This window comes from Apodemus sylvaticus, chromosome 9 (genome assembly GCF_947179515.1).
Source record: "Apodemus sylvaticus chromosome 9, mApoSyl1.1, whole genome shotgun sequence".
Taxonomy (NCBI): domain Eukaryota; kingdom Metazoa; phylum Chordata; class Mammalia; order Rodentia; family Muridae; genus Apodemus; species Apodemus sylvaticus.
Window position 1 is genome coordinate 100,939,263 of NC_067480.1, and position 72,089 is coordinate 101,011,351.

Sequence of the window (72,089 nt, forward strand, 5' to 3'; positions counted from 1 at the left end):
CTGGGGGTGAAGCCTACTTTTTCATGAGGTGTATAGATAATAGAAGGTCCTCTTGGTTGATTCTTTCTTTGGTGAGTTTGTGGTATGCTTCCCTATCTCTTCTAATTAGTTTTGGTTTATACTTTATTTTTTTACCAGATATTAAAATGGGCACATCTGCTTGTTCTTAGGTCTCTTTTCTTGGAATAACTTTTACCATCATTTTAACCTGACCCTATCCTTTATGTTAAGGTATGGTTTTTTTTGTTTGTTTGTTTGTTTGGTTGGTTTTTTGTTTGTTTTTTATTTTTGATGCAGCAGATGGATCCTAATTTTGCTTTTATTATGTTAGTCTGTGTCATTATTAGGGAACTGAGACAATTAATGTGTTGAGGAGCTATCAATGAGCAGAGTTTTTTGATTCTTGTTATTTTGTTGTTGTTGATATGATGGTGGTGGTGGTTATTGTGTGTATGTGTATGTGTCTCATCTATTGACTTGCTGATATAAGCTTATTTGTTTCTTGTCTTTTCTTGGGTATTATTAATCTATTGAAGTTTTCCTTCTAGAGCCTTCTGTAAGGCTGGATTTGTAGATAGACATTGCAAAAATTTGGTTTTATCGTGGAATACCTTATTTTCTTCATCTATTTCATTGAAAGATTTTTTGTTTTTTCTAGGCTGGCATCTGTAATCTCTTCCAGTCTGTAGGACACCTGCACAGGCACTCCTGACTTTTAGAGTCTCTGTTGAGAATCAGGTGTTATATTATTAGGTCTGTCTTCATTTGTAACCTACATTTCCCCCTGGCAGTTTTAGAATTCTTTATTTCCATATTGTACAGAGTAAAAATATGGATCTATTTGCATTCTTCTACATGCACTCAGTTTGAACAACACCATTTATTGAAGATGATGTCTTTTTTGTGTGAAAAATCAGGCTTCTATCATTGTGAGGGTTTAAGTCATTTTAATACATTCCCTTAATAGGGAGACATTCCATAAGTTCTATGAATCTAGAGAACCCCGACTAATACAGAAGATAAGGTCTATGTTATATATTAGAGATAGGGGCAGGAAAGGAAGGAGGCAGCTACTGAGCTGTGGAGGAGACTGGGATTGGTTGTGGAATAGAGGAGGGGAAGTCAAAATCTGAAAACAGCCTTCTTGCTTCCCTGGCCAGCTTGGGTGGAGAGTTTCCAGAGAATTCATGAGTCAGTTGGAGGTGAAGAAAGGGGGATGCTGGTCAGGAAGCCTGTAGGAAAAGGTTTGCCTGATCCACTGGAGATGGGGGCAGATCAGAAGAAGATGAAGCAAGTTGTCTGCTACAAAGTTGGGGATCAGGGTAGGCCATTGGATTTGGACGAGAAAAGAGAGAGGCTTACATGCTTTGCTGGCGGGTGTTGCCTGAAGGTTCCCAGGGAGTATCTCCTAGAGTTGGGAGCTGAGAGAATGGATTGAGTTGGGGAGGGGAGGTTGGAGGAAAAAGGTCTTCTTGATCTGTTGGAGAAGAGGGCAGAGAGGAAGAGGGGGCACAGCAGATGGTCTGCTACAGAGCTGTGGATAAATTAGGGGTAAGGGATTGTTTTCAATTGGGCTATGGTGATATTTTCACAGTGGAGTACTCATTGCTGGTTTTACCACTATTAGTATTCTAGTCTCCAAGTGGCAAAGACCACTGGAACTATGATCACATGGGCTGAGATTTAGCTCGTGGGATAGTTAACATCCCCAGCACAATATAAAGGAACCACACCATAACCCTACTACAATCCAGTCCCACGTGAACCTTTTGAATTTCATGAAGATAATGTGTCAATTTTAATTATTAACTTCTGAAGGATTAGAGTCTTTTTCAATAAGCCTTTGAGCACATTTATGTTTTATAGTGTTTTTGTTAAATTTTCTTTTTCTGGAGCATTTTCAGATTTTCAGTCATCCATCAAGGTATCTGACCAAGTTTGAATTGATTTTTGTTCAGGATGAGAGAGATAGGGATGTAGTTTCATTTCTTTTCATGTCAATATCTACCTCTCCTAGCACCACTGTTGAAGAGGCCCTCTTTTCTCCAATGTCTATTTGCAGTTCTTTTCGTTTTCTGGCTCCTTGAGTATGTGTCTTTTGATGATAATAGACTTTTCATGGTCCTGTGCTTCTTGTTTTGATCTCTGTCTTGTTTGTGTACTTTGTGGGCCTGTCAGTGGGTACTATATCCAGAGGTGCCTTTCAGCCTAGAGTTATCTACAGAGAGCCTCTTCCCTGGTACACCTTCTATATGTGAACATTTGAGCTCTGACCTCTGCTTATCCCTCTTTTGCAGTGCTATTATGCCTAGATTGAGCCTTTGCCTTAGATTAAGATACACATTATCAAACACTACAAAGACATTCAAACTTTACTTCTCATTCTAGTGGAATTCTGTAGTACATGGTTTACAGAGTAATCTCCGGGTGTTTGCTTTGGGTTCCCAAAATATCCGATACAGAGAACAACTTTGTCTATGTAGTTACCCAGCTACTCAGTAGGAATCTACCTCTTCTTTTGCTTTAGGAGTCTGTTTCAACGGGCTTCTCAGCATCTGAAAATTGAAAAGATAGAACTTGGGGGTAAACATGTAGTCAACAGACCCCAAGGCTCTACCTACTAAAAAGTAACTTTTATTCTCCAGATGTAATTGTTATCTGGGAAGCTTACTACCAAATAAACTTACCCTTTCTGTTGTATCCAGCTGCTGATACATGCTAATGGCCTGGGTTCCCTGGAAGAAGGGATGGGGATAGGAAGCAGGGTGGCAAGAGAAACACATGGAAACAGGCATGATTTCTTGCTCAAGACTTTAATGAATCTCTCCAGAGATAAATAGGCAGGCCAAGCCCCTCCCCCAAAATCTGGAAACTGGTTCTGCTTTTTCTGCCAGAGGCTGGTGTCAGGAGGCTGGGCTGCTATTCTTTGAGAGGAATGGGTCAGATCCTCAAGGGCTGGGGGACGTCACACCTTTCTAGCTCTTTCTGAACACTGGCTGGCTGGTTCAACTCAGCTGTTTTGATTCAAACACCTCTCCAAGGTGATTGAATTAAATTGTTTCTCTCAGCTTTTGACTGAGTTGCCCTGCTTGGCCTCAAACTACTGCTAGCAATTAGTTCTAATCTTCTGACTCATTACCTAGCTTGTTCTGACTTTACCTTTGTCTAGATTGTTCCCTTTTCAACCTGTCTCTGTGAAACTCTCCTGGTAAATCTGCATCCCCCACCTCTGTCTCTTTCTCTTAAGTGCTATGCTCTCTTAATTTTTTTCTCATTCCTCTCTGTTCTTATGAGAGTTGGGAATATCCTACTCTGTCAAATCTTTTTCCAATTTGTCACATTTTCAGCCTCTCAATTAGACATCACTTTCAAACAATGGTACTTCCTTCTACAAAGTAATTTTACCTTCATCAGGATTAAAGGTATGTTTCTAATTTCCTCTATAACTTGCTGAACAAGAATTCTGCTCAGTTATCCTTCAAGTACCACTTGGGGTTTGAGTATGAAGGTGGGTGGGAGGTGAGTTGCATGTGTGTGTGTGTATGTACACATGTATGTAGAAGCCCAAAGAGAACTTTTGTGGGTTTTTATTTATTTATTTATTTATTTTTGCCTCGTGGGTTGTGTGGACTGGAAGGCCAATTGTGTATCAGTTTCCTTCAAGATAGACAAACAAGTTTCATCTGACAAGGAAGCCCTCTAAAACCAGAAGTTCATAACACAATGTAGCTTTAGGAAGTCCCTGAAACTAATGAGATTTAACAGGTCTTGCCTTATCCAAAAGTAAACAAATTGCTGAGACTCACTCTCAAACAAGGAAGGTTGTTAAGAAGATTCGCAGATAAGCCTACTCTAGCAGCCTGGTTAAGCAGGGAGCAGCTGAGTCACCTGGAAAGTATATTTTACTGACTGTTTTTGTGTGTCAACTTGACACAGGCTGGAGTTATCACAGTGAAAGGAGCTTCCTGTGAGGAGAGATGCCTCCATGAGATGCAGCTCTAAGGCATTTTCTCAATTAGTGATCAAGGGGGGAGGGCCCCCTGTCGGTGGTACCATCTTTGGGCTGGTAGTCTTGGGTTCTATAAGAAAGCAAGCTAGTAAGAAACATCCCTCCTTAGCCTCTGCATCAGCTCTTGCATCCTGACCTGCTTGAGTTCCAGTCTTGATTTCCTTTAGTGATTAACAGCAATGTAGAAATGTAAGCTGAATGGACCCTTTCCTCCTTAACTTGCATCTTGGTAATGTTTATGCAGGAATAGAATCCTTGACAAAGACAAATTGGTACCAGCATAGTGGGGTACTCCTGTAACAACCTGACCATGTTTTGGGGAGGACTGTGGAAGGATTTTGGAATGTTAGGCAAGAAGATCCATTTGGTCTTAAGGGCTCTGTGGGATGTTGTGTAGGAGCTTGGAAGACAATGTTGAGAACAGTGCAGAAGATGGAGCTCTAGCCTGTAAATTTTCAGAGGTAAGATTAAAGACTCTTATCAGGGTGGTTGCTATTTTGATTGTGAAGATTCTGTGGTTTGGTTAGCTTGGGATGAAGCATCAGTTGTGATTAGCAAGATACCAGAATTGCTAAAGTGAAACCTTTGCATTACTGAGACTATTTATGCTGGTTACTTGGAGCTAAGAAATTAGTGGTGGTTAAGAAGAGACCAGCATCATTGAGGTGAAATTTTCTGGGAAGTGTTTTCTAAGAGCACAGAGACTGTATTCCAGAGATAGCCAAGGTTTTACCTTGTGCTGTGGCTGGACTTGGTAATGTGTAAGAGTCACTCAGGTGGTACTGATTTTGAAGGCATGAAGAGGTCATGAAGAGCAGCTGAGGCTTGGCACTGTGAGAGGCCATGGAAGACCATTGGTGAAAGTGCAGCCTCAGTTGCTATTGATGGCCCAGGACTGAAGGGGTCATGCAAAGGAGTTGAGGCTTGTCCCCATGAAGAGAGCCTATGAGATGCTATTGGTGAAGCCTAGTTACAGAGGAAGACAACAGTGTTTTGGGGATGCCAGTACCATGAGATGACCACAAAGAACTGCAGTAGCAGTGGAGTACAGGCAGCTGGAGCCTAGAAGACAAGCTGTGTGCTACAAAGGGCAGAACTGGAGAAGTGACTCAAGCCCTTGGAGGAGCCCGGAAGATGGTGAGTGGATCCTAGACACTGGAAGGATGGAGTTTGGTTTTGCTTTTGATTTTGACTGTGCTCTGATATTTCCCTCTCGAAGTAAGAAGGCATTTTAGTGGATCCCAAAGATAAGAGATTTTGAATTTTAAGAGATATTGGATGTTTTAAAGGGATTGTAATTTTAAGAATTTGCAAAGGCTGTGGGACTTTTAAAATTATTTAGGTCTTGGGAATGAATAAGAAAGAAAGGTTGGGGTTTAATAGAGATATGTTTTGAGTGTCAGTTTTACTGGTTGTAAAACTGCTGGTTTTGTGTTAACTTGACACAGGCTGGAGTTATCATAGAGAAAAAAGCTTCATTTGGGGAAATGCCTCCATGAGATCCAGCTGTGGGGCACTTTCTCAATTAGTGATCAAGGAGGGAGGGCCCATTGTGGGTGGTGCCATCCCTGGGCTGGTATTCCTGGGTTCTATAAGAGAGCAAGCTGAGCAAGCTAGAGGAAGCAAGCCAGTAAGAAACAACACTACATGTATCAGCTCCTGCTTCCTGACCTGCTTGAGTTCCAGTCCTGATTTCATTTAGTGATGAACAGAGGTGTGGAAATGTAGACTGAATAAACCCTTTCCTCCCCAACTTGCTTCTTGGTTGTGATGTTCGTTCAGGAATAGAAATGGTAACTAAGACATATACTTTTCAATCTATTGAGCTGCCTAAAAGCTGTGCAAAGTGCTCCCTCTTTCCCACATTGCTGAGCCATTTCCCATGCTGGGTGGGTTGATTATGCAGGCATATTTCAGTAATTTATGTTCCTATAAGTAACCCCAATAAACTCAAAGTCAGACTTGTAACTTTAATTTGGTTTCTTGTGGGTTCCTTGTCTGAGGCATGTGAATCTCTCTCTCTCCATCCCTCTCTCTCTCTCTCTCTCTCTCTCTCTCTCTCTCTCTCTCTCTCTCTCTGTGTGTGTGTGTGTTTTGCGTACACATGGGTACATGTGAGTCTGTGATATCTTCCCAGAAAGCTCCATCATACAACACCAGTGAGTTCCAAGGACCTGATTGTGTCTGCCCTGTACATTATGGTTACAGATATATGTAACAATGGCTGGCTGTTTTACATGATGTATGTGAATGCCGGGCAGCAGACCTTAGATCCTCATGCTCATGTGGCCATTCTCAGACATGTTGGTGATTGTCTTTTGTTTTATTTGTTGTTTAGTTTTTTTTTTCAAGCCTCCCCCTTTTTTTTTTTTTTTTTTTTTTTTTTTGGTGTGTCTGCCTCATAGCTTTTAGCTTTCTCCTGCCCACTGTAAATTATGTGTTAATAGGATACAGATTTTTCTGGGAGCTATGACTGTATTTGAAATAGCAGTTACAATTGTCTGCAGTCATAACAGAAGGTTTCCCCATTGGAGGTGACCACTCTAAAACATTCTTTGGACTTTCCTTTTGTTCTAGATTCTGAAGGTTTCTTTTTTCCTTTGGCAACAAAACTGGTGTTTTTCTTCTCTTCCGTACTTCTTGGAATAAATGCTCATTAATGCAATTTGTTAAAAGACCAGCGACTCCCACAGTCATTGCCCATGCATTTTTTGCATCTGTTGTCTCCCCAAGCCTCAGTTTTATGATGGCAGAAAAAGATGAAAAATTTAAGGGAAAGAAGAAAAAGATTAGAGTCTATTTTTATTATTTTAAAATAGAGTAATTGTTCTTTTGGTACATAAATTTCCCTTGCATAATGGGTACAATTTTCTTTGTACTAAAAAAACAACTTAGAGGAGAAAGCACAAAACCTATATTTAAAAAATATTTTTAGTTCTGAGATTATAATATAGTTACATTTCTCACCTCTCTTTAATTCTGCCAAACCCTCACATATAGCCCCTCTATTCTTTCCTTTAATTTTATGCATACTTTTTTCATCAATTATTATTACACACATATATGCATATATATTGTATACAATATATATAATGCTACTGATATGTATGTTTTGGGGTTGACACTTTGGTATTGGTTAAGCAATCAATTTATTCTTCCTTGGAAAAGTTATTTGTTTCACATTCTACTACAAAATGATTGATTGTGGTGCTAATTGCTTACACAGGGTTTGTGTAGTAGAACTCTGGATGCCATTAACAGACATGGTTTGGCAAATCTACGCAATGAGAACTTGAACAAGACATACCAAGTCTGTTAAAATGGCAACAATGATTGGAGCATATGTTGGAAAGTGCGGCCTTCAGACACTTGAACATTTTGTCTGAACGTCATCAATTAGCTTCATGGGCTTAGTATTTATTTTGCCTTTGAGACAATTCCAAGAAGAAAGACAAAAACAATTCTAATTCTAAATAAGTCAATTTGTGTGCTCCTAAAATTACCCATTCAATACTCACAGAAAAGATGGTACATATTAACTGCTGCAAACATTCAAAAGGAATCAAAACAAAGAGACAGATGCACTCTGGTTCTCTCATTAGCTTGCAAGCTGATTTAGTTCCAGGATGATTCCACATTTGCCATGTGTTATGCTCAGGACCCATGATGTATTGCTTACAAAGCCCAGCAATAAAAGCAACAGTTCACTCTCTCAGGATGCCTAACTGTTGAAATTTGCTCTACACCTTCTGTAGAAGAAGTTACTGCCTTTTCTACATATCACTATTGGTTAGTGCTACAATAATCCTGTTTTATAGTTAAGGCAATGGGGGCAAAGAGAGGTTAAATAAGTTGCTTAATGTCCCATAACTTGCAAATAGAGACCCTGTTGTCATGGCCCAACTGATGGGGCTCAACTCTGCTGGTTGCTTAGTTCAGTTGTCCTGAGAACCAGAAAAACAAATTAAACCTGAAGTTAAAATTTGATTTTCAGCATAGATGAATGGTTCTTATTTTGTGTTTAAAATTGCAGAAGTTAAACAATTGCAAAATAATTGTTTTTACAAAAACTAACTTGTCTTGCTTATTTTAAATTTTATCACTATTTCTGACTTAAAGCTGACAGAATTATGACAGCAAATAATTTTATTTATCCTCCTGTTCTAGTAAGAAATTTTATACCAAGAAAAAATTTTAATAATGGCATTATTATCTGTCTAATCTCCCATAGATCACATGCAACAATTTTACCATGACCTGTCCTGCTTAGGTCCTGTAACCCTGACTAGGAGCAGTAAGAAAATGAAGAAAGGATAGACACCCTGATTCATGGTCAGGAAAGCTGGGGTCTGGTGGTGATGTGCTCACATTGAATGAATAGCAACTATTACTGCAGGGAACCCCAAACCTCTGTGTGTTTATTAAGTAGAGCATAGGGAAGGACTTGGCCAGTCTCATTAGGTCTCTAGTCTCATTAGGTCTCTATAGGCAAGCAGTCTCCAGCTGTAAACACACAGAAGAGGAAGCTGCAGTTGCTAATTTTCATATACACTGACTGGTCAACATGAACACTTAGACCTGGACCACGAGAAGAAGGGCTCTGTCAGCCTTGAGTCTGGCCTATATAAGAAATAGTTTTGCCAATGTTCTATGGGCAATGGATTTGTTCTTTGCCCTGTTGTCATGGCTGTGCCCTTATCAACAATACACATTCTCGCAAGACTTTACTCCAGGATGCCATAGCTCCCTACATAATTTATTTGTTTTCTGTTAGACACTTACATTGATCTGTGTCATTTGCAATGATGCTGGAATGGACTTTCATAAAGTGTTTTCTTTGAGTGTATTACATGTATCTTTATGATTCATGATTATATTTTCTTATTTTTTGAAAAACCGTGCCACAGTTTTTTTCTGTCAGTGTAAAAGGGACTCAATGCTACTCTATCTTCAAGACTCAGCTGCTATCTCTCACCTGGGCATATAACCAAAAGATGCTCCACCATCTCACAAGGACACTTGCTCAACTATATTCATAGTAGAGTTATACATAATAGCCAGAGACTGGAAACAACCTAGATGTTCCTCAACTGAAGAATTGATAAAGAAAATATGGTAATTTTGCACAATAGGTTTCTTCTCAGCTAATTAAAAACAAGGATATCATGAATTTTGTGGACAAATGGATGGAGCTAGAAATATCATCCTGAGTTAGATAACCCAGACCCAAAAGGACATGCATAGTGTATACTCACTTATAAGTGGCTATTGGCTATAAAATACAGGATACACATGCTACCTCTACAGACCCAAAGAACCCAAGTAACAAGGAGTGCCCAAGGGAAGATGCTTGAATCTTTAATAAAATAAGTAAAATAAAATATTATCATTTGTTTTGCTTACAAAACCCAGCAATAAAAGCAACAGTTCAGTCTCTCGGGATACCTAACTGTTGAAATTTGCTCTACACTTATTTTGTGTTTAAAATTGCAGAAACTAAACAATTGCAAAATAATTGTTTTTACAAAAACTAACTTGTCTTGCTTATTTTAAATTTTGTCACTAATTCTGACTTAAATCAGACAGAATTATGACAGCATATAATTTTATTTATCCTCCTGTAATAAAATAGATAAATAAAATAGATATTATAGGTGGGTGGAGTGAGCATTTACAATTATTCTGAAATTTATTTTTGGTTGGGTTAGGTGACATTCTACCATGGCGACATTAATCATGTGAGCAGTTGGTTGTAGAGGATCCAAATGACTTTATATGTCTTAAAGTCAGCAGGAGAATTAGTAGCTCCACAGCTTTTTCAGTTTTATTGTGTATTAGTAGATATGTGTCCTTGAGATCTACTAGCTAAGGATGAAAAGAAGACAGGTACCCATGCACAGGTCTTTCCGTGTTTCTTTTTCTCTTCCCTAAAACTCTGTTGATGAGATGTGACAGGATTTTGCTGTTCTGCTTTTTACTGGGCTTGTATTTTGTTCTTCCTAAGACATTTTTAATTTTGTCTCCTCTGATGAGGCACTTCTGTTATCACAACCCAGTGAGTGGGAAGGAATAGATTAAACGTAGCAAACAAACGCTGAGAAATCTTGTTAAGCTTTACAATTAAAACATAATGTCCATATAGAACTAAGATATATCAGTCTTAGATTCCATGAGTTTTTACATGGCAAACCTGTGTGCATTCATCATATAGGTTAGGATGTGGAATGTTACCTATCTCAGACACTTTCCTGGGGTTTCTTATCAGAAATTTCCACTTCATGGCCACTGAAGGGTGTTGTTGGATATGTATTGGCTTTCTGTTTTATTCTCTGACTTAAGCATTTTTGTTCTTGTTTGTTTTTCTCTGTTTTAAGTATGGACACTCACACTTACACACACACACACACACACACACACACACACACACACACACACACACGAGAACTTTGAAACTTTGGCTAGGGTGTTTTAAACAGTTTTTAAAAAAGACTGGCAGTATCCTTTATTTATCCTGTTGTCTGGCCTTTTTTTCTTTCCAAGATACAAGAACTTTATCTTTTATATTCTTTCAATTGTATGCTATGCTAATAGTTTCTTATTTATTTATCTAGTTTTTGATTCCCCTGTTAAATTTTTAGTTCAAGTTGTATTTCTAAATATTTGTGATTCTTAATTTTCCTGTATAGATCCAATATATATAGTAATTTACTTATAATCTACATTCAAATATATGGATTATAGTTATTTAACATTCATGATTAATTAGTACAGATATCGAATTGCCTATCCATCTGTAACTATTCCATTTTCCTTTATTGATAAGGTTACTTTGTACTGTTTTCTTGTATGTCAGTGAATGTTTTATTCAGTTCCAGGCATGATGCATACTGTCCAGGGCTTGGCTAATGGTCTTCCCATGAGCGGAGTCTGTTCTGGCCTTCTCTACAGCGCATACTCTGCAGCTTTCTCAATTATCAATGAGTAGCAGTTGTCTTGGAAACTTGATTAAAGGAAGCTTATTCCATATATTTAGTTTTCAGACCTCATATTTACTCATTAGATTACATGATCCAAGGACTCCTTAGAATTTTTACATACTTCCTTTTCTTAAGTTTGTTACATGTTAGAATGAAAGTCCTAAAGAAAAATCTTTTCCTACTACTTTATCTTCTCTATTATCATTTGATTTATTTATTATTACTCTTGTTGTCTGGCTTGATGGTTGTATTTTCATAAATATAGTCACAAACATAGTCACTGTATTCTAAGTTTAATTCAGGGTTTGGAAATTAGTTTTAGAAGATTTTAGTCTTCTACAATATTTCTAGGTTGAAATCTATTTATTTTTATATCAAGAAAATTATAATTTTATTTCTTCATTTGCAGTGGGCTATCATTTTATTTTTAAACTTTAAAATATATTTCAGGTAGATGTCTTAAAAAATACCTTAGCACTGTGGTTATGCAATAATACAAGTACTCTTATTTTTTAAAAGTTAAAACAAACTCACCTGTGTTTATGATATTGACAGATATGGTTTGTGGCTTTTCGTTTTGACATATGCAATATTTAGTTTTAGTCAAAAGTATGCTTTTTAAAAATACTTCATTTTAGGAGACATATGTTAATATCCTTATTACTTGACTTACTAATTCTAAATGATATTTTTCTTGCCTTTTGTTCTTAACATATATTAGACAGCAATCATTTTTGGTCCCAGTCTTTTTCCTTCTAATTAAAAAAATTAAGAATGGCCATTTATCCACAAAGGGGCTAATTAGATTCTTTCACTATATATTTTATGTCAGTGACATCTTATTCGCGTGCGTCAGTATTTTCCATCCTTTATTTTCTTTTGCTTTTGTGATTATCCTTAGTCATATTTAATTACCTGATGTTAACTATTCACTTTTTTTTTTTTGCAAGAGAAGCATACGAGTGTGAAATCAGCAGAGTCTTCACATAGTGTGATTGGTTATGTTTCCTTTAGATAGGGTCTCAGATTATGAGAATGTTGACTACCTCTTGAATATGTTTCTATTTCAATTATTTTGCTTCTGTTACTTTAAGCATTTACAAAGTCTGCATTTTTTCTTTCCATCTATTACTGTGGTTTTCAGTAGTATATATTTGATGAGTTTTGCTTTGTTTTATATTTTGAGACAGAGCCTCACTCTGAAGCCACATTGGCCTTGAACTTGTGTTTCTCCATCTTTGTCCTTTCAAGTGTTGAAATAGATGTAAGTTGTCACTCCATTAGGATTTAGCCTTTCTGTTGTTTATTCAAAACCTGTCTTTGATCTGTTTTGTGTGTGTGTGTGTGTGTGTGTGTGTGTGTGTGTATGAAATCTACTCTTAAGTGTGTATGTGTGAAATCCATTCTGAAGTGTGTGTATATATATTAAATCCACACATATGCATAGGTATTCATGTAAAAAGTAACTCATAAGTCTATGTGTGAAATATACTAATAACTGTGTGTGAAATCATTCATAAATGTATGTCTGAATTAATTTATTAGTGTGTGTATTTAAAATCTAACTATAAGCATGTGTGTATGTATAAAGTCCTCTAATAAGTGCACTTATATGAAATGACTTATAACTGTGTGCATATGCATGAAATCCACTAATAAGTGTGTAAAATTACCCTTAAGTATGTGCTTATGTGAAAATTCTCTCATAAGTACATGTGAAACCACTCATGGTGGTTTATGTGTTCCATCAACTCATGTTGCATGTCCACTTACTGTCTTTGCTAATTTATCAGTAATCAGACAAGAGGTTTTTTTTTATTTTTTATTTTTTATTTTTTTTTTGCTGCTGAACAAGTAGAATTTGCCCTTAGGCAAACACCAATCTTTTAAAAAATTATTTCAGCTACTAGAGATGTATACCAAATTCACAAGATGATATTTCAACCACAGCCAGAAAGCCACAAAGGTATCTCTTTTGCACTATCAGAAACAGTACTTATGCTCGACCTTTTAGTTATTAAAATTTGCTATGTAGTAGACAGTGGGGAAAATCTCAATTAGAAAGAAACACAGAATGATCCAGATATATTTTTCTGGCTATAATATAATAAACCAGAAAATGATAGCCAAAGTAAGCACACTGTCTTACATTGGTAATGAGGTAATAAAAAACAATCCTATTTTCTAAGTGAGCCTTGGATATAATAAACATTTAAATTGCTATTGAAGAGCAGGAATAATGAGCAATACCTTCTTTAGCAGAAGTCATGAGATATGAACTAGAATGCTGAGATGATAATTGTAATAAAACAATCTTCTGTTTCTAAAAATGTTTAACAAGGAAGCAATAGAAAATTTTCCATAAGACTTTAGTAGAAGAACTTCAAAGTTTATTTAAGGAAGGACTCTACTAGAGGTATACGTTTACTTACAAGTAGAATCATTTATTGCAACAGTAAGCCAAGATACTTGGTCAACTGGGTGGGATAATTCTCTGGAAAACTAAATAAGTTATTAAACAATACTGTGATTATTTTTATCAGACATAATTTGATTCTTTAAAATCAAATTTAAATGATATTTTGGCTGTTTTACTCCCTAATTTTTAATCATTTAAATCCATTTGTCATCTGTAGCCACATACATTTACTTGAGATCTTTCATACACTGAGCCACCAACCAGACAGCATGCACAAACTGGTATGAGGCCTCCAACACATGTACAGCAGAGGACTGTTGGGTCTGGTCTCCATGAGAGAAGTCGCACCTAACCTTCAAGAGACTTGAGGCCTCTGGGAGTGGGGCTAAATTATTTTTTAAATAAAAATTTCAGGCTTTGAAAAATGTTTGAGCATTTAAAAAATATATGTGTTCGGTTTTGAAGATGCAGTTTGTTTGTTTTTATCAACAGTGAGGCCTATCTGAATTTCTTTTAAAGAGGCCAATCTGAATTTCTTTTAATAACAGAAATAACTTTCAAGAATTTCTTTTTAAATTGAAATCAGTGTTCAATATTTTAAAAGACAATTGAATTATTTTTATTAATGTGTAAGAATTACAACAAACTGTGCTACATTTCAAGATATCTGGCATGTAGATAATCTGGGCCTCACCTCAGGACCAGTCCTGTGTGCTACCATTGGAGAAATCAGGAAGAAGACGGGTGACTTAGATCATAGCAGCTCTGTGAAGTCCAGGCCAGAGCTCCTCTGGGTGTTACCCACTCATTCACTGAATTTGGAGGCACAGCTCGAGAATGTAAGAGTGTGGCTTCCTTCTCCCTCAGATTTACCTGAGTCTTCCTTACCTCACTTAGAGCAGACAGCCCAATCCCCATATTTGCCTCTCTCTTCCCTTAGATGCCAGACAGGATCCCATTATATAATAGCCAAGAAACTAGTGTAAAAGTAACTTCTGACCTGTATTCATTACTCATTCCAGGACAAAGGGCAGACCTATCATATCGTCTATGGAATGATCTGGAATCCCAGGGAAGGCTTGCACTGAGAGTTCCTTCTCAGTGAACCATTACATCAGGCGCACTGTCCTTTGGGTGTTCAAAGACTTGGATCCATCTTAGTGTGAACTGTCTAGCATGGGCTTATGGAAGCAAGAGTCTTGGCCCTCAGGCCTGGGACAGACCTTCCTGCCAAATTCATAACAAGGTTTCTAGGTCCCAACCCCACCCCCAGCCCCAGCCTCAGTCCCAGGCCCCATCCTCAAATGTCCCTCAACAGCAGACTGTGGTGGAAATTATAGGTGTGTGCCTCTATTTATCATCTGAACTGTACTGTAGAAACAGATGTTTACAGGAATAAACCAGTCACCAGAAAAAAAAAAAGGTATATGGCATGCGCTGTCCAGATCAGGAGAGTTGGCTGCTCTTATAATCATAATTATAATAATTTTATATAATTATAATTGCTTTATATTATATAATATATTATATATTATATCATGTATTTTATATGTATAATATATATAATATTGTGTATCATCTTTATGCTGGAGCCTTCCACCTCCTCCCTTCTAGACGTTTAGAGCACAGAACACAATATTGCACTGTTTGTATAATGCTGCGATGTAATTCTTCTATCTACCTGCATTTTGGTAACTAGTCTTTCAACTCATCATTTTCTCTTCCTTTAACCCTTTGACTGGTGCATGTTGATCTATCATTGTGTCGTTGGTATAAATCCAACATAATCACAATAATTGATCTCTTGACATACTGTTAGATTCAATCTGTCAGCATTTGTCTCAGAAGTTTCCTATCTGTGTTCACACATGACCTTTGTGTGTCCCTTTTTGGGCTTTATTTGTCTGGTATCATGATATTGGCCACTCAGGCTGAGTTTGAGAGGATTTTTTTGTCTGCCAACTCTTTGGACTAGTTGGAGGAGAAATGACATAAGCTATTCTTTAAAATCCCGTCGAATTTTGACAGTGAAGCCATCTGGTCCTAGATTTTTCTTTGTTAGGTAATTTCTTTATTAAGGATTCAGGTTAATTTTGTGTTATTGCTGTGTCCAGGTTTCTAATATCTTTATGGATCAACTTTTGTAGTTTGTGTCTATGTAGAAATCTGTCAATTTCTTCCAGGAGTTTCAACTCTTTGGTACATACCAAGTCATGAGACGCCAGTTCTCCCCACCCCCTTACTGTGCTCTTTATTTCAGTGATAAATATTATTCAGTGATAAATATCACTCTGTTATGTACTATGTGATTGATTCTTTTATCATGCCTAGTATATATCTTATCAACCTTGCTTATAACTAAAATATAAGTTTCAGGACACTGGAAAATTTATATGGTTTTTCATTAGAGCTGCTCATGCCATATACTGATGATAAATGTTGGTTGAATAAACAAATGAAAATACTTTAGCCTTTGTAGGAATAATAATGGAAAAAATATACAGCACATAAAATTAAATCATGCTATTGTTTATTCCTTACAATTTATAACAAGAACACATAGATAGGAATTAAAGTGGGATCTATAATTTTCCCGTCTTAGAGATCAGATAAAAATTGTGGGTTGTAAATTCTTAGCCTATCTTGTTTTTTTTCTTTCCTCCAAATATATGGCATTTGGCAACTGATCTTTAATTTCCAGCTTCGTGACATGACAGACTCTAAATTTTTCTCCAGAATCAGATTAACAGTCCAAAGAAAGGGAAAGGAGTCTGGCATGTTGCTGTGGACCTGCTGCCTCCATTACCTCCTGGGCCCTGTTCTCTGTATCTCGGAGGCATGAAGAGACAAACAATGGGCTGGTTCTCATTTATCCAATACTGGCTCACACCTCTTTCTTTCTTAACATTTTAATTACAAGACGTTTTAAAGATTTCTCCCAGGTCTTTCATGATCAAATGATAAGTCTCTTCACTCATTTTCCACAGTCAGTTTTGTTTAGCTGAAGTGCACCTTCCAGGGGATCTGGAAACAAGCCCAGTAGATGGTATTGCTACGCTAGAAGGTGAAACACAGGTTGGCCCAGCCTCTGCTTCCCTGAATACCCTGTGTGCTGCTCCTCTGTCTCTGTTTCCTGATACAGACTGTTGATGGGAGAAGTCACTGCCAAGCCAGTTGTTTCCTTCAGTGACTTACTGCCTTTGTGCCACTGCCCCCCCCCCCACATAGTGTTTGGTTTCTGTTTTTAAGAGACTCCATTCCTGCTAGCTGCCCCCAACTGTCATCTGTCACCTGTATTTTTTATTCTCAAACCTCAAAGTTCTTTGCTTATATGTGAGTTGTATGCTATGTTCTTGGCGCTCTGCAGTTCTTGTTCCTACCGAGTTCCATCTAACCTTTGTCGTTAGCTTTCAAATAAAATCATCTGCCTTTATTCCTCCTTCAAACTGTTCCAATTTCTCTCTGTTAGCCTCTTTGAAGGGTATTCTTCTTTGAAATTTAGCTATCATTTCCCAAATATTTTCATTTTGGTGTGCATATTTTTTTTATTGATATGAGGTCTCATTGAGAATGCCAGGTTATACTTTTCATGTCGACTATTTACCTCCCTATTCAGTTTCAGTTATATGAAAATTGAGTTTATTTTTATGGTTTTCTTTTTGTAACTTGCTATGGCTTTGTGTTTTATTTTGGCCTTTCATTTCTCCATATCTCTCTCTCCCCATCTCTCTCTCTCTCTCTCTCTCTCTCTCTTAGAGGTTTGCTAATTTACAAAGTTTACTTTTAAATTCTCATTTGTTTGTCCACTCTCATAAGACTAATTATCTAGGGTCTTCTGATTGAGATGCATTTTTCTTCTGTGTAGATAATTCTTTCTTTGCCTCCTATCTTATTTATATATTTTGTGCACTTTGAGTGTGTGTATGCCCCATAAAACGCATGTGGGAGTCAGAGGGGCACTTGAGGGAGTCAGTCCTCTGAATCTATTGTGTGGGTTTCTGGGACTACACTCAGGTTTTCATTCTTCATGGATAGTAGGTGAAAGAGAAAAACTTAAGAGGGAAAAGAAAAAGAAAATATGAGATAGAGATATAAACAATAAGATTTAGGGAAAGCAAAAGAAAGTCAAGACGAAGTGACCACACAAGACCAATCAAGACAACAAAGTTCATCCTTGCCTAGGAGGTGGAAGTTGAAGACACTTCAGTCTACTTCCAGGTTCTTCAATTTAAACTTCACTAAGTGCATGTTCTGGAGCTTTTTCCAGTTCAAGCAGAATGGACTGTGTATAGACTAAGCTTCATAAATACACTAAAGTGGGTGAAGCCAACCCTGATCGTGTGAGACTGAATTCTGCTCACAGCTTCTGTAATGGGCTCAGAGATTTCGTGTGCGTAACAACCATTCTTCATTCACTCCCATTACTGGAGTTACAGACCAACCATTTAGATGCCCAAGAGTTCCTGAGATGTTCTACTATGCTTGTGTGTGTGGTGTGTGTTAGAGAGAGACAGAGACAGATAAAGAGAAAAAGATTCCCTCACAGTAACTGAATTCCTGTCAGATGTTTCTGGGACTCCATGCTGAAAGATGAAGAGAATCAAGTCTTGGGCACTTAGTGATCCATGCTGGTTTCTGATCCAGCCTTTGTTTATAACACACATGGCAGGTTTTGCTCTTCTCCCCAGAAGTTGGGCCATGCTTTCCAAATAAAAATATCCAGTGCATCCTTGTTGCTTGCAGCCACATTTTCTACCATACAGAGATATGGCTGTGCAAGTCCATATAATTTCCTGAACCTACAGTGACTTAGTGGTATCTGGTAAAGAAAGACCAATGGAACTTGGAGATATTAAAATGTAGGTGTGTGTAACCAAGTGCATCGGTTTTTTTGGTAGTATACCTCTTCTGATGGTTTCCATCCATGTTATCAATGAACAAATAGGTAAAATTGGGCTTCTTCTCCAGGGTGACACTATTTTGAGTAAAACAGCCAACCACAGCATGCATGGGAACCTGAGATGACAAGTCTTCAAACCCAAATCTATGAAGTGTGTTACCAAGTTTTCTTTCATCCATAATTAATAATATATAAAATCCACCTGTCAAATAGTCTCTTGTCTAATCCCAAGTTCAGACAGGGTAACGGCAGAAGCTCTTCAAGGACCAATTTCTAACTGCTCTGGAAACTTTCACTGGGAAGTTTCCCTAAAGCCTGAGGAAGAAATTTCTAAAATGAGTCAAAAACACCACAAACTGTCAACAAATCACACTCTCATCTAGCAAACCTGAGAGTATTCTAACAACCTGACAAAACATCTACTCTTTTCCCTGTCATGGGTGTAACCTGGCTCCTTGGCTCAGTGCTGTCTCATTTTCCATACAGTTACAACTGAGAAGTCACACTCACCTCAGGTTTTATTTGCATAATGGAAAAAAGTATCACACAGTAGGAGTCAAAGGGGTTGAAGATCTGGTTCTAGTGTGCTGTCATAGCCTTCCAGGTTCTGCCCCTGAACCCTGGAGATTTTCCTTCTGTCATTTGCTAATATCTCCACTGAGCACACCTTCCTACCCTCCAGATAGCCTACTGCCTGCTAAGCACGTGATATTAGAAATTTCTGTCATGTTTACAAGTTTGGCTTTTCTGAATTAATATTTTTATTAATTAATTGGAAATTTCCTATAATGCATTCTGATCCCTCTTGCTTCCCATTTCTCCCTGGTCCTGCTGTGTGCTCTCACCCTAGTATTCCCCACAAAACAAAACAAAACAAAACAAAACAAAACAAAACAAAACAGCCCACCATGTCTAATTTCAGCAAAAAGTTCAGGATTTCACATGCCATTCCACACCACACCACCTTCCAGGCAGCCATATACATTGTAGAAAGGGCCATGTCCCCATTCTTGTACCTCAGATTTTCATATTTATTTTTGTTTATTTTACAATAGTTCAATTCAATATTAATCTCTCACGATTTTTTCCAGCAGATAAAAATATATGTTCTCTACTTCTATATTCATGCTTCATGATATTCCCTTATATTGGCTACATAGTAATAGTATTTGTTCACCTTATATCTTTCACAAGGAGACATTTATTTACTGAGGTTTATATATCTCTTCCCCACCGAGATTTTTTGAATCTTCTACTGGTGATGTGCTGTCTTCTTTTTATTTCTCACAGGATAATTTGTGTCTTCTTAGAAGACTTATTTTTCAGGATATTCTTTCAACTGGAGGAAAAAGTAGTTTTCAGTTATCAGAATTGTTAAGATCCTTGCTTTTCCACTGCAGAGAAAACTCTCTTCTTAGATGTGCTGCCTGATAGCAATCCTCTGGGGCAGTCAGCCTCCTGTATCTCTCTATGGCAAACAACATTCAATAAGTTCACTGGCTGCCAGCCCTGCTTGCCTGCCCTTCTCCCTAGCTGGCTTCTGCTGTCGAGGAACATGGTGTCTGTTCCAAGGAGTGCTCTGCAGTTTCAACAAAGGCATAATTTCCAGAGAATTCTCAGATGAGCTGTTGCCATTTTTCCCATCTAATACCAGTCTCTGCCTGCTCATTCTTAGCAATGTGTCCTCATAACGATTCCCACTCCAACTGTCATGAACAAGGGGTGCAAAATGGTGCCTCTGGTTGAGTCTGCCACCATTCAGATCCGTTGACATGTCTGTGACCATGCTATACATGGCTTTGCTTAGTGTTCTTGTCTTTCTGGGGCTGTTATTTTTGATAAATTGTTAAATCAATAAACTATTCAATTTCCAAAATTGAGACAGAGATATTTCTGAAATTATGAATTAGTGTGCTATTCTTCAAACGTTTGTGTTGTGAAAGAAAATTCTAGATATTTGTATGTCCTCTATTTTGATTTTAATAGAAAAGCATTAAGAAGTTAACATGAATTATGTGTATTCCATAATCATCAGGATTTACCTTAGGGACAGGTATTATAGCTCCGAACAGCATGTTAAAAAGAGACTTCCCACAGTTCACTGTGTTTCAGCTAGCATATTTCCATCAGCAAAGGAGAGCAGATTCTTACTGTGCAAAGACAGAAGCTTGGCTGATTATTGTGGAGGGAAAATGTGCCAGTTGTCTGACTGAGCAGAAGTTATTTAATATCTCTGATTCTCATTGCCCTCATCTATAGACCAATATTAAGAAATATATTCTGCTTGGGGTAGTTTGAAGATTAAACAGAACAATTTATTGATCAAAATCAGAGACATTAAAAGTTTCTTGCAAAATATATTGTTGCTTTCTAAAGATGGTACACATTACTTTGTAGAAAGCAGTGGAGGAAATATTTCTCTTTTACTGATAAAAGGAATGACCACATGCATTTTATAGTCCGTACTGATGCATTGGTTTTGCAACCTTGTGACTGAGATATTTATTATTTATTTATTTATTTATTTATTTATTTATTTATTTATTTATTGGCTTATTCACTTGATAAGGTATTGGCTGTGACAGATCACGACTGAGCTGAATGGTATATTGATGAAGAATCATAGCCTTGGTCCTCAAATCTCAATGTAACTTCTCTGAAAAGCTGTTTTTCCTCCAGAGCTTGTACTTTGTGGTTGGCCACCTGCTTTGCTGCGACTTTGTTGCTGTTCAGCTTCTACTTCTGCAGAATCTTGCTTTCTTCCCTCCCCTCATGAGCTGCTGCCAAGCTAATCTATCTTCCAGTCTGCATCCAGCATTCCCAAGCCACTTCTCCATGCTCCCTTCTGTTACAGAGTGTGGGGTAGTAGTGCCAATTACATATTCCTGCAACGCTGCTTCAGTTTAAATGTCCCTCATAATTAATGTGTTAGAAACTCAACTTTGGGGTAGGGTATTTCAGAGAAGACTGAAACATGGGACCTCTGTCCTCATGGGTAGATTAATTTATGACAGCCTTAATGAGTTTGATTACACATCATGTGATGTCCCTTGCCATGCCATGATGCAGCATAAGTCTACTGGATGCTGGTCACATGCCAGTACCATGGATTTGGGTGGCTCCAGAATGACAATAAGTGAATTCTAGAAAACCATTAGGCATTGGATCATAAAAATGAAGAGTAGAGCAGATGGCGGTGCTTTCTGAAGAGTCAGGTGATGCTGTTTCTCAGATGCTTTGGGGTACTGTCATCTAAGCATGCCATGCTTTTATCTTCTTTAAAAATTTAATGTGTTTATTTTATGTGTGCAAGTATTTTTTCCTACATGTATGTGTGTGTACTACATGTATGCCTGATACCCAAAGAGATCAGAAGAAGGCACCAGTGTCCCTAAATGTGGAGTTATGGATGGTTGTGAGCTACCATGTTGGTGCTAGGAAAGAAAACTATGTCATATCCCAGTGTGACAAGTACTTTTAACCACGGAACCCCAGTCCTAATGGTTACCTTGAAATCAGAACAGATGCAACTGCCCATAGAAGGCCCTCTGGACACTGGGGCAGTTAACAGTCTCCTCCACACTAGGCAATTCTTGAGCCCTGTCTCTCTGTGAGTAGATAAAAGAGGCAGGATAGGGGAGACTGTTCTGTGATGCTACCTGTCAGTTACCCAAGTTCCCAGAGGTGATCCTTGGAAACCACTCACTGAGCTAAACTTAGATGGAATCATTTCTTCACTCTGTTGTTCTTACCATATCTGTGGTGAATAGACATTTGTCCATCTTTCCCCAAGAAAAGTCACATAATAATCTGTTTCATTTCAGTTCATTAAGTGTATTACCATGAATACATTATGCCATGAACATAAATAGACATGTGTTTGTCTTTCCACAATGTCATAGTTAACTGAATAACAATAAATTTATAAGGTACAGCAAATTCAGTCGTGGCCATTTGCCAGGTAACCCTGATTATGTAGGTTCTTTTACTAATTCCCATGTCACAGAATACATAGTAAATACATCTATATATATGTATATATGCAGTTTACAAAATGAATACAAGTTTAAAAAGCTGCAGCAGAGTTCAAAAGGCTTCAGAAGTGGGTCAAGAGAAATGCAAATAGATAGTCTGTATTGATAAGATAACAAACCCAAATCAGCTCCAGGGAAAATGCTGCTACCATGGAGTTCGGGCCTCAGAAGGCTGTGAAAGTGTGTAGATCAAGGACCAATACTTAGAAAGTTGGGGAAAACATGTTGCCTACACTGTAAAGGGTACCAACTCATGACAAATTGATTACCAAATATAAACACATTTTAAAATGGAAAGAGAAAATAAGTAAACCTCAGATCACACCACTATGATTATGATTATATCTGATAGAGTACAAAATTGTTCTATATTGAAAAATAGTTGAGTAAACAAAGGAAATTAAAAGTGTTAGCTCTGGAAAGAAAGATAAGGGACAGACAGACAGAGATAACATGTCCATCCTATTTTGGCACTTACCTCTGGGAGTGCCCACAGAGTGCATTAAATAAAATAAAAAATAAGTAGCAGTTCCAGAGAACACAGAGCTAGAGTTAAAAATATCCCATTAATGCAAGTGCATTAATAAATGGAACAAGGGGTTGTCTATAAGGATGTTTGAAAGTCCACCGTAACTGATAAACACAGGCAGTTGACACTTAACATACCACAAATATACAGACAATACTTTGAATGGTAGTGTAGAAAACCTGAAAAGAATTTTGTGAAACTACAAAACTACTATCCTAAGGACCTGGAAAAATGTAATGGTTCTTGGAGGAGAGTTTGTGTGACAAGTCAAAGTTTCAGACACACTGCTTCACATAACATGGAGTAACGCAGCCTGATATCCACAGAGTCTTTCTGAAAAGAAGCAAGTGTACCTCTTGGCAAGGTGTGGCCGTCTAACAAGCTGGCAATAGTAAGATCTTTTCACTGTCTCTCACTAGTCAAGTGTCAGCTCCCAAGGAACTTTCTGACTGTTTACTGAAAACACATTTGCTAAGCAAAAGAAATATCCATTTGATTTATGTTGAGAAGAGTAATGTAGCAGCATGAATAAATTATGAAAATACTCTGTATAACACAGGCAGTATGTTAGAATAACAGATGCAAACTTGTTCTGTGAATGATGAGGTTATTCTCAAGTTTATGTGTGATTTTATTCTCAAGCTGTTCATCGCATCTTCCCCCCTATTTTATTTGATTTGAAAGCATGCGATTCTAAATGGAGACCAGTTTATGCTTTAAAATTGGAGGCAACAGGATGAAATGAGAAAGAACAACAGATTTAACGTAGAGAGGATTTGAGTTGACTTCCTTTGCTACTTCATAGCTGTGACCTTGAGAAAAATCAGCAGTGTATTCTTGGTACCTTTGTTGTCCTACACATTTAAAGAGGATTCCAATACCAGTCCTATACAGTTTTTAGTATAATTAAATTAGATAATGCCTGCAAAAGGCAGTTGCTTTGAAAGCTTAATTATAGCAATTATTATATGTTGTTCATATATGAAACATATAAGCTCCATTGTAAGTACATTAATAACATGAGATTTCAAGATTTCCTTTAGTAGACACTTAATTTAAAATTTTTGGTTTACTTTGCTTTGTTTTGTTTTATAAACAAGGTCTCAAGCACCTCAAGCTATCCTTGAACTTACTATTTAGTCAAGAATATACCCAAGGAGGATCTTAAGTGCCTGGCTCCTTTTCCCCTACTGTCTAAGTCCTGTGATTGTAGGTGTGTGTCACCACTCATGGAGTTGATCTGAGTTTTTAATATTGTGTTTTAACTTCAGTTATGGGACATAATTCACATCTAGAATATCTAATTCAAGATTGTGAAGAGTCCTAAATGAATGGCTATCAGTGTGAATTCATGGAAAATGAGTTTTCATAGTCGTTTGTGAATACATCTTTAAACACTTCTTTATTTGACATGCAGATAATGGAATTTCATTGAAATAAATAGACCTTTTCCTTTGTTGCTAAAATTACCTTTCTGTTTGAGTGTGGTTTTGCATGCCTATAATCCCAGGGCTTGGGAGGCTACAGCAGACTAACCTCTGTGAGTTGAAGACCTTCACTCACAGAGCTTGCTTCAAAAAAATAAAGGAAGGAAGGAAAGAAGGAAGGAAGAAAGGAAGGAAGGAAGGAAGGAAGGAAAAAGAAAGAATTCATAATTCATAGTTGGGGAGATGGCTCAGAGTTTCAGGGTATGTATTGAAAAGATCCCGAGTTCAGTTCTTTGCACCCATGGAAGGAGACTCACAATCATCTGTCATTCCAGCACTAATGGATTCAATGTCATCTCTGGACTCCAAGAGTATTAAATTAATGTACACACACACACACACACACACACACACACACACACACACACACACAATTGAAAAATGTCTTAAAATTAAAATTACTATTTTATTCAAAGTATAGCAGTATTTGATAGTTTTTATCCATTAGAAATGAAAGGAAACTGTTGGTAAAACATGCTCTAATATGCTCACAGATAAAAGAAGTCTATATATTGAGAAGCTGAACTTAATAAAATCAAAATAGAAAAATTATTGAGCGTATCTTCTAGCAAAATAAAAATTGCAGGGTAAAGTAATGCCTATGTTTTCTCCTGACCTTTAAGGCAGCCAAGTGTTCTGCCATGGTTTTAGTAATACAGAAAAGGTATTTTTATAATGTGTTATTTCTGTTTAAAGAAAAGGCTTAGAATACAGCTTAGTTTATTTCTAAAGTAGCAGGTGGAAATTTAAGTATTTTTTAGTGGTCTGACTACTGGTCAGTTTTGAGGTCATTTTTGAGATATGGTTTGAGATCAGGAAAATAAGGCCAGACCATGATACACTGTGATGTTACTATGTGTCGTATGTTTCTATTGCTGTGTTGTAAACATTACATCCCAAAGTAACCTGAGTGGGAAGTTTTTTTTTTTTTTTTTTTGGTTTTGTTTGTTTTGCTTTTGGCTTACTCATTCCAAGTTACAGTCCATCAAGGGAATCAGAGCCAGGAGCTCAAACTGGATGCGGAGAGAGGAATTAAATCAGAAGTCATAGTGAGAAGCTGATCACTGCCTACCTCATATGGCTTGCTCATGTAGCTTTCTTATACCACCCAGGTCCACATGTCAATGGGTGTGGCACTGTATAGTCACCTGGGTCTTTCCTCACCAATCATTAATCAAAAAACATTCCTCAGTTGAACCTGCAGGCCAACCTGATTGGAAGCATTGTCCTTATTAAGGTTCCTCTTCTCAAAAGGCACTGGTTATGTCAGGCTGACAAAACCTCAGCAAACTCACCAAATACTTATCCTAGTCACAGTTCTGAGTGACAGATACTAGACTTGACATCATACTAAAAGAGACATTATATTTATTCCCAAGTTTCTTAGCATCCTGTGTTGATGAAGGACATGAACAGAACAGTAAAGGATTTGGTAGTCATTGTACCAATTTTATTTTTTGGTATGTATAACACATTTGTTGTGACTGAAACCCAGGCAACAATTTTTTACTAAATTATTTGCATGTAGCAATCGCTTTATTTTCCAATCTTCAAATGCTCTCAAATACAGGTTAACCTTAGCAGAGTGGTTAATGAACAGTGGAAAGGGTCTTGTTCTGAACCCTGGGCCCAAGGAATGATGGGTCTTTAAAGGGTGGGGTTCTGTTCGTCATGGATGCTGGATGTGAAAGACAGCAAAATCCCAAACAGGAGCATGAGCATGGAGATGACCAACTTGCCTGAGTATGAGCACATGGTTTCAGAATAGATTCCCAAACAAAACTAAGTGAAAGTTCTTCTCCATATCATTTTTAAAAATTGACCACATATTCTGGGCTGGAAAGGAAATCAGTTCATATCTGAGATGGAAAACCAAAAAAAAAAAAAATTATAAGAGTCCTTTTATTTTCTTTCTGACAAAATGCTAATTAATAGAAAATACAACTTGTATTAATCAATAGGAATAATTAATACTGAGACTTGTGTATTCATTCTCCATACCCCTAGATGGTAGACAAAGTCTCAGATTACAGGAACTAAGAAATTTGGAAATTTATTTTCATAGCTTGTTAGGGAATAAGCATGAAATATTATCAATCATGTGATTTTATTCTTAAGTAAAATCAAAAAGGGTGTGAAATGAGACTCTCTGACCCCTTGGACAATGGCTGAAGGGACAAAAATATCAAAGTGTCTTGTGATCATGAGAACAAAGTCAAGAGAGTCACTATAATTGACTTCTCTTATACGGCTTCTGGAGGAACCTTGAAATATGATTTCTGAGGCAGTCTGTATCACAGAGTTCCTGAATGACAAGGGGGATGATACCGGTGATATATCTTGCTGAAGCTTGGTTAGTTGGAAGATTGAATTCACTTTATATATCCCAGTGTTTGCATGCATGTATATTAGCGCACTACATGCATGTGTAGTGGCTATGGATGTCAGAAGAGGTCATTGGATTCTCTGGAACTGAGTTACAGAGAGTTGTGAACTGTCCTGCTGGTGCAGGGAGTCAAAATCTGGCCATAGGTGAGAACAAGTGCTCTTAACTGCTGAGTTGTCTCTCCAGATATCTGCAGTGATTTTATTTGATTGAATTCTTCAATCCTGAGCTTTTGTTTCATTTTTTTGGTCCATGTTGGTTCACTTCCTTGCTGATGCTTATCTCTATGATTTTAAGTTTCACCTCTAAACTGCTGACCATTTTGTTCACTGGAGCAATGTTCTTATTGGTCTCCTGGAATGATTTTCTTACTTATTTTACCTGATTATCTTAGTCCTTTAAAAGTCATCAGTCCCCCTTTAGAGAGGGATTCTGAAGTCAAAGTCTTTGCCTTCCAATGTCAAAAAATTAGGAGAGTGTACAAGTTTAATGTAAACTGCTACCTTGCAAATTCTTGGTTTTGTTGCGCCTTTAGTATCGGTTAGCATAAATGTGTTTTTCACTTTTTCTTTTCATTCATTTTGTTTTATATGTCCTCTTGCTGGATTGTCTTTAGTTGTAATTATGCTTTCTACTGCTTTAGAAAGGAAATAATAACTGCATTAACAGACAAAATGATTTAAAGGTAGTTCTAACATTGGTTTGCATGAGAAGACATCAAGTACTCCATTTGTATTTTGATGATTAGAGACAGAAGTCCGAGGAGACTACAGCTTGGGAAAATGCTCTTTGCAGTTTCATAGTTAAGGAGATCAATATTTAAGTAGAGAGGTAAGAATGGAGTAGGCAAGGGTAGAAAGTAGGGGATATAGTGAGTCTGAGAATAAATTATACACCAGGCAAAGAGATAAGGCAACTGAGGAATGCTGGAAGCAGAAGAGGCGGTGCTATTCACAGAGGAATACAAATTGGTTGTCTGGTGCCAAATCATCAGACGTGAAAACTACATACAAATAATATTATGCAGGCTGAGCTGGTTATACTTAGGAATATATATGTATATGCTTTTTATATGCATTCAATAACATTTAGTAAAAACTGGAATCATGTGAGGGTTTGGAGGAAGGATAGGAAAAGGAGAAATTTGGTAGTTTATTATAATCTCAAAAATACCATTAAAAAAAGAATAGTTTCATTGTTCTATTTAAAACAGGATTTCCTCATTACCTCAGTAAACTACCTTATAAAAACATCCTAAGGAAGGACTAGTTTACTCTGACTTATTTTCTCAGTCTGTCAGAGCGGGGATGCGATGTCGCAGGAGTCTGAGGTGTTTGGTCATCTGTGTCTACTGTTGGGGAGCAGGCAGTGATGGCAGCTGGTGCTCAGTTCCTGTCCTTTCTATTAACTCTGTGACACTGGACCACAGGACAGCACCACCCAAGTATAGAGTGGGCCTTCTTAACCCAGTGAGCCTAATCTAGGCAGCCCTTCACCAAGCAGCCCAGGATGATTTCTCATACATGTATCTTGTTCTTGTCAAGTTGGCAATATTAACCAGGACAGGAAGGAAGTCTTGGGTTTAGAACTATGAGGAGTAACAGAGAAAATATTACACAGTAGAAAATATTACCAGTCACGGAAATCCTTGCCTGTAGTAAGCAAGTTAGAACACAATAGCCAAATAAAGCTTAAAAGTATACATAATGAAATATAAAAATAAGTCAAAAAACAATAAATGAAATAGTTCATAATGACTTTAGTGAATATTTCTTGGGGACAACATGGGTGATTGGGTAAGAAGTTTTTTTGTCTGCCTTCACATGGTTTTTTGTAACCATCACTGTGGGTGAAAGAACAAGCTAAGTCAATGTGTATTACATATGAGAAGGGTTCAATGACCAAAGGATTTCCATTTCTAAGCCCTATTGTCTTGCAAATCATCCCATGAACAGGGCTTTCAGTGACTGAAGCTTTGCAAGGGCATGCAAGCTTACTCATCTCTGTATACTTTTGTCACTGGGACATCAAATATGTCTGTAGACACACTACACCAACTTTCTGGTATGGAATGTAGCTTAGACACATAATGGTAGGAATGTGCATTGCCTTTTCTGGAGAGTACGTTTTGGGCAGCTGCTTCAGAGTTTCAACTGTCTGTCTGTCTGTCTGTCTGTCAGTGTCTCTATCAGTCTGTCTGTATATCTGTCTCAGTTTCTCTGTCTGTCTCTGTGTCTCTGTCTCTGTCTCTTTGCATCTCTTTTTCTCTCATCAGTCATTAATGATACTTAATTGGCAATAATAGCTGGAAATCAAAATGGTATTCTCTTTATCTCATGCTTTGTTGTTCTAAATCAAGAATTAAAACATGTACATTTCCTTAAAAAAGGAAATTTTCTTTTCTCAGTTACTAAGAAAATATTATTTAGGTTTTGGTTACACATGTTAATTTAGTATTTCTTGCAAATTTTACAAATTTGATGGATAGATACGACTAGTATCCCTAAATAAAATATCCTGAGTGAGGGGCTGAAGCATAAGTACTCTATTTTAGATTAATACCATGAAGTAGAAACAAATTATTTGTATTTTAATATATTTAAAATATTTTAATAAATTATTTAAAATATTTTATTGAATTAGTAGATTGATACATATGTGTATATAAATATACATATATCCACAAATATTAAGTTATTAATTGATTTTGTTAGAATATTTTACACAGTTTAGACAAATTCTCATTTAGATTGAGTCCAAGGCTAAGTATATCTTTCTTGAATAGACCTTTCCATCTGCAGCATTGCATCAAATCATTTCATTTCCAATGAGACAAAGTTGAGCTGTAGATCCTTTAAGATCTTACACCGATGAAGCAAACAAACTTTTCCAAATGCTTGAAAATGACCTTTAAAAACTGTGCCTACAGCATTCACACTAAAGAGTCTATTTATATATCAACATCACAAATTCATTAAAATACAGTTTTCATTACAACTTGAGTTTGCTATGAAGTGCCTTTAAATTTTTATTATTTACTTATTTCTCTATCATTTTTCTATCATCTATTTATCATTTAGCTATCTACAAATCTATCATTGATTTATGTACCTATTTTCTTTCTATGTATCTATCTATCTATCATCTATCTATCTATCATCTATCTATCATCATTTATCTACCAACCATCTATTATCTGACTATCATCTATCATCTCTATTGAACTATCTCTATTGCACAGAGGTTAGAGGAAATGTGTATTTCTCTCTTTCTACCACATTGGAATAGTTGTCTAGCTTGACCAAAAGTGCCTTCAGAATCTGGGTGTGGTGGCGCACACCTGTAATCCCAGAACTGGGGAGGCAGAGGCAGGTGGATTTCTGAGTTTGAGGCCAGCCTGGTCTACAGAGTGAGTTCCAGGACAGCCAGGGCTATACAGAGAAACCCTGTCTCAAAAAAACAAAACAAAACAAAACAAAACAAAACAAAACAAAACAAAACAAACGTGCCTTCACCCATTGAGCCATCTCAATAGCCCTGATGTACTTAATTATAATTTATACAATGATTTGTCATATAATGAATACATACTTCATATGTACATATATACATATATACATTCCACTCTGTCAACTCCTAGCCATGTATACACGAATAACTTCTGTCAGTAATACCACATTGCTGAAGTACATGTAATATCTTAGCTAGCTTATAAAATTCTTTGATGAATTAAATAAACTCACACTAGTAAAGGCCATTAGAAAATGTCTGGCTTTTAATATTTAATAACTTCCCATTTACTCCTGAAAATATGCCAGACTGCAACCTTGGGATTAGTTCTGCTTTATCACCGACTGAGAGACTGTCAGTACTCTCTTTGCTGTGCTTGGTTTTCTCATCTCTATAGTAGAATTTGATTGTAGTACAAGGGGTTGTGAGGTCCAAATTCAGATGCCAAAAAATGAGGGGGATCAGGGAGACTGGGAACTTGAATATTCCCTCGGCTGTATATAGCATGTATAATGTTGATAAACAACAATAATCAACTAAAACATCACTGTTTAGGTTTTGTCTTCTTAGACATCATGTGTCACATGATCTCACTATATCATGCTGACTCATAGACCTCCCCCAGATGTCAGGTGCCATTCATGTTCTTGCTGATGTGCCCAAAATATCCACACTAGCACTATGTGGTCTAAACAGTAACTGACCCTTACAACCCTTTGTTTTCTGCCGGATGTTAGTGCAATAGAGACTACTGCAATGATGGGTACATCCCATAATTGCATGTCTGGTGTGCATCCACTACTCCCATGAAAAACTAGATTTCAAATCCCAGCTGGCTCATATGATTGATTATGCTGCCAGACATGGAAGATTTGTAACTTTTCAGGACTCTAAATTTACTGGCATTTCATTGACAAAACAATACTATAATGAGAAATATGATTTTGAGATCTATGATAGAAACAACCTGATTTTAGGGACATACTAGTCACTAAGATAGTCTTACTTTGGTATCATGTGAAGTTATTTCTTGTTAATATTTCCATATTTTAATGATGTTAAAGACCATGATTGTGACTTTTAATTGGATTTTTAAAACAGGATCATAACATCAAAGCTGGCTCAAATATCTTCTGCCCAGAAATGTATTGAAAGGAAAAAACAGTGTGTAGTGTGATTTTTCTATGCTTGCCTGCATTTTAGAATTTAGAATTCTCCAGGAAGCCTTTAAAAATCTTTGTGCTTGGCTCCTGTTTCCACAGATTCTGAATTTTTGGTTTAAGGGGGTGATTTAATAACTGTCAGGTTAAAGCCACTCGATAATATCTCGGGTGAAGAACAACATGACACTGGTTTTCACAGCATTGAAGGAATTAGGGCTATGCATTGCGATTCATATTTCAGAATCACGTTTGTCAAACCTCAGTATGCACAGCAGCTCCTGAGGGAATTAGACGAATCCTCCTTTTGACAGGCATGCCAGAAACTGGTGCAGACGGAGCCTGGATTACATGCTAAGAGTCACTGCTTTCAAGAGGTGTGAGTTTCCTGCCTGCTTGTTAAGCTTGGGCTATAGCATGAAATAAGTACATGAAAAGATTGCTTTATTATAAAGTATGACATAAATGTGAAGAGCTTACTGTTTGTTAGAACTAGGAGTCTTGGGTAAGCAGGTTTGAACTAAGTAGATTGCCAGACTGGCTAGCTGGAGGACACGTGACACACTCAAATATGACTGGAGGGGCTAGTGCTTCTCATCTATTTGCCTCCTTCTAGGTTGTTTATGTTCCCCTTTCTAGCTGTGACTCTAAAAATATGGACAAAATGTCTAGGTTCCAGCTTAAAGGCCTCAGCAATGATGGCTTTAGCTATTGATTGTCTTTTAAATAATCTTGGGTATCATTTGTGACCTAACTTAAGAAATCCAGTTCTAGAACCTGGCCATTGTAGATCAGGAGCCTCTTTTTTTTCTGTCTAAAGACATAGGAAATAATACCGTATTATATTTTTATTAAAACAAAACATGTGACCTTATCAACTCAATAAATCCATGGTCCGTGAAACATAGTATTCATCATAGTCCATTGATTTATATATCTTATTTGCATTAATAAAGGTACAAGGACATACACACAGTTAAAAGTTGGTTGCTGGTATGAAATGCAAATAGAGAATTTATGTTAATTGAACTGTCATGCCATTAGAGTAAAAACAGAATTCATTTTGCTAACTAGCTTCAGTGTCTCCAGAGCCTTCAGTGTAAGATGGGTCCTGCTAACATTTTGTTTCCCTCTTAACACATACTATACTTCCATGGTAAAATATAGGTATGCAACTTTCTACATTTCTATTATATATAAGTGCATCATGTTTCTGGGTGCGATAATGTGTTTTGGTGGCCTTTGAGCTTCTAGTAGCAATAGCTCATTGAAATTGGAAAACCATTGCAGATTTCCATTGATGTTGTGAAGTAGTTTTAGTACACAGTTCATGAAGGAACAGTTTTGTGGCTCGTGTGTCAAAAGCATGGACTTGAGTGTATTTTAAGCAACAGAAGCAGTTCTCAGGGTTGAGCCATCTTTTTGTTGATGAGTTATCAATATGCCCTTATAGAAGACTGATCAAGCATTTTTAAATGCCTCTGACCCAGTTTTTTTTCAGATTTCTCTTGTACTTTATTCACCTCTCCCTGCCAGTCTTATAATCAATGTACTCTAACATGATTATTTTACTATTTTGTGAATAGCAAATATTAACTAATGATTAGTTAGTTAGGCCATCTCTCTGAATGACCCATTTACTTCTTTTGTGATCTGATTTTTGATGCCTAACTTTATTATAATTCAATTCAAAAGCATGGATAATTACTTTAGAATTCATTCATTAAGTAGCTTCTGAGCTAAGACACCATAAACCCATGAGATCTCTACTATGCTTTTGCCAACATTTTAGGACATGCTAAATCTTAAAATCCTAAACACAGATGTATCTCTCTAAGGTACTTCAGAATGCTTTCCTCTGATCAATTATGTATTGATTTTAAAGTTTAATATTACGGAGTGATCATTTCTTTTATTTATAAGTTCTTGGGGAAATGTCTCAATAGTGAAATGGGGTTGAAATTAGACCAATTTTTTGTGAGCAGATTGAAAGTTCTAGCAAGAAGCAGTAAATACAAGATCTACTCATAGTAATTAGGAGAGCCAAATTACACAAGCAGTGTTTCCAGTGACTGCAAATTTTACCTTTATTATTTTAATTGCTTTCCTGTGAAGATAATATGAAGCCATGATTAATTTACAAATCATAAAAATTAAGAATTATTATATGAAGTTATAAAAGTATGCTATTTTATTGAGTAAATTAATGACTCTCTACCATGACAGTCTTCCTATTTCTATTAAACATATATATTCTTAAATAAACAAGGATCCACATGAATGCAAATTTGGTATTTTTTCTATATTTTATAGATAGTGAATGTTGAGTCTAAAATTAAGTGCTATATATAATAATATTCAGTAAATTCTTTATAAACCTGTCAATTAAAGTTTCAAAGGTGATGAATATTCATTTGCATTCATTGCCATGTGATTTTTTTCAAATAACTTGTTATGTTTCTTATGAGTCTCATTTTTACCCAGTATATCTTAGAAAATTTGTCATGTTGGACCAAAAAATCCCTATTTATATTTAAAGGCAGATGGTCTTAGATATTCGTAATTTTGACATTTGTCAATTTTTAAAGGCAATTTCTATAGCTTACTTTTATTACACATTGAAATGAAAATGAGAAATTAATCCCATTCTAAACTCTATTTTTTATCATCTCTTGTGTAGCCTACCTATAATTACAGTGCGCTGCTCTGTTGTATAGTTTAAGTGTTCACAGCTAAACAAAATGTGCATTCAAATGTGGTTTTCTATCATTCACATTAATGAGAACACGGAGGCATTGAAATAAATGGAATTTTAAATGGAAAAGTCATACTCACAGAAAGAAACAACAAAATATTTAATTGATTTATGTTTAATTTTATTCTATTAAGAAAAGGGAAACAGAATAGATGTTTACTTTTTAAAATATCTTATTGTAATATTTTATTTAATATGCTGGATGTGATTATTATTTTTATAATATTTTATATGTCTTCACTGTAAGTCAAAAGTCTCTAAAGTTGGTGTGGTAAAACCCTAACCCACATGCATTTTGATTTGCTTTTTATAGATGGAGGGAAGGAAACTCAGAAGAGAGCCTTGATCAGTCATGTATTTGAGATGGGGATAAACTGGGCAAGTTCAGAGAGCTGCCATCAATAATTTTCCCTTAATCCCCAAACTGTCCCACTGCTGAATTCACACTTTTGTTTTTATGTAGATTTCTCCTACTTCTACTATTATGCTAAGTTTCTTTTTATATTGAGAGGTCAACACTGTCATTTGTCACAGCATATTTTGCTTCCTATTTAAAGGGCTGAGAACTATTCAACGAGTAAGGACAAGAGATGCATCTACTATTTAAGAGTCTGGCTTCTGGGAATTAATCTACTTCCAGATCTAGCTATTATCACTTTTGAGGGTATACCTATTTTATCCTACTACAGAGACATTTGCTCAGTCATGTTTATTGCCACTCTATTCATAATAGCCAGGGATTAGAAACAGCCTAGATGTTCATCAGTGGAAAAACGGATGAAGAAAATGAGGCTCATTTACACAATTGAATATTACTCAGATATTCAAAATAATGAAATCATCAAATTCACAAGTAAATGGATAGAACTAGTGAGTGCTAGTATCCCGAATGAGGTAGTCGAGACCCTGCAAAGACAATTATTGTATGGATTCACCTCAATATGACTGGTTATTGTTGTATATATGGATGGTAGCTGATGGTAAATTGTTAAGCTACAATTCATATAACTACAGAGGTTAGGTATAGAGTTAAGAACTGGGGTAGTGATGGGTGGATATATCTAAGAAGAAGAAATAGAATAGATACAGTTGAATGTGGGGGTTCTAGAGTGGGAAGAGTAGATGGAGGAGGGAAGATGGGAATGGACCAGCTAATACTAAAGGCAATTTAACTATCATATGGAAACTGAATATAGTAGAAGCTTCCTAAAAATATATATATATGAAAGTGAACTGAGGAAATTACCAAATAACGGAGGAGACAGAACCTCAACTGCATATCTCTCATCAGCAAATGAAATTAATTCAATTGTTGGCCAGAGAAGTCCCATGGGCATTTCCATACAATCCAGGCTATTGCAAAGGCTATTGATTACTTTCCAAAAATGTGCACAAGGGCCTTATTGCTGCAGACAACACCTACACTATTCAGTGAACAGAGGGAAGTCAAGCTAGAGCCTATTTAAAGTTTTCATTTTTAAGGACTAAATGTTCATGGTTCTGGAAGGTACTGTGTATTCTACCAAAGGAGAAAGGTAGATACTAACCTAGCTACAAACTATTCAATCTATGATGGTGACCAGCCTTTGAGATACTCTGATTCAATAATTTCACAAAGCTTATGGGTATAACCAATGAATACCTGATTTGACTTAAGACCCATATACCTGACACTACCTGGCTGACCAAGAACACGAGATTAGATATGATAGGAACCAAATATTAATGGACTGCAGTAATAACATAATTTCTCTATACATTCTGCTATACTCAAAGTCCTGTACTGTACTCAGCCATCATCGGAGAACTGTCCTCTTGTAGTAGATGGAAAAAACATAGAGACTTACAATAAACAGCATGCAGAGGGCAAGAAACCTTGGAAGGCCCTGCCATAAATCGGTTTTCTCCATCAAATCCCTACACTTAGGTCACAGAAAACTCTGGGGAGAAAGAGGCAGAAAGAATGTAAGAGCCAGACAGGACCGAGGTCACCAAAGAAAACATGTCTTCTAAACAAAGCATAACCTATGTATATATGATTTCACAAAGACTGAGGCAGCATATGTGGGGTCTGAATGGGTCTGCACAAGATGGAGTCCTAGAGGTGAGACAGTGAACTCATGCCCCATCCCTAATTCAAGAAACTGGTAACCACTTGCACATGAGAAATTAGTTTTCTCTAAAGGAGTTATCACTGAGGAATCAAACCATTCTTAAAGGTTGGCCCCAGCTCAGCTGTAGATGGCCAACACAAAATGAACTCTATGGCACCTTTAGAGGTTCTTCATTTCATAATATTGTGTTGGGTCAATTTTTTTAAACCTTATATGTCCTTTTTGGACATATTATGGATTCTGGATTTTTGCTTTATGGGGTTCCTATTTGTGTGAATGTGTATCTCTGCATCTACATATACTCTACATGTTTTTCTTTGTCTTGCTTTCTTCTGTTATTTTTGCCCTATGCTAATTTGTTTTTGTTTTTTTCTTATTTCATTTTATCATAGTTTATTCCTTAGATTTCTGTTTGCTCTCTAAGGAGAGACAGAAAGAATAGGGTTTCTGATAGGAAGGGATGTGGGGAGGAACTGGGAGGAGTTGCTATAGGAGAAGCTGTAATCAGAATATATTGTATTAAAAAATCTATTTTCTATAAAAGAAAAACCCTCCAACTTCAACAGTAAATGGTGAAACATCTAGAATTCTAAAAATATTTCAGAAATCTCTTTAAGCCTCAACAATATTTTGGAGCCAGTTAATTTGTTCTACAAGATGTGGTACTGAGGCTGAGTCTTAGCACAGCCATGGATGGGACTTATCTGGTTGATCTCTTGGGTAAAGCAATCCTGATATTCATCCACATGACATGTGTACATTAATATCTCAAAGCTTTATCCCAATAAAAGTGAAATTGATGAAGAAAGGATTGAGAATTTAATTCCCCCAAACATTAACATACTTGATCTCATACCTCATTGTTTGAATCTCTGTAACTGGACACATGGATAACTCTTTGTGTTTTTGTAGTTTCATGAATGTTCATCATCATAAATATCCTTTCTTTGTTGTTCAGATTATAGAGTGTATCTTGAATTGTATGGTAACATAAGCACTTTTATATAGTAAAAAAATCCTACCTCCTTATTTTACGGTTTGCATGAAGTATCTTTTTTCATCCATTTAACCTATTTAATTTCATTTCCTCCTCTCTTCCCCTCTGCCTCCTTATCCTACCTGTCTCCTTCTACTCCCCATTCTTCTATGTATAGTACATTCATATGTATAATAACCTGTATGGGTACATGAGGAAAACAAAAGTTAACATTAGGATGTCTTCCTCAATGTTTTCTCCATCTTTGTTTTTCTGAGACACAATTCCACTCTGAAAATTAAACCCATTTATTGGATAGAACTTGCTAGCCTGCGAGCCTCTAGATTCCAGACATCCCAGTCTCTCTAATACTGGAGTTACAGGTATGCTTCTGCATATCTTGTCTATTATTTTCACTCTGCATTTGATATAGTGGTGGATATAAAAATTATTTATGTGGTTAAGACCCCTACAGTCTATGAAGAAGCACCATTTATCCATTCAAATGACATATGGAATTCTTACTACTGTACAGGTTCCTTTTCTTTATGTCTCATCCTGATGGAAGTAGTTATACAATAGTGCACTTTATAATGCATTTCTTAATATTTGTTAGTATTATTTTTATGAATGTCAATCAGTAATGCTATAAATGCACCAAACACCTGCCCCCTCCCCTGACCAACAATTTGTGTTTCTAATACTCCCTTCATGTGCTCTTCTTCATTACTTGTTTTTGTTATTTATATATTTATGCAGACATGAATATATATAAATATAACCTTATGAGTCAATTTAGTGTCACTCATGTGTATGTTTTTAATAAATGACTGCTTGGGATTAGATAATTTATTTTTAAAGTCATAAATTTTAGACAAATTAGGAAAAAATAAATTTATCCTTATTCATGTCATTTTCATATCAAATCTTATTAAGGTCCTAGATGTCTACCTGGAATTGTATTCGTTTATCTGTGGATTAGTTTTTACCTTTTTTTTTCATTGAAGGTCTCCTTGTAAACATCCTATACACTTTTTAAAACCACAAAAATGCCTATTTTCATCATTTTTTAAAAGATGAACATTTTTCTTGAGCATTAAAAATTGACTTAACATTTTTCCTTTTACCTTCAGTTTAAAGATGTCTTCTTTCCTTTTTTATAAAGCCAATTAGATTATATTCAACACATACTGTTAAAGAAAGACCTGCTACATAAGATCTAAAATCCAAGCATAGAAAATTTAAATTATATTGACTATTGCCCTATTTTTAATATGATTTCCAAGGTAAAAAGTTAGTCTTAAGACAGTGGGGAGAGCATTTCTACACACTCATAAGTAAAAATGTCAGTTTTATGACTACCTATGTAGCAATTTGTAATCACCAATCTTTAAAAATAAACCCATCATCCCTCTTTGTCTTAACTTACAAATGCAGAGCAACTTCACCTTTCTGCAAATGATAAAAATAAAATTAGACAAAAATATCACCTAAAAAGTTTCTTGCATTTCCAAAGTGCAAAAGTTTTCTCTCTTTGCACCTTTCTTGTGCTTTCTGCACCTGTCTTCGATATAACTAAATTCACTTAAATTATTTCTCCATTCATCTTAAATTTCTGCTTCATTGTTTTGATTGAATCCATCCTTTCAACGTGGAATTATATGTTTAATTCTTTTATGTCTATTCTCTACTATGTAGAAAGTACTCAGAAATTTTAATGTGCAAGGGATGGCTTTTTAAAATATTTATTTACTTATTTACTTATTTTTAATGAGGGACATGAAAAACTGTCTAACCAACCCTGTTATGTCTCAGACCAAAGAAACAGTATTAACATATCTATGCTTGTGAACTGGTGAGTTTATTCTGTTACTTACAAGAATATGGGTGAGAGGTTACTTGCAGAATGATAGATGTCTCAAGGGCAGCTGCTTCACTTTTAAGTTTTCTGATGTCTTTCAGGCAGCCTCACTGGCCAGTCAGATATTCGACTCCCCTCTAGGAATTCTCAGAGAGTCTCTTGTAGGCAGGTTTGCCCCTTCTATCCTCATATTGGTTGTGCGATGTTTCTGTATCTTGGTGAGCCTTTTGAGTCTTGCAACTTTCATTTTTCTCAGAATTGTGAGGCTGTTGACTTCCTGTGTTTTACGAGTTTCTTTCCAGCATTCAGGAGGGAACCTGTTCATTTGTATAAAGTTGTTATGGAACAGGAAATGACCAGCTAGCAACAGTGTATGCAATGGTGTGACAGAAGGGTATTATGAGAATTTCCTCTCTATAGGATAGGACAGTAAAAATTTCCCATTTAAGATGTTTAACTTTAGAGATGGATGCATGTGTGTATATGAATGCATGGCTGTATGACATACAGGTATAATTTTGAGTAAGTATATTAGAGCTCATTTGGTAAAAGCCTGGTCCTAACGCTTTTAATTCCAATATATTATTTACATGATATTTTAAGCAAAGGAAACAGTTGAGTTGCTAGACATGTTTATATGAGAACAGGTCCGAGAAGAAATAAAGAAATGGAAAATAATCTCATATTACTTGTATAGTGTGGGTCTCTCTTCTCCTTGGGAGCCATCAGCCACCAGTCTGTGAAGACAAAGAGAACAGAGATTGTAGATTGTGTTCGGATGGCAGTGAGTACTGATAAATGGGCTTTTGTAGACCACTGGAGTGAGACAACACTACTTTATTGTTTCAGGAATAGGGTATATAGGGCTTTTAGGAATACAGGTGGAAAGTCGTAATGGGTCATAATATATAGTGAATGTATATTCACAATAGTAGTGAATGTGTAAAATATAACCATCACTATAAGATGCTTGACATCTATCTTATGTGACCTATGGGGAAATATCCCACATTAGGATGGAGGTTTGGGGACCTTGATGCAATTATACTTACTTAGTGTCTGGCATTGCATGCCTGGATAGACAAATCACTAGAGAAATAATAGTGTATAATTATCATGCAGGTGGGAATCCATAGCAGATACTGAGTGAAGTAGCTCTGCATATAGTCATTCATCAGAGAAGTCCAAGTATCTGTGTTCAGGGACACTCTCCAAGCAGACAGAGAAAGGGAGGCTCAGCTGTGAAAGGGGGTCCTCCATTTTGCTTGGGCCCATAGAGCCATCTGTTCACTGGGGACTGCAACCTTATTGGCAGGGTTCTCAAACAGAAAAGTATTATAGAACCTGAGTAGTGAATGTGTAAAATATAACCATCACTATAGGCTGCTTGACATCTACTTTATGTGACCTCTGGGGAAATATCTCACACTAGGAGATAGGATGGAGGTTTGTGGACCTTGATGCAAATATGCTTAGAGTCTGGCATTGCATGCCTGGATAGTCAAATCACTAGAGAAATAAAATAAGGCATTTTCATCGTACTCACAATGTAGATGTGATCAGATATGTAAAGACTGATGAACTAATAAACATGAATTTGAAACATTAAATAGTAGCTGCAAATATTCATTTAAATATTAAAGAGGTTGTGTTAGTTAGGATGCTCTTATGCACAAGTAAAAGAGGTTTTTGAGTTGGATGAGTGGCAGACAATCCAGGCTAGAAAGAATCCTGGACTAGATATCTAGTTTTGAGTGCCGTTTTTCAGTTGTTCATAACTTCTTTTCCTTTCCTTTCTTTTCTTTTTTTCTTTTCTTTTCTTTTTTTCTTTTTCTTTTCTTTTTTTTTTCTGATGATAACTTTGGATTTGTTCTCGGGTGAAAGATGTATACCAGTGCAGTCACTGTAATGTATATTTTGTGTTACTGCTATGAGAGAAATAGGCTGCCTTCTAAGAATGGCCCATCGCACTCACCTTCAGGCAGATTCACCTATATACAATCTCTTATACACGGAGCAGGCTCCACGACATGCTCTGTATTGTTTGCTTAGCTCTGGATTTTGGAAGAGACACTGGCGAAGGCCAGCCTGACTTCTTTCAACGAGCCTGTAAGAAGAGTGATATTAAAAAGAGGAAGGAGGGAGCTGATGCTAGGGCACCTCATGGTTTATAGAGCAATAAACAAAAATAAATAAATCTTAATCTGTTTTTCTATATTGAAACACTCTCCAATTTTATATTAATGACTATACTCAGTTAAATAGAAAGTTAAGGTCCTAGCATCAGAGATTTCATTAAATTATAACAATGTGCCTGCAAGTTGAAATTAGTTTTTCTTCCCCTGGGTCTTACAGAAAAAGATCAAGTAAATTCTGAATTTATGACAAAATTATTATAAAAGCATGCTAAAATATGTACGATATGTACAATAATCCACATATTCAGAAAAATTTGAAAACAATGCTAGTTAAAGTACAACTAATAACCAAAACAAACATGCATCTGGTTTAATAGAAAGATGTCCAAATAACAAATGCTAATTTTAAAATTTGCAGAAGGGGCAACCAACAATTTTCTAATTGGACCTGAATGATTTTTAATTGGAGACATTTTATGTCTAGTACTGTAGACCTAACCAAGAAACTATGGGTAGAGAGGTAATAGGTCCTAGAACTTAAGAAAACCTACTCCTAACATATTAATAAAATAATATAACCTCTATTGCCTTCTATCTATTCCTATACTCACAGAAATATATCAATGAAGAATCTTTTCCTTCCTCCCTCCCTCCCTCCCTTCTTTCCTTCCTTCCTTCCTTTGTTCCTTTGCTTTGTTCCTTCCTCCCTTCCTTCCTTTGTTCCTTCGTTCCTTCATTCCTTCCTCCCTTCCTTCCTTTGTTCCTTCGTTCCTTCCTCCCTCCCTTTCTTCCTTCTTTCCTTCTTTCCTTTCTTCCATTTATTTCTTTTTTGTAGTACACAGAGACTATTGTGAGATCCACAAGCTGAAGGTGTTGTAGACTCAGCACCAAATGAGACATTTATAATACAACCCCTGTCCCTATGGCTCAAGGAGCATCACGGATTGGTGCAGGAGGGAATGGGCAGAACCTGAGGATAGTGACAGGTTAGAGATTTTACTCCCATGAACTTTTGCAACATGTTTGTCTACATAAGACCTAAAAAGCCCACACCAATCAACTTGCCACTGTGGCCAGAGGAAAATTTCAAAAATCCCACACTGAGAGCTTTAGACAAGTCAATTGGGTGCTGATGGAGGGAGAATCTATATTTTTCTCCTAACTTTCTCCTCTTCCTTTTATTTCTTCATGTTTTCTTTTAGGCGTGAGATACTATTCTAAGGGTTCCTCCATAAACATAGAGTCAAATTGAGGCAAGACTAATTACTGGACTCAGTATGTATGTGTGTGTGTGTGTATATATATATGTGTGTGTGTGTGTACATATATTTATATGTATATACATATATGCACATATACACACATATATGTACATATACAATATGCAAATTTACATATATACATATGTAAACATATACACACACACACACATATATATACTTGCATATGTGTGTGTAACAAAAATGAATATAGAGCAAGTCATAAACTTGAGAGGACATTGTTGAGGAAGAGCTCGGAAGGAGACCAAGGGAAAGAATAGAAAAGATCCAAATACAGTTGGTGTACTTATAAAGTGTATCAGAGCATACCTGAAAGGAAAATATGACAATGTTGTCTTTAGTAGCTTCCAGTTCAAAATTTATTACAGCTTGCCTCTAGATTTTCACAATTTTCAATTAAAAATACCAGTAATTTGAAAGTCTAACTTAGTTAAGAATGTTGAGATATTTGAAATTATTCTTCATTAAAAATTCAGCTATTTGATATTGCTGAATTGGAAGTGGAAAATGCCCTATCAAATGACTTATAACTACAGAGAGCCCTCTTATGTATTAAACACCTTAAAGTACTTTATGTAAGTTGGCTCTTCTATTCCTATTTTTGGGGGAGGAATTATAGGTCAAGGTTTTCACTTTGCACATCTGCAGGTGTAAATCTGGTATATTGTGGTGTTTAGCTCACCTTGGTACTCCTTTAAAAGCTGTTATAGATTTCTGCAAATCATCCAGCAATCTAAGCAATTGCCCATGACCCGTGGCCTACTGTCTCTATCCGACTTCTCACAAATCAGCATGGCACTCATATGGAAACTGGGTTAAGGCCTGACTTGAAAAAGGGAGAGATAATTTACCATTAAAAATTAGGAACAATTTTCTTAAATTGACCCGATTTCATGAAATTTCCTAAATTACAAACCATTGTCTGTGGTAATGACTTCCAGTTCTTAGAAAGCTGGAGGAAGGAACTATCTCGAAGAGGAGACTTGTGTCCTTTATTTTGGCATCTACGGAACACTGATCTGAATTAGGCCTAGAAATTTAATATACTGCGAGAATGTGTAGAAAAAGCTCAACAGCAATATCAATTGCTAAATTTTGCTATAAAATTTTAGCAATTTTTACTTGTCACAAGAAAAAAAGAATTGAACAGGTATATGTCATCATGTCTCTTTTAGGGGGATTGCATTAGTCTTTGGGAAATTATGCTGACAAAATTTATCTATAAATGTGTCAGAACTAATTTTTAACCTGAATGACAAGAAACTTGACATTGAACTGTAGTAGGTAGGCTTTAATGAATGTGTTTTATTTCTCATATAGGATCTTAAGTCATTAAAGGTATTAAATTGGAACCAATTTGTTTTGTATGGGAGCCCCTTAGAGAATAAATGAGAAAGGAGAAAGATGAAAAGAATTAAATGATGTCATTTGAAAGTCCAGGGCTAGCCGAGAGGTGGTGGCACACTCATTTAATCCCAGCACTTGGGAGGCAGAGGCAGGCAGATTTCTGAGTTCGAGGCCAGCCTGGTCTACAGAGTGAGTTCCAAGACAACCAGGGCTATACAGAGAAACCCTGTCTCAACATCCCCCCCCCCAAAAAAATAAAAGTCCAGGGCTAAGAGTCAGGGACACACATTGTCCTCAGTGTCACCTGTGGGAAATTTTTATACTAGGGAAAATTGGTATCTCTACTCTCTAAGGATAGAGGAGAATTCAGTCCAGTGTTGAAAGGTTTTCACCCAGTGCCTCACAAATTCACATCATAAACACTACTTCTTTAATTTTGCCACTAACATGTCATGCTTCAATTCATTTAAACTCAATGATTATTTTGAAAACATATTTATTATTTCTCCTACAAAGTTTTGTGTGTTTGGCTATATTTTCTTAACTTTATTCTTTGAAATAAAAATATAATCACATCTTCCTCCCTTTCCTTTCCATCCTCCAACCTCTCCCAAATCCCTGTCTCCTGTTGCATTTTCTCATATTCATGTGCTCTTCATTTAGACAAAATATATTAGTTTTAAAAATTATCTTGGGAAGTTAAACAAATCTAAAGAACAAAAAGCGAAAGCTTTGGAGAATAATTTGCTATTCTCTTTCTCATGAAAATCATTTTAAAATAAATCTCTTGATGCTGGTTTCTTATTACTGGTGGCACTGTTTATATGTATATATTCAGTGTGTGCCATTTTATCATATTAAATGCATTTATATTCTGCTAATGGGATTTCTATCAATGACAGACTGTACAGAGTATGACTGTCAAGAAACTTTATACCAGTAAACAAAATAATCCAATTAAAATGGGGTATAGATTTAAACAGAATTCTCAATAGAGTAATCTCAAATGGCTGAGAAATGGTTAAAAAATATTTAATATCCTTAGCCATCAGGGAAATTCAGGATTTGAGATTCCGTCCTTTGATATATCATTGTCTGGTCTCAAATGAAGAAGGCAGTGCTATGAAATTATTGGCATCCTCCCTGGGCCGTCTGTTGACCACATCCATCCAAAACAGAAAGACAACAGGTACTATTGATGCCACCCATGTATGTTAGAAGCCTTGTCCTGGAAAGGAACAAAAACCCATTCTCATGAAGTTTATGAGTTTCACTTTTTCTTTTCTTAAGGCTTTTGTGTGTGTGTGTGGGGGGGGGGGGATTCACGCTGATTAAAAATACTGTTTTAATAGAATTTTTCAGTCACTTTTCTGTTTTATGTTTAGATCATCCTTTCATAGAAACAGAACAAGCACACTCCTTTAAAGAACTAGTAGTATGCTTTACATTTTCCCCTTCACTCTTAATTGGTTTATAGTGTACAATAAGAATCTCATAAAGACCACTGGAAAGAGGGACTGCAAAGGCCTGCAGTGGATTTTGACTTACCACAATGATACAAGTGACTTTATAACTAATTTATTTCATTTATGTGTATTTAAAAATGAGCCCAGCAGTTTTGGTCCAAGTTGTGATACCTTCAAAATAATTACAAATGTATAATTTCTGCTTATACTTTGTATTTACCTGTGATGTCTATTTTTGTATGTAAAAACATCCTCATCTCTCTCTCTCTCACACACACACACACACACACTCACGCATACGCACATGCACACGCACACGCACACACACACACACACAGTAGCCAAATGCAAAATGTAGGTGAAAAGAAATCTAGCTCTTCCCCATGTAGGCGAATAATCTGTATCTCAATCATAATGCTTTATTACCCATATCCTTGTCCTATGCTGACAGTATTTATAGACAGTGATAAAATTAGCTATCCCCTTTAACACATTTCATCCACAGCATGCATGCTCCCAACTTCCAGAACTACTTTGCTTTATCTATTCAAAAAGAATTCCCAGTTTTATTTTATTGAGGTTTTCACTCATTCACAACTTTATATCATGAGAAATTTCAGATGAAAATGCCTGTATACTCATTGGTTAACTATGCAAGACTTGAGCAGAATTGTTCTTTGGTACAGTTGTCTGTGTCACGTCTGGAGGGAATAGATGTTTGCTGATGTTCTCCTAAGAAAAATCACACCACAGTAAGAAAAGGTAATGTAAACAACTCAGTGGTGTTTTAATAAGGAAGTCATGAGCAAGAGTCGCATAATCCAACTTTTTTTGTTGCTATGTTATTGGAATTGCTCTCTCTAAATACACAGTGAGCACAAAGAGAGAGTCAAGATGATTTCAAACAGTTACAGAACATTCTCCCTGCACAATAAAGCAAACAGGAGAATTGCAGAAAACCCCATTGGCAGGGCGTTGCCTCCTTGAACTGGAGTTTAGTTCCACCAGACTGCTACAATATATCAAGAAGAATTTTAATATATTCAACATTGGTAAAACTATATATGTCAAAACCCAACATAATTTATTATTTCTTTTCTCATGAATTTTTAAGTTCCAGAGTCTGGCATGTCTTAGAGAATTTTTCACCCTAGCTTTAAAAAAAACCAATTTTCACTTTGACCATTTCACCCATGTATTTGATGATTCTGGTGGTACTCCTTCTCACGCTCCCTTATTCTTTGGATCTTGGGATTTAAAAAGTCAGAAATTAATAATGCTTGCTGATTTACTAATATAGCTTCAGACTATGTAGACAATATCTTTGTCAGAAATATATTTGTAGTTTTTAATAATAAGTAGAAGTAAACTTTATGTATTAAAATATTTCTAACTTGTGATAAAAGTGTCTCTACAGAACATCAAGAATATATAATACAATGTACAAAAAGCTTACACTATTAGATGATCAAATACATCAAACAAGATATCAAAATATAAAAAACAAGATTTAAATCATGTGTCAGTCTCCAACCTATATTTATAAGATAACATATATTATACAATTAATATAATATTATACAATCCCCACTTGTATAATAGAGGGAATGGTAGCTTGGAAATCAATAGAATCCCTTTAATTTCCATTGATCTTCAGCACTCTGCTCATTGATTTTGAGACTGTCTTCCTCCTTATAAAGAAACAGGGAGAGAACAAAGAAGTTATAGGCATCTTTCTTTGGCTTCAAATATAAATTTTAGTGTACAGAGCAGAAAGTAGTTCTCGATGTACAATTTTCATTGGCAGAGGCTATAGAGTTTTGAAAGGATAACAGTTTTTAAAATATTTATTTTTATTTTGGTATTTGTCTGTATTAATGTATGCCATGTATATGTGTGTGCAGTTAACACACACACACACATACACACACACACACACACACACACACACACACAGCATTCAGAAGAAGGCATTACATTCTCTGAAGCTGGAGTTACAATTGTTAGGCAGCTGCTAGAAACAAATCTCAGGTCCTCTAGGAGAGGATTAAATGTTCTTAACTCTAGCCCTGAAGTTACTTTATTGAACAGCATAAGGAAGGTGTAGACAATGACATTTAAAAACAATCCTAGCAGGCCATGATGACCATGACACACAGAGTTCATTCTATCCAGAGACTGAAAATCAGATTATCTTTGGTTTTGACATCACCAATGAATTTCATGCGACATGAAGCATACACCAAAAGGAGCATGCCATGATTGTCTCCAAAGGTACCCTGTCAGAGTCTTACAAATACAGAGGCAGAAGCTAGCAACCAACTATTGGACTAGACGTGGGATTCCCAATGGAGGAGCTGGAGGGTAGTCCGGAGGAGCTGAAGGGGTTTACAGCCCCATGGGAAGAACAACGATTTCAGTTACCCAGATGCCCCAAGACTCCCAGGGACTGAACTATTAACCAAGGGGTACACATGGTTCCAGCCAAAAATGTGGCAGAGGAAGGCCTTGTTGGGCAACAGTAGGAGGAGTGGCCCTTGGTCAAGTAAAGGATCAACAGAGGCCCAAACAAAGGGAAACAGGGTCGGGGGACAGAGTGTGTTGGGTGGAGGGGCATATACGTGGAAGCAGGGTGTGGGAGGAGGGGTTTGGGGTCGCTGGGGAGGGGAGAAATAGGGAAAGGTTTTACCATTGACAATGTAAATGAAGACAATTCATTTACATTTAAATGAATTCAATTAAATGATTCAATTAAAAAAAAGAATTAATTATTGTCCTGTGAGCCAGAGAAATGAAGGGCCAGTCATTGGCAAGAAGGGCACTGAAATCAACACATTGACAGAGATGTGGCTTTTCTTCAAGAGGAGGTAGAGCTTGAACACAACAGAGCTGGAATCTAAGTGTGTTTGGAGGGCTTTGCTATGCTAGACGAAGGGCAACAAGAATCTTGGGTCTCATCACTATAGATGATTGATCTGAAAGACTAAACATTTACTATATGTAGAGCAATAGTTAAAGAACATTTATGAATAAATACTATGGTCATTTTTAAGCTGCACACAGATCTACTTCATTAGAAATTAGTTGAATTAAATGAATGTGTTTCTTTGCACATTGATGTGTTACAAGTTCATCATTGGGTCCAGTTCTATAAGGTAGTTATAGACTCACAATGAGCTTGTGGATGTCAGAACATAACTAACTCTGTCCACAAGAAGAGAAAGGAGAAAAGGAAGAAAAGTAAGGAAAGAGGAAAGGAAGGAAAGGAGGGAGGGAGAGAGGGAGAGAGGGAAAGAGGGAGGGAGGGAGGGAGGGAGGGAGGGAGGGAGGGAGGGAGGGAGATCAGCTACCGATGCTAGCTAACAAAGATTTCATTAGGTTTTATGTAATATAAGACTTATTTTCACTATTCATCTTAAGAATGTTCCTGCTGTTATCTGTTGACTTCAATTCTAGCAAACATTTCTATATTTTTCCATGCTCCATAATTTTCCATTCTAACATGTTTTTGGAATAGAAAATAAAGTCAGAGCTTTCAAAAATGCTAAAAGTGTTCTTTGAGAAATTACCTACTTCTTGTTTTCCTAATTTCAGACATGCTTTTTTTTTTTTTTTTTTTTTTTTGGCTCCTGGCATGCAACTAGTCACTATTGCCAGGTTTGTGTCTCTTTCCAATTTACCTTCCTGCAAGTCTACTGTGGTCTCCAGTTCCATCACTCGGCTAAAAATTTCAAACCACTTAAGAAAACATTTGCTGTTCTGGGCCAGTCAATAGCAACGAGTTGCCATTTCTTGGGCTTCTATGTTTAGAAAGCTAACATTCTGTAGGCTTGCTCTATTACTTGCCCTAAGTAGAGTCATTCTTGTCTGCAGATTTGATCAATATCAGAATAGATGATTCACACTTTCACTCATAATGAGGTTCATATCAGCATCTCTAGAGGATACAGTGCTTGAATAGCCTAAAGCTAACTAAATATCATCCTGTGGAAAACTCAACTTGATTCTTCACAAACTTGACCTACCTTTGCAGATACTTTCATATTCTAGGATCCTGAGATCATTGAAGGAATTATAGTTTCTCCTTCTGCCCTCTCATTGTTTTGTTGTCTTAAATTCTTTGAAGTGAATCTATCTCTTCATACTTTCAAATGAATGCTATATCTGCTTTTCTACACTCCACTGTGATCATAAGTTGTTGCCCTCTCACCTAGATAATTGATGACAATCTTCATTTAACTTACATATTCTATGAACTTTGCATGTATGTATTTCATATATTTGTTTGAAGGTATTGTGTTTTCTTTACCATTCTTTACAAAATCTCAATGTCTCACATTGTCATTAAGATGACATTAACACCTTCCCCCCCCCCCCCAAGCAGGTCCATAAAATCCTTGATGATCTGAGCCAGGTTCAAGCATTTCCAAGTGTGCTTAACTTATTATCTTACTTGCCTTTTTTGTGAAATAGAATTATATCCTTAAATAATCAATCCTTTTGTTTCTTTTTCACCTTCATGTTCCAGTGCAGCTTCTATAAACCACAGCACCCATTTCTGGAATAGAATAATATATAGATGTATAATATCCATCCGCTTTGAACTTTTAGTAAAATGTCCTCGACTCTCCTACTCTGTAAAGATTTTTGGCTCCTGTTTCTGTCTGCACTTAGGTCATTCTTCATTGATAATACTTCCGTATTCAGCCAAGGTGACATGAAAGGATGGATTCAGTTCCTAGTCTGAAGGCGCTGCAAAATGTTGCAAAATATATAAATACATGGAAATAAAGGAAATGGTCTCCTGAGGTAAGAAGGCATTTTTGAAAGAACCATATACCCACCTAAGGAAGGCATTTTGAGCCTGGTACAAGGCAAAGGAGTCAAGCAGAGAGAAAGGATGAATCTGATTTGGGGAGAGAAAGTCTGAGTTTTTGAGAGACAACAGTGGCTGGAATACATGGGAGAGAGTACATTTTGAAAAGGGGAAATCTGTGCAGAAATGAAATCACTGTAAATGTCACTGTAAATCTATGCAGAGATGAAATCAATGTAAATGTAGTAGGAAAAATATTAGGATGACATACCAATTAATGCAACTGAGACAAAAGTGATCCTTGAAATCAGAAGGTGCTTTACTTACTTGTCATAAAAGTATAATTTTTCTGTGTAAAAAATTTGTATCTTGTGTAGATTTAGTTTGTGTGTATGAATGAATGAATATATTGGATATATATGAATAAATGTGTGTATATGAATTAATATATTGGATATATGAATATATTGAATGCATATGAGTATATATATATATATATATATATATATATATATATATATATATATATATATATATATACACATATGTGTAATTTCTACAAAACCAGCCCTCAGGGAGGGGAGTTTTGGGTCAGATACAACTACAGTCATCCAAGAATTCTCTTCAAACTATGTGGCATCTTTAGTAATAGGGATTTGCATTTATCTTTTTGTACATAACCAAGGGCATAAAAATCAGCGATTTTACTATTGTCTTGGACTTCCCTAACCAATAATTTCAAAGGAAGTTTCTCATATAACCAAAATATCATAACTTCATATATATATATGAATAATACTTGCATATGATTATATATGTATGTGAATATACCTACTATTATATGTATTATATATAATTTTAGGTAGGTATGAAATGATAGACTCTCTTTGGCTATTTCTTTTTTTTTTTTTTTCTTTTTTTTTTATTATTCGATATAATTTATTTACATTTCAAATGATTTCCCCTTTTCTAGCCCCCCCACTCCCCGAAAGTCCCGCAAGCCCCCTTCTCTTCCCCTGTCCTCCCACCCACCCCTTCCCACTTCCCCGTTCTGGTTTTGCTGAATACTGTTTCACTGAGTCTTTCCAGAACCAGGGGCCACTCCTCCTTTCTTCTTGTACCTCATTTGATGTGTGGATTATGTTTTGGGTATTCCAGTTTTCTAGGTTAATATCCACTTATTAGTGAGTGCATACCATGATTCACCTTTTGAGTCTGGGTTACCTCACTTAGTATGATATTCTCTAGCTCCATCCATTTGCCTAAGAATTTCATGAATTCATTGTTTCTAATGGCTGAATAGTACTCCATTGTGTAGATATACCACATTTTTTGCATCCACTCTTCTGTTGAGGGATACCTGGGTTCTTTCCAGCATCTGGCAATTACAAATAGGGCTGCTATGAACATAGTAGAACATGTATCCTTATTACATGGTGGGGAGTCTTCTGGGTATATGCCCAGGAGTGGTATAGCAGGATCTTCTGGAAGTAAGGTGCCCAGTTTTCGGAGGAACCGCCAGACTGATTTCCAGAGTGGTTGTACCAATTTGCAACCCCACCAGCAGTGGAGGAGTGTTCCTCTTTCTCCACACCCTCTCCAACACCTGCTGTCTCCTGAATTTTTAATCTTAGCCATTCTGACTGGTGTAAGATGAAATCTTAGGGTTGTTTTGATTTGCATTTCCCTAATGACTAATGAAGTTGAGCATTTTTTAAGATGCTTCTCCGCCATCCGAAGTTCTTCAGGTGAGAATTCTTTGTTTAACTCTGTACCCCATTTTTTAATAGGGTTGTTTGGTTTTCTGGAGTCTAACTTCTTGAGTTCTTTATATATATTGGATATTAGCCCTCTATCTGATGTAGGATTGGTGAAGATCTTTTCCCAATTTGTTGGTTGCCGATTTGTCCTCTTGATGGTGTCCTTTGCCTTACAGAAACTTTGTAATTTTATGAGGTCCCATTTGTCAATTCTTGCTCTTAGAGCATACGCTATTGGTGTTCTGTTCAGAAACTTTCTCCCTGTACCGATGTCCTCAAGGGTCTTCCCCAGTTTCTTTTCTATTAGCTTCAGAGTGTCTGGCTTTATGTGGAGGTCCTTGATCCATTTGGATTTGAGCTTAGTACAAGGAGACAAGGATGGATCAATTCGCATTCATCTGCATTCTGACCTCCAGTTGAACCAGCACCATTTGTTGAAAAGGCTATCTTTTTTCCATTGGATGTTTTCAGCCTCTTTGTCGAGGATCAAGTGGCCATAGGTGTGTGGGTTCATTTCTGGATCTTCAATCCTGTTCCATTGATCCTCCTGCCTGTCACTGTACCAATACCATGCAGTTTTTAACACTATTGCTCTGTAGTATTGCTTGAGGTCAGGGATACTGATTCCCCCAGATTTTCTGTTGTTGCTGAGAATAGTTTTAGCTATCCTGGGTTTTTTGTTGTTCCAGATGAATTTGATAATTGCTCTTTCTAACTCTGTGAAGAATTGAGTTGGGATTTTGATGGGTATTGCATTGAATCTGTATAGTGCTTTAGGCAAAATGGCCATTTTAACTATATTGATTCTGCCGATCCATGAGCATGGGAGGTTTTCCCATTTTTTGAGGTCTTCTTCCATTTCCTTCTTCAGAGTCTTGAAGTTCTTGTCATACAGATCTTTCACATGTTTGGTAAGAGTCACCCCAAGATACTTTATACTGTTTGTGGCTATTGTGAAGGGGGTCATTTCCCTAATTTCTTTCTCAGCCTGCTTATCCTTTGAGTATAGGAAGGCCACTGATTTGCTTGAGTTGACTTTATAACCTGCCACTTTGCTGAAGTTGTTTATCAGCTGTAGGAGCTCTCTAGTGGAGTTCTTTGGGTCACTTAGGTAGACGATCATGTCGTCTGCAAATAATGATAGTTTGACTTCTTCCTTTCCAATTTGTATCCCTTTGACCTCCTTATGTTGTCGAATTGCCCGAGCTAGTACCTCAAGTACAATATTGAAAAGATAAGGAGAAAGGGGGCAGCCTTGTCTGGTCCCTGATTTCAGTGGGATTGCTTCAAGTTTCTCTCCATTTAGTTTGATGCTGGCTACCGGTTTGCTGTATATTGCTTTTACTATGTTTAGGTATGGGCCTTGAATTCCTGTTCTCTCCAAGACTTTAAGCATGAAGGGATGCTGAATTTTGTCAAATGCTTTTTCAGCATCCAATGAAATGACCATGTGGTTTTGTTCTTTGAGTTTGTTTATGTAGTGGATTGTATTGATGGATTTCCGTATATTGAACCAACCCTGCATTCCCGGGATAAAGCCTACTTGATCATGGTGGATGATCGTTTTGATGTGTTCTTGGATTCGGTTGGCAAGAATTTTATTGAGTATTTTTGCATCGATGTTCATAAGGGAAATTGGTCTGAAGTTCTCTTTCTTTTTTGGATCTTTGTGTGGCTTTGGTATCAGCGTAATTGTGGCTTCGTAGAAGGAATTGGGTAGTGTTCCTTCTGTTTCTATTTTGTGGAATAGTTTGAAGAGTATTGGTGTTAACTCTTCTTTGAAGGTCTGGTAGAATTCTGCACTGAAGCCGTCTGGTCCTGTGCTTTTTTTGGTTGGAAGACTTTCTATGACTCCTTCTATTTCTTTAGGCATTATGGGACTGTTTAGATGGTCTAGTTGGTCCTGATTTAATTTTGGTATTTGGTATCTGTCAAGGAAATTGTCCATTTCCTCCAGATTCTCCAGTTGTGTTGAGTATAGGCTCTTGTAGTAGGATCTGATGATTTTTTGGATTTCCTCAGTTTCCGTTGTTATATCTCCCTTTTCATTTCTAAGTTTGTTAATTTGGATACTTTCTCTGTGCCCTTTGGTCATTCTGGCTAAGGGTTTATCTATCTTGTTGATTTTCTCAAAGAACCAGCTCCTGGTATTGTTGATTTTTTGTATGGTTCTCTTTGTTTCTACTTGATTGATTTCGGCCCTGAGTTTGATGATTTCCTGCCTTCTACTCCTCCTGGGCGAAATAGCTTCTTTTTGTTCCAGGGCTTTCAGGTGTGTCATTAAGCTGGTAATGTATGCTCTCTCCATTTTCTTTTTGGAGGCACTCAGGGCTATGAGTTTTCCTCTTAGCACTGCTTTCATTGTGTCCCATAGATTTGGGTATGTTGTGTTTTCATTTTCATTGTGTTCTAAAAAGTCTTTAATTTCTTTCTTTATTTCTTCCTTGACCAAGGTATCATTGAGTAGAGTATTGTTCAGTTTCCACGTGTATGTGGGCTTTCTGTTGTTTCTGTTGCTATTGAAGACCACTTTTACTCCATAGTGATCAGATAGGAGGCATGGGATTAGTTCGATCTTCTTATATTTGTTGAGGTCTGTCTTGTGACCAATTATATGGTCGATTTTGGAGAAGGTACCATGAGGTGCTGAGAAAAAGGTATATTCTTTTGTTTTAGGATAGAATGTTCTATATATATCTGTTAAATCTAATTGGTCCAAAGCTTCAATTAGTTTCATTGTGTCCCTGTTTAGTTTCTGTTTTCCTGATCGGTCCATTGAGGAAAGTGCAGTGTTGAAGTCACCCACAATTATTGTGTTAGGTGCAATGTGTGCTTTTAGTTTTAATAAAGTTTCTTTTACAAAAGAGGGTGCCCTTGTATTTGGGGCATAGATGTTCAGGATTGACAGTTCTTCTTTTTGTATTTTTCCTTTGACCAGCAAGAAGTGTCCCTCAGGGTCTCTTTTGATGACTTTGGGTTGAAAGTCAATTTTATCTGATATTAAAATGGCTACTCCAGCTTGTTTCCTGAGACCATTCGCTTGTAAAATTGTCTTCCAGCCTTTTACTCTAAGGTAGTGTTTGTCTTTGACCCTGAGGTGTGTTTCCTGTAAGCAGCAAAATGTAGGGTCCTGTTTACGTATCCATTCAGTTAGTCTGTGTCTTTTTATTGGGGCATTAAGTCCATTGATGTTAAGAGATATTAAGGAATAGTGATTGTTACTTCCTATCATTTTTGACGTTATTTTTTAAATTTGAATGCTTAACTTCTTTTGGGTTTGATGAAAGGTTACTATCTTGCTTTTTCCAGGGTGAAGTTTCCCTCCTTGTATTGGTGTTGTCCTCCTATTATCCTTTTTAGGGCCGGGTTTGTGGATAGATATTGGGTAAACTTGGTTTTGTCATGAAATATCTTAGTTTCTCCATCTATGGTGATTGAGAGTTTTGCTGGATATAGTAGTTTTGGTTGGCATTTGTGTTCTCTTAGAGTCTGCATGAGATCTGCCCAGGACCTTCTAGCCTTCATAGTCTCAGGTGAAAAGTCTGCTGTGATTCTGATAGGTCTTCCTTTATATGTTACTTGGCCTTTTTCTCTTACTGCCTTTAGTATTCTTTCTTTGTTTAGAACATTTGGTGTTTTGATTATTATGTGACGGGAAGTATTTCTGTTCTGGTCCAGTCTGTTTGGAGTTCTGTAGGCTTCTTGTATGTTCATGGGCATCTCTCTCTTTAGGTTAGGGAAGTTTTCTTCCATAATTTTATTGAAGATATTTGCTGGCCCTTTAAGTTGTAAATCTTCACTCTCCTCTATGCCTATAATCCTTAGGTTTGGTCTTCTCATTGTGTCCTGGATTTCCTGGATATTTTGGGTTACAAGCTTTTTGCATTTTGCATTTTCTTTAACTGTTGAGTCCATGGTTTCTATGGAATCTTCAGCATCTGAGATTCTTTCTTCTATCTCTTGTATTCTGTTGTTGATATTTGTATCTCTGTCCCCTGATTTCTTCCCAAGGCTTTCTATCTCCAAAGTTGTCTCCCTTTGAGTTTTCTTAGTTGTTTCTACTTCTGATTTTAGATCCTGGATGGTTTTGCTTAGCTCCTTCACTTGCATGTTTGTGTTTTCCTGTAATTCTTTAAGAGATTTTTGTGTTTTCTCTTTCATGAGCTCAGCCTGTTGACCAAAGTTCTCCTGTATTTCTTTAAGAGATTTTTGTGTTTCGTCTTTCATGACCTCAGCCTGTTGAGCAAAGTTCTCCTGTATTTCTTTAAGTGTTTTTTGCATTTCCTCCTTGTTGGCTTTTGTATTCTCCTGGATTTCTTTCAATGATTTTTGTGTTTCCCTTGCAAGGGCTTCTAACTTTTGATCCATTGTCTCCTGAATTTCTTTATGTATGACCTTCATGTGTTCTTGTACCAGCATCATGACCAGTGATTTTAAATCCAAATCTTGTTTTACTGGTGTGATGGGGTATCCAGGACATGTTGGTAGAGGAGAATTCGGTTCAGATGTTGCCATATTGCCTTGATTTCTGTTAGTGACGTTCCTGCGTTTGCCTTTTGCCATCTAGATCTCACTGGTGTTAGTTTATCTTGTCAGTGCTGGACTCACCAGTGCAAGCTGCCCCTTCCCAGTTGGCCTCTGGTGCACAGCTTACCTCCTGCACTGCTTGTAGACAGTGTGCTGCTGCCCAGGCTGTTCAGATCCCAAAGCAGGCACCCGAAGGCTCCCGCTGGGGCCCGCTGGATTCACTGGAGCACACTGACTTCTCCCAGCTGGCCGCCCGGAAGCCCAGCTAGCCACTTGCAGGACTTGGAGATGTAATGCTGCCGCCCAGACTGATCTGGATCCGGAAGCGGAGAGAGTAGAGCTAAGGGCTTCTGCCTGAGGCCTTGCCCCAGATTGTGTCTGTGGAGCAGATGGAGCCCGTGTGCACTCCCAGGGAGTGCTGACGGTGTATGCTACTGTGACCTCCCCTGTGTTCTGCTCACTCCGCTGGGCAGCCGATCTGCCAACCGGGCTGTCGCACACAAGGTTAGCCTGGCCGCCCAGTCCCTGAGTCCAGGCAAAAGCCTGGGAGGCCAAGGTCCGAGCAAAGTTCCCCTAGGGCTTTGACTGTTAATTGGGTTTGCCAGGTGACTAGGATGGCGGGCATGCGCGCCCACGCTCCCTGAAAGCGCCGGGAGAGTCTGCTTTGCTAACAATCACCTGGGCGGGTTGACTCACAGATGGCCCACCAAGCCGCCCAGTTCTTGGGGTCAGTCCTGTGCCTTTTGGGGCCTGGACCCCCGCTTTGTTAGCCTTAGGCTATGCCTGTTACAGGTCTGCCCGCCTGAGCTCTCTGTCGTCCTGCAGGCAAAATGGCGGCGGCTCGCTCGCAGGCCTGGGCAAAAAACCTCCTGGTTGGGTTGGCACCCCGATGGCCCCCCGACCCGCCCAGGGCCTGGGTGCAGGCCAACGCCCGTCGGGCTCAGACCACTGCGGTGTTGGCCTCGGATTATGTTTGTGTACCTCAGTCTGTCCGATTCCTGGAGTACGGAACCAAGATGGATGCTCCTCTCCTGACTGGTGGGAGGCCGAGTTCTGAAGTGGCCTCCGTGCAGGAAAGGCGCCGCACAACTGCAGCTGCTTGCTGTCCGGCTGGTCAGCGAAGGTCAGTGGTCGTGGGCGCAGGGCCTAACTGGTCCCTGTGACGCCTTGGTTCCACTGCTGATGGCCCTTCAGCTGGAGCAGCCTCTTTGGCTATTTCTAACATCATTCATGTTTCTCAGGTCTCCTCCATCTTTCTCCTTCAAGATTGTTCTCCCTTTCCCTCCACTGTTGAACTCTCACCCCCCACATTTTGTCATTTCTCCTTTATATTTCTTTATCCTGCTATCTACCCCTATTCCCCACCTCTGAGATCCCTCTTTTCTTCTCTTGGCTTCTGACGGTCCTACTGATTACATATACACATGTAAAGCTTTGGAGCTAGAAACCACACATGAGAGGTGATATAAGCTTTTTCTCTCCATTTCCCTGCCATGTTCTTTAGAGCTGAATACTATTCCATTGAGAAAACGGAACCACATTTTTGTTATTTATTCATCATTTGAAGCACATTTGAATTATATCCATTTTCTGGTTTTGTGAAAAACTTGACATTGAGCCCTGGTGAACAAGTGTCTATGTGGTAGAATATCAAAATATTTGTGCATGTGCCACAAAGATTCTTGTGGCAGATTGTTTTAGCTCTTTGAAGATTCTTCCCACTAATTTCCAGAGTGGCTGCTCTGATTTGCCATCTCTCTCACAGGCAACGTGGCTTCTACTTTCCCCACAACCTGGTCAGCATTTTCTCTCAGTAATTGTCATTCTGGACAGAGTGAGATGAAATCTCCACTTCATTTTAATTTGCATTTTGTGTAGATATCTGGCATCACGTTTATTGGCTGCATGTTCTCTTTGGTCACTATTTGCTACTCTAGGTCTTAGCTGAGAGGGGCAGCTGTGAGGTCTTATGAAGTAGGGATTTCTGGTTTTGTTGGAGATTCAGTTGTGCCATGTGATGTTTTTCTAGGACTTGTCTTATGAGAGGAAGTTTTGCTGAAGCAGATATGTGAGAGGATGTTTTGCTGAGAATAGACACCTGGTTGTTTTCTGGAATGTGCCTGGTGAAAGGGCATGTGATATTTTACTGGAGCAGACACTAGAAAGGACATGAGATGTTTGGAAAGACTGTAAGCATAACCCAAGAGATGGTGGATTTTTTTATTGTACTGTTTCATGTTGCAAATCATCTGGTCTTTTTTTTTATTCGATATATTTTTTTTATTTACATTTCAAATGATTTCCCCTTTCCTGCCACCCCACTCCCCGAAAGTCCCATAAGCCCTCTTCCCTCCCCCTGTTCCCCCATACAGCCCTTCCCACTTCCCTGTTCTGGTATTTCCCTACACTGCTGCACTGAGCCTTTCCAAAACCTGAGGCCACTCCTCCATTCTTCTTTGGCATCATTTGATAATGTCTTGGGTATTCCGAGATTCTAGGCTAATATCCGCTTATCAGTGAGTGCATACCATGATTGATCTTTTGAGGCTGGGTAACCTCCCTTAGTATGATGTTCTCCAGCTCCATCCATTAGTCTAAAAATTTCATGAATCCATTGTTTCTAATGGCCGAATAGTACTCCATTGTGTATATATGCCACATTTTTTGTATCCATTCCTCCATTTAGGGACATCCGGGTTCTTTCCAGCTTCTGGCTCTTATAAATAGGGCTGTTATGAACATAGTGGAGCATGTATCATTATTACATGCTGGGGAATCCTCTGGGTATATTCCCAGGAGTGGTATAGCAGGGTCCTCTGGAAGTGACGTGCCCAGTTTTCTGAGGAACTGCCAGACTGATTTCCAGAGTGGTTATACCAACTTGCAACCCTACCAGCAGTGGAGGAGTGTTCCTCTTTCTCCACATCCTCGCCAACGCCTGCTGTCTCCTGAGATTTTAATCTTAGCCATTCTGACTGGTGTGAGGTGAAATCTCATGGTTGTTTTGATTTGCATTTCCCTAATGACTAATGATGTTGAACATTTTTTAAGATGCTTCTCAGCCATCTGAAGTTCTTCAGGTGAAAATCCTTTGTTTAGATCTGTACCCCCATTTTTAATAGGGTTAGTTGGTTCTCTGGGGTCTACCTTCTTGAGTTCTTTGTATATATTGGATATTAGCCCTCTGTCAGATGTAGGGTTGGTGAAGATCTTTTCCCAATTTGTTGATTGCCGATTTGTCCTTGTGATGGTGTCCTTTGCCTTACAAAACCTTGTAATTTTATGAGGTCCCATTTGTCAATTCTTGATCTTAGAGCATAAACTATTGGTATTCTGTTCAGGAACTTTCCTCCTGTACAAATATCTTTAAGGGTCTTCGCCAGTTTCTTTTCTATTAGTTTCCGTGTGTTTGGCTTTACGTGGAGGTCCTTGATCCACTTGGAGTTGAGCTTAGTACAAGGAGATAAGGATGTATCAATTCACATTCTTCTGCATGCTGACCTCCAATTGAACCAGCACCATTTGTTGAAAAGGCTATTTTTTTCCCACTGAATGATTTCAGCTCCTTTGTTGAAGTGGCCATTGGTGTGTGGGTTCATTTCTGGAGCTTCAATCCTATTCTATTGATCTGCCTACCTGTCACTGTACCAATACCATGCAATTTTTAACACTATTGCTCTGTAGTATTGCTTGAGGTCCAGGATACTGATTCTCAAAAATTTCTTTTGCTGTTGAGAATAGTTTTAGCTATCTTGAGTTTTTTGTTATTCCATATGAATTTGAGAATTGCTCTCACTAATTCTATGAAGAACTGAGTTGGGATTTTGATGGGGATTGCATTGAATCTGTATATTGCTTTTGGTAAGATGGCCATCTTAACTATATTAATCCTGCCAATCCACGAGCATGGCAGATTTTTCTATTTTCTGAGGTCTACTTCCATTTCCTTCTTCAGAGACTTGAAGTTCTTGTCATACAGATCTTTCACTTGTTTGGTCATAGTCACTCCAAGATACTTTATTTTGTTTGTGGCTATTGTGAAGGGTGTCATTTCCCTAATTTCTTTCTCAGCCTGCTTATCCTTTGAGTATAGGAAAGCTACTGATTTGCTTGAGTTGATTTTATAACCTGCCACTTTGCTGAAGTTGTTTATCAGCTGTAGGAGTTCTCTGTTGGAATTTTTTGGGTCACTTAAGTATACTATCATATCATCTGCAAATAGTGATAGTTTGAATTCCTCCTTTCTAATTTGTATCCTTTTGACCTCCTTATGTTATCTAATTGCTCTAGCTAGTACCTCAAGTACAATATTGAAAAGATATGGAGAGAGGGGGCAGCCATGTCTAGTCCCTGATTTTAGTGGGATTGCTTCAAGTTTCTCTCCATTTAGTTTGATGTTGGCTACAGGTTTGCTGTATATTGCTTTTACTATGTTGAGGTATGGTCCTGGAATTCCTGTTCATTCCAAGACTTTTAGCATGAAACGATGCTCCAGCATCCAATGAAATGACCATGTGTTTTTTTTTTTCTTTGAGTTTGTTTATATACTGGATTGCATTGATGGATTTCCATATATTGAATGATCCCTGCATCCCTGGTATGAAGCCTCCTTGATCATGGTGAATGATTGTGTTGATGTGTTCTTGGATTTGGTTGGCAAGAATTTTATTGAGTATTTTTGCATCAACGTTCATAAGGAAATTGGTCTGAATTCTCTTTCTTAATTGGATCTTTGTGTGGTTTTGCTATCGGCATAATTGTAGCTTCATAGAAGGAGTTGGGTAGTGTTCCTTCTGTTTGTATTTGGTGGAATAGTTAGAAGAGTATTGGTGTTAGGTCTTCTTTAAAGGTCTGATAGAATTCTGCACTGAAACCATCTGGTCCTGTGCTTTTTTTGGTTGGAAGACTTTCTAGGACCCCTTCCATTTCCTTAGCGGTTATGGGACTGTTTCGATGATCTATTTGATCCTGATTTAATTTTGGTATTTGGTAACTGTCTAGGAAATTTTCCATTTCCTCCAGATTCTCCAGTTGTGTTGAGTATAGGCTTTGGTAGGAGGATCTGATATTTTTTTGAATTTCTTCATTTTCTGTTGTTATATCCCCCTTTTCATTTCTAATTTTGTTAATTTGTATACTGTGCCCTTTGGTTAGTCTGGCTAAGGGTTTATCTATCTTATTGATTTTCTCAAAGAACCAACTCCTAGTTTTGTTGATTCTTTGTATGGTTCTCTTAGTTTCTACTTGATTGATTTCAGCCCTGAGTTTGATGATTTCCTGCCTTCTACTCCTCCTGGGTGAATTAGCTTCTTTTTCTTGCAGAGCTTTCAGGTGTACAATTAAGCTGCCAGTGTATGTTCTCTCCTGTTTCTTTTTGGAGACACTCAAGGCTATGAGTTTTCCTCTTAGCACTGCTTTCCTTGTGTCCCATAGATTTGGGTATGTTGTGCCTTTATTTTCATTAAATTCTAAAAAGTCTTTGATTTCTTTCTTTATTTTTTCTTTGGCCAAGGTATCATTGAGTAGAATATTGTTCAGTTTCCACGTGTATGTGGGTTTTCTGTTGTTTTTGTTGCTATTGAAGACCACTCTTAGGAGGCATGGGATTAGTCCAATCTTCCTATATTTGTTGAGGTCTGTCTTGTAACCAATTATATGGTCGATTTTGGAGAAGGTACCATGAGGTGCTGAGAAAAAGGTATATTCTTTCGCTTTAGGATGAAATGTTCTCTCTATATATAGATATGTGTTAAATCCAATTGGTCCAAAGCTTCAATTAGCTTTACTGGGTCCCTGTTTAGTTTTTGTTTTTCTTATTGGTCCCTTGAGGAGAGTGGAGTGTGAAAGTCACTCACAATTATTGTGTTAGGTACAATGTGCACTTTGAGATTTAGTAAAATTTCTTTTACAAATGAGGGTGCCCTTGCATTTGGAGAATAGATGTTCAGAATTGAGAGTTCTTCTTTGTGGATTTTTCCTTTGACCAGCAAGAAGTGTCCTTCTGAGTCTCTTTTGATGACTTTAGGTTGAAAGTCCATTTTATCTGATATTAGAATGGCTACTCCGACTCATTTCCTGAGACCATTTGCTTATAAAATTGTCTTCCAGTTTTTTACTCTAAGGTAGTTTTTTTCTTTGACACTGAGGTGTATTTCCTGTATGCAGCAAAATGTAGGGTCCTGTTTCCTTATCCAGTCTGTTAGTCTATGTCTTTTTATTGGGGAATTGAGTCCATTGATGTTAAGAGATATTAAGGAACAGTGATTATTACCTTCTGTCATTTGTGATGTTATTTTTATATTTGAGTGGTTATCTTCTTTTGGGTTTAATGAAAGAAGGTAACTATCTTGCTTTTTCAAGGGTGTAGTTTTCCTCCTTGTATTGGTGTTTTCTTCCTGTTATTCTTTGTAGGGCTGGGTTTGTGGAAAGATATTGTGTACTTTTGGTTTTATCATGGAATATCTTGCTTTTTCCATCTATGGTGATTGAGAGTTTTGCTTGGTATAGTAGTCTTGGCTGACATTTGTGTTCTCTTAGAGTCTGCATGAGATCTGCCCAGGATCTTCTAGCTTTCATGGTCTCTGGTGAGAAGTCTGGTGTGATTCTGATAGGTCTTCCTTTATATGTTACTTGGCCTTTTTCCCTTACTTCCTTTAATATTCTTTCTTTGTTTAGTACATTTGGTGTTTTCATTATTATGTGATGGGAGGTATTTCTGTTCTGATCCAGTCTGTTTGGAGTTCTGTAGGCTTCCTGTATATATTCATGGGAATCTCTCTCTTTAGGTTAGAGAAGTTTCCTTCCATAATTTTGTTGAAGATATTTGCTGGCCTTTTCAGTTGTAAATCTTCACTCTCATCTATACTTATAATCCTTAGGTTTGGTCTTCTCATTGTGTCCTGGTTTTCCTGGATGTTTTGGATTACAAGCTTTTTGCATTTTGCATTTTCTTTGACTGTTGAGTCAATGGTTTCTATGGTATCTTCAGCACCAGAGATTCTTTCTTCCATCTCTTATATTCTGTTGTTGATATTTGCATCTATGGTCCCTGTTTTCTTCCCAAGGGTTTTTATCTCCAAAGTTGTCTCCCTTTGTGATTTCTTAGTTGTTTTTACTTTTGTTTTTATATCCAGGATGGTTTTGCTCAGTTCCTTCATTTGTTTGTTTGTTTTTTCCTGTAATTCTTAAGAGATTTTTGTGTTTTCTCTTTCATGACTTCTGCCTGTTGACTCACTTTCTCCTGCTTTTCTTTAAGTGATTTTTGTTTCCTCTTTATTGGCTTCTATATGTTGACCCATATTCTCCTGAGTTTCTTTAAGTGATTTTTGTGTTTCCATTGTAAGGGCTTCTAACTTATTCATGTTCCCCTGCATTTCTTTAAGAGGTTTGTTTATGTCCTTTTTGTGTTTCTCTAGCAGCATCATGACCAGTGATTTTAAATGCAAATCTTGTTTTTCTGGGGTGTTGGGGTATTCAGGACTTGCTGTTGGAGAATTGGGTTCAGACGCTGCCATATTGTCTAGATTTCTGTTAGTGACATTCCTATGTTTGCCTTTTGCCATCTTGTTATCTCTGGCATTAGTTGGTATTGTTGTCACTGGCTGGTTTTTGAACCTCCTGTGAGCCTGTAAGGCTATTTCTTTTTTTTTTCTTTACTTTTTTTTATTTATTTTCTATATTCTTTGTTTACATTCTAAAAGCCTTCCCCTTTCCCAGTCCCCCCTCCCCAATATGTTCCATAAGTCCTCTTCTCTCCATCCATTCTCCTGTCTTTCCCCCTCCCTTTCTCTGTCCTGGTACTCCCCTACAATGCTGGATCAAGCATTTTCATGATTAGGGCCCTCTTCTTCCTTTTTCATGGGAATCATTTGATATGCTAATTGTATCTTCAGTATTCAGAGCTTCAGGGCTAATTAATATCCACTTACCAATGACTGCATTCCATGTGTATTCTTTTGTGATTGTGTTACTTCGCTTAGGATGATATTTTCCAGTTCCAGCCATTTGCCTAAAAAATTCACGAATTCATTGTTTAAAATTTCTGAATAGTACTCCATTGTGTATATATACCACATTTTCTGTATCCATTCCTCCATTGAGGGATATCTGGGTTCTTTCCAGCTTCTGGCTATTATAAATAAGGCTGCTATGAACATAGTGGAGCATGTGTCCTTATTGCATGCTGGGGAATCCTTTGGGTATATGCCCAGGAGAGGTATAGCAGGGTCCTCCGGAAGGGTCATGCCCAGTTTTCTTAGGAACCTTCAGACTGATTTCCAGAGTGGTTGTACCATCTTACAATCCCACCAGCAGTGAAGGAGTGTTCCTCTTTCTCCACATCCTCGCCAACACCTGCTGTCTCCTGAGTTTTTAAACTTAGCCATTCTGACTGGTGTGAGGTAAAATCTCAGGGTTGTTTTGATTTGCATTTTCCTAATGGCTAATGATGTTGAACATTTCTTAAGGTGAAAATTCTTTGTTTAGGTTTGTACCCCATTTTTAAATAGGGTTATTTAGTTCCCTGGGGTCTAACTTCTTGAGTTCTTTGTATATATTGGATATTAGCCCTCTATCGGATATGGGGTTGGTGAAGATCTTTTCCCATTTTGTTGGTTACTGTTTTGTCCTTTTAACGGTCTTTTGCTTTACAGAAACTTTATAATTTTATGAGATCCCATTTGTCAATTCTTGATCTTAGAGCATAAGTTATTGGTGTTCTGTTCAGGAACTTTTCGCCTGTGCCTATGTCCTCAAGGTTTTCCCCAGTTTATTTTCTATTAGTTTCAGTGTGTCTGGTTTTATGTGGAGGTCCTTTATCCCCTTGGAGTTGAGCTTAGTACAAGGAGATAAGAATGGATCAATTCGAATTCTCCTGCATGCTGACCTCCAGTTGAGCCAGCACCATTTGTTGAAATGGCTATCTTTTTTCCACTGGATGTTTTCAGCTCCTTTGTTGAAGATCAAGTGACCATAGATGTGTGGGTTCATTTCTGGGTCTTCAATTCTATTCTGTTGGTCAACTTGCCTGTCCCTGTGCCAATACCATGCAGTTTTGCATTTTGTATTTTCTTTTACCATAGATTCCATGGTTTCTATTGTATCTTCAGCATCTGAGATTCTTTCTTCTATCTCTTGTATTTTGCTGTTGATATTTGCATTTATGTCCCCTGATTTCTTCCCAAGGTTTTCTATCTCCAAAGTTGTCTCCCTTTGTGATTTCTTAGTTGTTTCTACTTCTGTTTTTAGATCCTGGTTGTTTTTGCTCAGTTCCTTCACTTGCTTGTTTGTGTTTTCCTGTAATTCTTTGAGAGATTTTTGTGTTTCTTCTTTCATGACTTCTGCCTTTTGATCAAATTTCTCCTGTACTTTTAAAAGTGATTTTTGCATTTCCTCCTTATTGGCTACTATCGTTTGACCCATATTCTCCTGAATTTCTTTAAGTGATTTTTGTGTTTCCCTTGTAAGGACTTCCAGCTTTTGATCATTTTTCTCCTGAATTTCTTTAAGAGATTTATTTATGTTCTTCATATGTTCTTGTAACAGTATCACGACAAGTGATTTTACATCCAAATTTTGCTTTTCTGGTGTGTTGGGGTATCCAGGACTTGCTATTAATGGAGAATTGGGTTCAGATGCTGCCACATTGCCTTGATTTCTGTTAGTAATATTCCTTTGTTTGCCTTTTGCCATCTAGATCTCACTGGTGTTAGTTGGTCTTGTTGTCAATTCAGGACTCACCCTTGCAAGATGCCTCCCTGCAGCCGGCCTCTAGATGTACCGCTGGCCCTCTGCACTGCTTGGGGACGGGGCACATGGCCCAGGCTGCTTCAGATCCAGAGGTGGTGACTGAAAGGCTCCCGCCAGAGGCCTCTGGATGGATCCTCCACTTTCCCAGGTCAGATGGATTCACTGGAGCAAGGTGCTTCCCCGTGGCTGGCTTCCAGATGTACCGCTGTCCCTCTGCACTGCTTGGGGACAGGGCATGTGGCCCAGGCTGCTTCCAATTCAGAGGTGGTGACTGGAAGGCTCCCGCTAGAGGCCTCTGGATGGATCTTCCGCTTTGCAGGATCAGATGACTCACCGGAGCAAGGTGCTTCCTGGGGCTGTCCTCCAGATGCACTGCTGGCCCTCTGCACTGCTTGGGGATGGGGCACGTCCTGTAAGGCTATTTCAGCATCTCTGGATGACCGGGTTTCCCCTGGCACAGTTTGCTGATGTGCTGACCTCCTCTTGGGTGCAGTTGGAGCCCTAGTGTGTCCTGCCCTAAGGTGTCTCTGTGAACCTGGTGTTGCCCATCTGTTCCTTCAGGGAGTGTGATGATGGCGGATGCTGCAGGGACCCTTTCCAAGTGCTGATCCCTCTGCAGGGCTAAAGATACCCCAACCAGTTTGGTGTACAAACGGCCCGCCTAGCTGCCCCGGCCCTGAGTCCAGTTAAAAGCCTGACAGGCTTAGGCTCAAGTGATGTTAGCCTCAGGCTCTGTTGCTAACTGGTTCTGTCAGGTAGCCAAGATGGCAAGGTGAGCCCCTGAAAGTCCTGGGCAGTCTGCAGAGCAAATGACTCCCTGGCCGGGTTGGCACACAGATGGCCAACCAAGCTGCCCAGGGCCTGTAGGTGCAGGCAAAAGCCTGACAGTCTTAGACCCAAGCGATGTTAGCCTTGGACTATGTCTGATTACCTTGTGCTGTCAGATCTTTCTGGTGTCCAGGAACCAAGATGGCAGAGCACCTCTCCTAACTGGCTGGCAGGAGGCAGAGGTCTAATGGGGCTTCAGTTCAGTAAAAAGCACTGCAACTCCACTGCACACAGCATGGCTGGCCTGCAGTGGCTAGTGGTAGCAGGCACAGGACTTGCCTGGTCTCTGTTTCCTCAGTTTCGGCTCTCTCCACCCAATGCGCTACTGCCACTGCTGCCTCCCACCACCACACCTCAGTCTGGTCTTTATTAGGCTTCATTGAGGCTGGTCTTCACTGAGGCTTCACTTCACTGACAACACTTTTGCATTAGTTCGCCTTGTATTCTTCACTGATCTTTACTTCGTGATTTCGTAGAAAGAAATGTACCACAGAACCTCTGGTGGTATTCTGGTTGCTTCTTGCTGCTTCTGCAGACTCCGGCTCATCTACAAAGCCTTGTGGTTTCTTTTTGATCAAGCCCTTGCTCCTGATTCATGTTTGATGTTTGCCTGGTAGACTGGACTGCAGCTGCTGATTTGTGTTTGGTGGATTTGCTAGTGGACTAGACTGCTGATGAAGATTGGAATCGCTCCAAAAAAACTATTTCTAACTCCCCATTTTGTATTAACTTTTCTTATACCTCTGATGGGTGATAGGGAGATTGAAGCATTAAAGAACCATAATTAAATCAAGGTTTGAGAAATATAAGTCTACAGTCCTGTCGTCCCAGGCAACTATTAGCTCGGTGGTCCTTAATAAAGAAAGGTTCTGCAGGTTGGTAAGGAGGCAGAGATCAAGGAAGATGGGGTAGATGGAAAGACTAAAAGAAATAGGAACAAAGACCTGTGGGGACCCTGAATCCTATTAGCACCAATCGGCCAAATCCTAAAGGAATGATATATGGTATCCTTTTAAAAATGCAATTAGTGTGTGCCTTCTGCTTCATTACAAAATGATAAATAATAACCATGTGAGGAAAATGTATTTGTTAATTAGATAAATTCAACTGTTGTACAATATGTGTCTGCTTCAAAGGACCACAAAATGGACAGTAAGAACATATGATTTTGTTGATCCATTGCAAATAGAAAATTGGAAACTGAAAACCATCCACAGGGAGTTGAAAATCTCAGATCCCAATAGCGCCAAAGGAAAGGGCCATTTGTATGCTGTGCAGATCGATGCAGTCTAATTATACCTTGGAGACTGAAATAAATAAAGCAGCAGATTAACAAGTGCGAGTGTAACATCTGAAAATGAAAAGTTTGCTTTAATGACTGAGTCAGATAATTTCATTAACAAATTGCATGCTCGATGATGTATTTTAAACCTCACTGTCACAAAATGAGAAAGTAGTCAGACTCATTACCATCTACAGATGTTTTGTGTAAATTTTAAACTGTACAAAGAAATTGATGTTTCTGTGTCTATAAGCCATCTGTCATATTTTATTAATCTGTCAGGTTTTTGCATAAGCCATCTGTCAACTTTTTTGTTGCTAAATAAGGTGATTGAACCTAAAGAGATATCACATTAATTGAGTTTACAAATAAATTAAATATGCTCTATTTCTTCATCATTAGGAAATGTAGTAAGTTTTGTACTGGGAATGTCTTTCTCTTTTCTACTCTGCTTTGAGTTGTAGCTTTTATTGCTACAAAAATGTTGTCTTCTAGATTCCCAAACTTTTACACTTAAATTTTAATAGAGTGAACCCCAAGTCTGAAGAAACCTCTGCTCTGTCTTCTGTTGCATTGTACTCTCCATTATCAACTCCTGACTGTTATTCTTGCAGTCAGGATCTGCAATGGCTCTTCTCCACTGTTCGCAGTTCAGCCACTACTCACCTGTCGTTACCCAACAGACTTCCAAGTCTAGCTTTTCTGAATTGTATATAACATCTCATTCTGGGCTGGATTCCTTGTGGAATGTAGAAGCTCTCTGACTTCATTTTCTTTCTAAGACCTCTCCAGTGTCATCACTTGTGTCTCTGAAACCATTTTTTTTTTATTACTGTGCCACCAAGTCTATTCAGAAAACTAATGTTGATTTACATCCTCTCTTACTTAGCTCATTCTAATTTTTGCCTATTCCTAATCCCTGTCTTCTTGGAAAAATGTTGGATACTGTGCTGAGGAATCATTGAAATTTTCTGAATGTGCATTATTACCATAAAAATGATGTTCTCTGGTCCAAACCTCTCATATATATATGTTGCTGTTTGTATTCCCTTTACCACAGTCAAGTTCTGGCTTCTGTTAAAAAACAAAAAAGAACAAACTTATCAAAGCCTTTTCTGTCTTCTTTCAAGTTGTTGGGAAACAGATATTTGATGATACTCTCTGCCTCAAACTGTGACCTTAAAACTGAAAGCAAACCTGTTTATGAAGAAAAACTATAACTCAAGGTATAAACTGTGCCCGTGTTTAAAGTACAATAATTTTATCACTATTTATGTGCAATTTTGTTCCATTTATTCACTGGAGATGTCATTTGAACAGTCTATATCTAACACATCTGCAAATCTCTCTCTCTCTCTCTCTCTCTCTCTCTCTCTCTCTCTCTCTCTCTCTCTCTCTCTGTGTGTGTGTGTGTGTGTGTGTGTGTTGCTTTTTCTCCTCTCATAGCCCTATAGTAGATGAAACTAGCCATGTTTTGATCAGCCTTAGATAGAATGTCTATCTCCAGCCTCCAATGAGAAGCTTATTCCCCTGAGTGATTTGATTTTGGAGTACTTCCTGACTCTCTGGCACTTTGATATTCCATAGGATATTCTAAGGACTCAGCTAATCTGCCATGCTTCTGACCCAGAGACAGCTACATAACAAACACATTTGAAGCCACTAATTTTTTTTTTGGATTGGATATTTTCTTTATTTACTTTAAAATATTTTCCCCTTTCCAGGTCTTCCTTTTGGAAACCTTCTATCCTACCCCCTTCCCCTGTCTCTGTGAGGGTGCTCACTCACCTACCCACCCACCCACTCCTATCCTCCTACCCTGACATTCCTCTACACTGGAGTATCAAACACACTCAGGCCCAAGGGCCTCTCCTCCCACTGATGTCCAACGAGGCCATCATCTATCATGTATGTAGCCAGCACCATGGGTCACTCCATGTGTTTTCATTGATTAGTGGTCCAGTTCCTGTGAACTCTGAAGGGTCTGGTCTGTTGATAGTGTTGCTTCCTCCATGGGGCTCCATGTCTACATCAAAAACACCCTCAGTTCCTTCAGTCCCTTTTCTAACTTGTCTATCAGGGAACCTTGAGCTCAGTCCAATGGTTGCAAGCTTCTGCCTCTGCCCTTCTCAGGCTCTGGTAGAGCCTTTCAGGGGCCAGCCATATCAAGCTTGTGCTTTATGTTAGCAATTTTTACAGTTAAAAAAAGTAACAAAAATCTATAATTTTATAATAATTTATAGATCAAGAAAATATACTAAAGAAATTCTCATATTGTGTGTAAATCCCCTGCTAATATTCATTAGTATTCCACTGCTGATTTGGATCATAAGGATTATAAATATAACTACATATTAAATATTATAATATATTATTCATCCATTCGAGGCAGAGAATATATTGTCCACATATTGTCTACATCAAAAACCAACTTGAAGGACGAGGGTGACTTAATAATGCATTTGTCCTCTGGAAAGGAACTGGGAGTGAAATGGGCAGGATGCGTGCTTCCCTTCATTGGCTGTCCATTCCTATAGGGAAATTATATCTTTCAGAATTTCTATTCCACATTTATTTCAGGTGGGTGTAGAAAAGTACATGTAGTAGTAATACAAATATTCTCAGCAACAAAAGAAATTCTGGGGGAATCAGTATCCCTGACCTCAAGCAATACTACAGAGCAATAGTGTTAAAAACTGCATGGTATTGGTACAGTGACCGGCAGGCAGATCAATGGAACAGGATTGAAGATCCAGAAATGAACCCACACACCTATGGCCACTTGATCCTCAACAAAGGGGCTGAAAACATCCAATAGAAAAAAGATAGCCTTTTCAACAAATGGTGCTGGTTCAACTGGAGGTCAGCATGCAGAAGAATGCGAATTGATCCATCCTTGTCTCCTTGTACTAAGCTCAAATCCAAATGGATCAAGGGCCTCCACATAAAGCCAGACACTCTGAAGCTAATAGAAAAGAAACTGGGGAAGACCCTTGAGGACATCGGTACAGGGAGAAAGTTTCTGAACAGAACACCAATAGTGTATGCTCTAAGATCAAGAATTGACAAATGGGACCCCATAAAATTACAAAGTTTCTGTAAGGCAAAGGACACCATCAAGAGGACAAATCGGCAACCAACAAATTGGGAAAAGATCTTCACCAATCCTACATCAGATAGAGGGCTAATATCCAATATATATAAAGAACTCAAGAAGTTAGACTCCAGAAAACCAATCAACCCTATTAAAAAATGGGGTACAGAGTTAAACAAAGAATTCTCACCTGAAGAACTTCAGATGGCGGAGAAGCATCTTAAAAAATGCTCAACTTCATTAGTCATTAGGGAAATGCAAATCAAAACAACCCTAAGATTTCATCTTACACCAGTCAGAATGGCTAAGATTAAAAATTCAGGAGACAGCAGGTGTTGGAGAGGGTGCGGAGAAAGAGGAACACTCCTCCACTGCTGGTGGGGTTGCAAATTGGTACAACCACTCTGGAAATCAGTCTGGCGGTTCCTCAGAAAACTGGGCACCTCACTTCCAGAAGATCCTGCTATACCACTCCTGGGCATATACCCAGAGGATTCCCCACCATGTAATAAGGATACTTGTTCCACTATGTTCATAGCAGCCCTATTTATAATTGCCAGAAGCTGGAAAGAACCCAGGTATCCCTCAACAGAAGAGTGGATGCAAAAAATGTGGTATATATACACAATGGAGTACTATTCAGCCATTAGAAGCAATGAATTCATGAAATTCTTAGGCAAATGGATG